Source organism: Tenrec ecaudatus, chromosome 5, assembly GCF_050624435.1.
Source record: "Tenrec ecaudatus isolate mTenEca1 chromosome 5, mTenEca1.hap1, whole genome shotgun sequence".
Classification (NCBI taxonomy): domain Eukaryota; kingdom Metazoa; phylum Chordata; class Mammalia; order Afrosoricida; family Tenrecidae; genus Tenrec; species Tenrec ecaudatus.
The window spans coordinates 99,447,013-99,519,101 of NC_134534.1; positions in this window are offsets into that span (position 1 = coordinate 99,447,013).

Sequence of the window (72,089 nt, forward strand, 5' to 3'; positions counted from 1 at the left end):
TATACTACTGTGTACTTCCAGGAGAACAAAGCAATAACCTTCTGAATAAATACAAACAGGTCCATCCATAAAGCTCCCTTTGCTTCTTTTGAGCACATCATCAGGAAAGACCAATTGCTAGAAAAGAACAGCATGGTTCGCAAAGGAGAGTCAATGAAACTGAGAGGGAGTCTCGATGCGATGGGTTGATACCCTGGCTACGACGGTGGACTAGACCATCCTGAAGACCATAGAGATGGCTCCAAACTGAGCAGTATCTGTTCTCTTGCACATCAGGTTGCCATGAGTTGGAGCCAAGTTTAAAAAGATATTAAGGATGATAGACTGGGTTACCTGAGGGCTAGCCAAAGAGCTGCTGTTTGGGTGGACAACATACTTGGAGCTTGCAGACGGCAGGCTGAGCAGTCCCTAAACCTACATGGAAATGCCCTAAAGGCTTGGAAGGGAGTCCAGAATGAGAAAGAAAAGCCTCCACATGTACTCTTGTCCCAGACCCATGCATGTTAGAGCCTGATAACCTTGGTCATGGAGGGCTGTTGATTCAATAATGCCATAGATTTAAATTAAGGTGAATGAAAATGTCCTCTGGTAAAGCTCCTTTTTATGGAAGGGTCACACTGAAATTTAAAATACCTTCTAATTGTTGTTTTCCTGTGTGGTCTTGCTACACTTTAACTTCAATAACTTCAAGAAGAGTGGGCACTCAGCTCGCTTTCTTCTCTACTCATCATCAGTGCTATAGATTATGCAAAAAGAGGCAAATGAGTAGGAAGCATCTCTGGCTTGAGAGCCTGAAATCATCATCAAAGAGTTACCTAAGTTTACATGTGCCCAATCAAAGTACATGCTATCCTGCCAGGCTCCACTCAGATGGGGCTGGTTTAAAGGCGAAGTTAGGAGTTTGGGAGGCAAATCAGTCGAAACCACTTGAAAGAATGACAAAAGAGCTGAATTAGACAGAGAAAGCTGAAAGACGATTACTTGGCGAGTTGCTTTGACTTTGGGGACACAGAGGTAATCAGAAAAAGACAGCGCTTTGGTGATTTCAACATATGGAATCCTGAGACATACATCCGCTTAGGGTTGTATTTTCCTTCCTTCACATTTTTTGGAAATTTATCCTAGCAATGGCTTTCTTCAAGGCAACATGAATTATGCTTCCTGGGTAACTATGACTAAATTTAAAAGAGTTCAAGGCTTAACGCATGAATACTCAGAGTCAGCTTATCCCTAACTCATTCCCAACCACTAAAATCAAATGAAGAAACTTATAAGACTAGACTTACACAGAATATAGTCAGGACGACAGTCCAATTTAGGTCCGGCCATTTATATTACAGAACAGCATTCTAAAACAAAAGACAAAGGAAAAACAAACAAACAAAAAGTTTACAAGTTAATTAAGTTGAAATCATTAGTCTTTTTTTAAAGGGCTCTCTCTCTGGGAAATAGCAATTAATTTGATCTGTATGGTCTTTGTATGACACAACTAAATATTGTTCTGCTAAATTTTCACTTGGTCTTTCATTTTTTTTTCTCCTTTAACTTTCATACAAATTAAAAAAATAACAGACCAAAGGAAATGAGAAATATTTTAATGCCAATTTGAAATTTTAAAACCATTTAATATTCAATCCTAGTATCGCCACTCTCACCACTGGTCCTGAAGGGTTCATCTGTCCTGGAAGGAAGGTGAGGGAGAAAGGGGGAACAGATTACAAGGATCTACATATAACCTCCTCCCTTGGGGACTGATAGCAGAGAAGTAGGTGAAGGGAAATGTCAGACTGTGTAAAATATGACAAAATAATAATAATTTATAAATTATCAAGGGTTCATGGGGGAGGAAGGGGGGTAAGGAGGGGAAAAATGAAGACCTGATACCAAGGGCTCAAGTAGAAAGCAAATGTTTTGAGAATGAGGAGGAAAACAAATGTACAAAAGTGCTTGACAAAATGAATGGATGGATAGATTGTGATAAGAGTTGTATAAGCCCCAATAAAATGATTTAAAATAAAAATATCCAATCCTAATTGTTCTTACCTAGAAATAAGAGAATAAATTCATTACTAACCAGCAGCTTAAGAAATTAATATAATTTTATAGCTGTCTCTTTTATTATTTGATAGTAGATTTTGTGTGTGTGTGCATGCAGGTAGGTATATACCTGTATGTCTGTGTACGTGTGGGCAGGAGTGTGCATATTTTTATTTTGCTCTATTATCCTTTTTGTGTTTCTTTGTTCTGTGTCTTAGAACTTCAAGAAGGCAGGGACCTGTCAATGCAATCAAGGGACATTATAAATTGTAGTTCTTATCTTTGGACAAACTAGAGATTGTTACTATTCATCACGAAATGCTTGACAAACTAATTGAATTGGGCCTTATCCATATTAACTCCAAGTAACTAAAGGTGGGTAAATGGGTATTACTCCAAGTGTTAAATGATGGAGTCTGGTCAGATAGAAAAGAGAAGTACCTGATTTACAGAACAGAGACAGAATTAAGTAGTCATTACATACTTCATGGCATGTATTTGGTTTCATTAGGCAGACTCCTCTGTTAGTCACACAGGGAGAAAGGAATAAAAGGGGAGTGTGAGTTCGGTGTTTAAATTTGTCCAAGTACTACAGTAATGAGTTCCACAATTCACCCGCCTCCCCAAAAAAGTACAGTAAAAATACTGTTCTAAGAGCACAGCAAGCCCCATTCGTCAGTGAGGGAAAAGCAAAGTGCTTTCATTTCTTCCAAACTGTCCAGAAGACAGGGAGGGATAGAGCAGCTGAAAGTGGCTTTGTCAAGGATGCTATTGTTAACCCACAGAGATGTAAAGGGAGGGGGTGGGGGGGGGGTAGAGATGCGAATAAAAAGGTTCTTTTCTGTGTATGCCATGTCACCCTATCATGGGTGCACTGTGCTAGTTTCCCATGGCCAGTGTAACAAATTACCCCAAACTTGGTGGCTTAAAACACACACATTTATTTTCTGAGTGGTCTGGAGGTGAAACGTCTGCAGGGAGCCTTTGTTGTTAGAGGGCAGGCTGCCCTTCCTCCAGGTCCTCTAAGAGAAAGTTCATTCTTTGTCTCTGCTGGGTCCTGGTTGCTGAAGCATTCTAGGCTTGTGGTCATTTCATGACAATCCCCATAGTCACTTTGCCTTCTCTGTTTTTCAGTGTCTATGCGTCTGTGACAGAAATCTCCCTTTGCCACTATTTTATAAGCCTCCATGGAGATAATTGCAAGTCATATGACTCTAAACTCATGCCATTGAGTAGATGCCAGCTCAGAGTGACCTTACAGAACAGGAAAAAGTACCCCAGTGAACAGTTTAGAAGTGCTTCAGTGAGGACCCAAAGCTGGAATTCTTTACAGAAGTAGAAAGCCGAGTTTTTCTGCTGCTAACTAGCTGGTGGTTTTGAACTGCTGATGCCAGAGTTCCTGGAAAACCTATAATTCAATTCACTACCATCTAGTTGATGCCAACTCATCGCTACCCTAGAGAATGGGGTAAAACAGCTTTGTAGAGTTTCATGGAATGTGCATCTTTTTTTTAGTCATTGTATTTGGGGTTCATACAACTCTTATCACCATCCATGCATACATCAATTGTGTAAAGCACATTTGCACATTCATTGCCCTCATCATTCTCAAAACATTTGCTGTCCACTTAAGCCCCTGGCATCAGGTCCTCATTTTTGCTCCTCCCTCCCCACCCCCCCTCCTCCCTCATGAACACTTGATGATCTATAAATTATTATATTGTCATATTTTTCCCTATCTGACATCTCCCTTCACTCACTTTCCTATTGTCCATCCCCCAGGGAGGAGGTCATATATAGATCTGTGTAATCGGTTCCCCTTTCCAACCCACAGTCCCTCTATCCTCCCAGTATTGCCACTCACACCACTGGTCCTGAAGGGATCATCTGGCCTGGATTCCCTGTGTTTCCAGTTCCTATCTGTACCAGTGTACATCCTCTGGTCTAGCCAGACTTGCAAGGGAGAATTGGGATCATGATAGTAGGGGAGGGGAGGGGGAGAGGAAGCATTTAGTAACTCGAGGAAAGTTGTATTTTTCATCGTTGCTACATCACACCCTGACTGGCTCATCACTTCCCCAAGACCCTTCTGTAAGGGGATATCCAGTGGCCTACAAATGGGCTTTGGGTCTCCACTCCAAACTCCCCCCGCCCACCACCACCACCTCATTCACTGTGGTAAGATTTTTTGTTCTGATGATGCCTGGTACCTGATCTCTTAGACACCTTGTGATCACACCGGCTGCTTCTTCCATGTGGGCTTTGTTGCTTCTGAGCTAGATGGCTGCTTGTTTACCTTCAAACCTTTAAGACCCCAAACACTATATCTTTTGATAGCCAGGCTCCATCAGCTTTCTTTGACACATTTGCTTATGCACCCATTTGTCTTCAGCGATCGTATCATGGAGGTGAGCAGACAATGATATGATGTTTTGTTCTTTGATGCCTGATAACTGATCCCTTTAGCACCTCATGATCTCACAGGCTGGTATGCTTCCTCCAAGTGGGTTTTATTGCTTCTGAGCTAGATAACCGCTTGTTTCCCTTCAAGTCTTTAAGACCCCAGACGCTATATCTTTTGATAGCCGGAGAATGTACATCTTTATGGAAACTAACTGCCTGGTCTTTCTTCTGCATTGCAAGTGGTGGCTTCACGTCACAGACCTTTTGGGTTAGCAGCCCAATGCTTAGACCACTATGACACCAGGCCTCCTTATTTCTTATAAGGGCACATGAAATGATACTCAGGATCCACCTAGATGATTCTAGATCTTTAATTGAATCATATCCAAAGTCAGAACTTCATAAGTATTATACAGCAAAAATAATGCATTTGCAGGTTTGATTCTATTAAGAATCTAGAAATAGGGACATTATCCTGAGGAGGGTGATGGTGGAATAATGCATTATTATTATTTGGGCTGGTATTTGAAAGGTCAGCAATTTAGACCCATCATCCATTCCATGGGGGGCGGAGGGGAGGGTTGGGGGAGAGGCTGTCTGAACCCATAACGACTTACTGTAGTCTCAGAAATCCTAAAGACAAGTATATTCTGTCCTCCGTCAGGTCACTATTAGTCAGAAACCACTTGATAGCAGTGAGCTCAATTTGTCTCGTTCTTTTTAATATCTCTTGGGAGGCTACTTTACAAGCTAAAACAGACACAATTGGAAAAATTGGAAAATATCGCCTGTGCCTTTGTGATCAGTCCTCCTCAACATATTAAGTTTTTCTTGTGTACAAATCCCTTATCTCAACTCCCATAATGATTCTAATGAAAGAATAAAGTAGAAGAGTACAACACAATTTCCGGCTCGCACTGGACTCCCCTTCTGGGCCCAGCATAGCACATACATGCTATAACAATGTCTCAATTTTTCATTAGACTTTTCCAACATGCACAGGTGTTCCTTCCCTTGCTATGATTGCCCTTTATACCTTCAACCTAAATCAAGCCTCAGTAGTAGAGGTCATGAACTCAAGTGGGACAGTTGTTAGGCACTCGGCAGCTAACTGAAAGTTCTATGGGCTGAACCCACCAGCCACTCCATCGGAGAAAGACATGGCAGTTGACTTCTGTAATGAGATGCAGGCTTGAAAAGCCTCCAGGACAGCTCTGCTCTGTCCTGAAGGTTCACTGCCACTAGGAATGGACTCAGCTACAGCAGATTGTTTTGTTGGTGTTATTATTTACTTATTCATGCTACCCCTCCCTCACCGTGAATTCCCTATATGTGTCTTTCTGTTGTCCTCATTCTTCTTCTGAAGCTATCTTCTCAAAGTCCACAAAGTCAAGTGAACAACTCATCTCCCATTCTTCTTGGCCCTCTGATATAGTTAGTTTGTTGTGCCAACCTGGCCCATGAACACATGTGGGGTTAATTGAAGGGCGGAGAGATAAATGGCTCAGTGAGCCTCGCCTTTCCAGTTCGGGTCTCTTGCTTTCTGATGGTCAGACCAGGGTGTAGCTGCCTTAAAGGATCCCTGCTTCAGCTGGTAAGGCTGACTTCCTGCAAGATGTTCCTGAGGAGAAGCTGCATGGACCTACTCTGATGCAGGCCTGGGTGCTGGAGCAGCTGTGTGGAGACCCCTGCGGGTGCTGAGATGCTTACATGTTCACTGATTCGGCTTTCCTCCTGCACTCGGCATCATTGTGTCTGTTTTGTGAGATGGAAGAGGATTTTGTGGATTGGTGTTGGACATATGGGTTAATGTTGGACGTGTGTACTTGGGCAGCACTGTGTTGGGATGTTTTCTTGATTTGCACTTCACCTTTATATAAAACTCTCTCTTATACATGAGTTTCTGTGGATTTGTTTCTCTCAAGTACCCAGACTAACACACCCTTCCTCGTGATTCAAAGCTGATCTTAAACTCCCCCTCTCACCTCTTGAGGGTGTGCTTGAATGTCATGCTTAATTTGGTGCACCTGACGTCTCTGAGAACTCACCTTCTTTACTAAGGCTACGAACAATTCAGACATGACCTTAGTGAAGAAGAAAGTGAGGTACCTCAAATACACCATAAACCATTGCTATCCTTTAAGATCGTTTCCTCTGCCAGAAAGCCTAGAATCTTTTTATTTTGTCGTAAGTAACTCAGGAATAGCTTTCCTTAAAACATGTGACTCATAATCAATTAGGACTTTTGAGTGCAAGTTCTGTGGAAAGCTTACAGTGTTTAGTAAAGCCCAAGACATATTTTATAGTAATCGCTGCATGTCTACTATCTATGTCATACATAACTTTTATTTTCAGGTAAATGGTGGACATATGCTTCTATATCATGATATTTCTGGCTTGTATGTTATTTGTTTGTTTCTATAAAAATCATGTTACCTGGGAATTTGTAAAAAGTTTTTGAGTCACAAGGTAATTAAAGTTAAAGGCAATGTTTGTGCAACTTAAATATGAAATTAGCAGGTAAGCTTCAGAAACAGAGGTCAAGTTTTAATTTGCTAGGCTATACTTGGCCTCTTTATAATATTGATGTTGTTAGTATTACTACAACTCCCATAGCACCATGTCTGCACTTCATATGCCCTTTCCCTATGATGGTCCACGAGTCCTGATCACAGACCATTGACATGTAAACTACTGTCTTTACTTTTCAATCGTGCTTCGGAGGTTAGAGTACTTGTCTAAGCATTTATAGCCAGTAGGTGGAAGAGCTAGAGTTTCAACCCAGACAATATGGCCCTCGGGTCCACTCTCAGAACCATTATACTGATATGTAACTTCTCCCAACCCTCCAAGGGTATCTTCAAGGGCGTCTCACCTTCAGACGGACCCTCTCTGAACTTCAGTTTCTCTATAGGTAAAAGGACTGGTGTGGACTAGATTGCTTCTCAGAGTCTTCTCTCCAGAATTCTATGGTTCTATCTGATCTACAAATAGTGCCATAAAGAATAGTCAATGGAACATTGCAGATGTAGCATGGAGCCAGGAAGGAAAACTAAAGGTGTCTTCTTGGATGCATGGAAGTATGGCAATGCTATTAAGGAAAACAGAGACATTAGAGCCAGTCTGGCAAGGCTGTGTTGGAATTCATTTACTTGAATGTGTGCAAGTTTCAATTTAGTAATGTAACTTCTAAAGTCAAAGCATGTGGTCCCCAAACAATCTTTTCTCAAACTGGTTTACAGACCACCGGCATCAGAACCAGGCGGACATTTATAAGGTGTTTCTGGGTTCCTCCGCAGATCTATTGACAACAGGGACCTAAGAGATGGAGAGTGGTTACCTAGGAATCGGCATTTTAACAGGATCCCCAGATGCTGCTGTTGGGTTTTATGTGAGAATTGGTTGATATAAACACACTAACTACTCATGGTTTCCAATAATATTATTGTAAACTAAAGATTTCTCCTATTTGAGATGAGATTTCATTAAATGTTACAATAGCAGACCATGGGAGCCATAAAAAATGAAGCCAGTTGCCATGGAGTTAAGGCATGGGGACGTCATCGGTGACAAAGTAGAACTGTGCTCCATGGAGTTCTCATTGGCTGTTGTTGGGGATGTAGTTCACCAGACTGCCTTTCTTCCAAGTCAGCTTGGGGTGGATTTGAATTGCTATCCTTTCAGCTTGTAACTGAGTGTTTCACTGAAAAATACCCCACTTACTGCCATCATGGCAATGCTAACTCATAGCGACTACCTTTTGGGTCTTCTGAGACTATAATTGTTAATGGCAGTAGAAAACACAGTCTTTAGAGCATGGAGCTGCTGGAAGTCTCAAAATGCCAACCCATGTGGATCATACCCTGATGTATAATCACTACCCCCAGGGTTCCCTGAGTGCTTAAGAGGAACTGTGTTGGTGGGTGGCGGTGGGGGCTGGGGAGTCAAAGGGAGGTCAAGGAGTCCAGGAAGGAAAAGAATGTTTGGAAACTGGTTGTGGTAGCAATTGCACAATACTGCTTGATGTGATTGAACTATGGAATGAAATAGAATATGTAATAACTCCCTATTTTAAAAAATAAATATGTTTAACTTTTATGATACTAGTATGGGATGGCTTAGAGGGAAAGAAAATGTACAGGTGAAAAGACAATGAAATGTTTGAAAATGAATTGTCATTTGGGGGAAGTTTAAAGTCAAAATATTCTACTACACATTGTGTCCAGTAGGGTAAGTCCCTTCTTCTTTCTAAAAAGTAGGTGGGGGGGGGGGGGAGATGCCTTCCAAATGAAAAGCTGTAGTTATTTCAAATAAGGCTTAGGGCAAGACAGTCACGGTTTAATATATGTAATAGAGAGAGAATAGAATATATATTGGTAAGCCTAAAAAGATCATCAGACCCCAAAAAGATAATGTATAAGAATAACCTAATTTCCACTATTTTAACACTGCTTCTTTTCAAAGAAATATACAAAGAGAGGGACACAGAATACAAAGCACTTTGTGTTCACCTTGCTCCTCTTCCCTGTTTTAGAAGTTCACACGGCGACACCTAGTGCAGCTGGTGTGACTGACAGCCTGGCAGGATTGAGACAGGCTGCCTTGAAAATTCCATTTTTAATTTCAACTAAAATCAGCCAAGTCAGTAAAGCTGAAAGGCTTGCATTTTGCTCAGACCCCAATCTGCATGCATATTCTAATTATCATTTGAATCTATTTAAAAATGTATCATGCTTATGGACCATAATTCCAGCTCAGTTCATTTCCTAACAGTTAGAAATGCTGGATCATTAATATCCATAATGAAGTAGAGCTGCAATTAAAGGACTCAGCGAAATATCCATCACCTCCCTTTTTTCAAGAGACTTGCCAAGATATCACTCGGCAGCTTGGGTTCTTCTCTTCCTAAGCCATTCTGTGGAGCATCTGCCACTTCCAAATGACCTAAGGACTTTATAACCCAGCATCCTCTAGTTCTGTTACAAGAGGCCACAGTACTTGAAGAAACCACAGACCCCATCACGTTTTGAAAAGCATCCTCTTTAAAGGGTCTAAAAGGTCACATTCCTATGATCTCCCATCCAGAGGACTCCCGAGAACAAGAAAGAGTTAATCCCTCTCATGAGGTCACACACAATAAGAGTGTGACTTCCAAATCTTGGCATCTTTTTTAAGTGGCCATATACAGTTCCTTATACAGAGAAAGTGCTCACTAAAGCTTTCTTTAGTGACCTTTCTGTTGGTCTCCTTATACTAAGAGCTGCCTCTTTAAATTTATGCTTTCCCATTACTGAATTTCATTATTATCTATGTGTACAGTTTTTGACAAATACTATTAGAAACTGGTTAAGAGGTAAGAGAGACTCAAGTGGCGAGGGTGTGTAACTCATGCAGAGAAGTAAACACATAAAGGCTTAACTTCTGCGATAGGTGTAGAGGAATTAATTGGTCAAAACTATAGAATATTCTTCAAGAGAATCTGTGGGAATTTCTGGCTGATGCTGTTAGGCTTCCCTGCTAACGGAAAGGTTGGTGGTTCTAGTCCATCCACAAGGGCCTCACAAGAAAGATCTGCTGACCGTGTTTTGAAAGCATTCACCATGAAAACAATTCTCCCTGACACACGTGGCTCTGCCAGGACTTGGAGCTGAGTCTATGACAACTGTTGACATTCATCCAAAGATCTATGGCTGGAAGACCGACGTCAACTTCCCCACACCCACTTAGAAATCAGCGAGTAGTGCTGCCTGAGTTATAGTTGTCAAAAGTTTTAAAACAAAAACTCTCAGCATCGTTAGGCATATATTTATAATCAAATTGTCCTAAGAATATCTAGAAACTCAAAATACTATACAACTTGATAAAATAATTTGGCATCTAAAATTCTACTAGATTTTTTAAAATTTCAATTGCATAAAGCTATATTTTGCTCATTACAGCAAGACTCATAATAGCTTAATTAAAAGGTTTTAACCTAAATGTCCAAGGCTAGAGAAAGTTTAATTAGAGTTAGCAGTACCAGTTGACATCAAGTTGATTTAGATTCATGGCGACACCGTATGTCTCAGACTAGAACTATGGTCTGTAGGATTTTCAATGACTGGTTTGTCGGAAACAAATTGAATTAGCCAGTCGGTCTTCTTTAGAAATGCCGCTAGGTGGATTAAAATCTTCAAACTTTTAGTTAGCACCTGTTCATGTTAACCACTTGTACTACTTCTTATGAGTGGGAGCAGACGATATATCCCAACACCCTGCCAGCCCCCACTCCATTGTTCAGCAGCCAACGCTGCTGACTGTTTCCCACTTGCTGACAGCTTTCCGCTTGGAGAAACTGTGTCTCTCTGTCTCATTGTCGGCGGACTCTCTGGCACCACAGAAAGACAAGGAAGTTAACGCCTCACAAGTATTTTAGTTAACATATTCTAATCTTCCTCAGGTGGTTCGATTCTCCCCTCTGTGATACATGGATTCCCCATGGTTCTCCAGCAGGAGTAGACCTCAGTTGCCCTTGGTGGTAAACCTCTCATTAACGTTTTCTTAACTGGCTCTCCTCCCCTCCCTTGCTCATTCTCTCCCTTTATTTGTTATAGTTCCTGGGATCACATCTCGATGAGGCGCTGTACCAGAGTTGTTCCATCAAGTTATATGTGGGACACACAAACAAGACAATTGGACTACGTCCATAAGTCAATGTGCAGGCAGTAACATTAATGTTTGAAGCTGGTTCTACTGCTAGAATCTACAACTACCCCTGACACTTGGAAACCAGAGTCAAAGGTACATAGATAGTCCAAAAGAAGCCCAAAGCAGCTGCACATGGTTCTATGGATTAGTGCATTTTGTTATTTTGACCAGCTCTTAATGAATACATCATTCCCATCCCACCCCCTCGTAATGAATACCATCCCACCCCCTCTACCATCCTACCCCCTCTACCATCCCACCCCCTCTACCATCCCACCCCCTCTACCATCCCACCCCCTCGTAATGAATACATGAAGAAAGTGGACGGAGAAAGAGATCCTTCCTTGACTTTTAGAAGATGCTGGTTTCATGCTGATATTCTTCCTCCATTGAAATGTTTCAGAAAGCTGAAGAAGCACTATTGCATCTAGGTCAGAAAATTTGAAAGACAGCTACTTGGCCAACTGATAGAAGAGATCCATATTTGCAACCATTCCAAGAAAGGTGACCCGAGAGAATGATCACACTGCAGAACGATATCACTGATCACACACAAAAGTAACATTGTAAGATCATTCAAAAATGGTTGCAGCAGTGCAGTGCAGTGACAGGGAACTGCCAGAAGGTTAGACCTAATTCAGAAGAGGACTTCGAAAAGGGATACCATTGCTGATTTCAGGTGGATCGTGGCTCAAGTCAGAGCATAACAGAAACATGTTTACTTGTGTTTTAAAGACTATGCAAAGTCACCATAATAAACTGTGATGACCTTGAGAAGAAAGGGAATTTCTAAACACTTCATTGTGCTCTTTTGGAACTTGTAAATGGATCAAGAGGAAGTTGTGTGAACAGACCAAGGAAATAGTTAGTGTCATTAGGCATGTATTTATAACCTAATTGTCCTAAGAATATCCAAAAACTCAAGGATTTTGTCTCATTTGCATCTACAAGCAATGCTCATGGAAGCCACAGTCAAGAGGCCAAAAGGTATATTGCATTAGGTAAATGTGCTGCACAAGACTTCTTCATAGTGTAGAAGGATGTTACTTTGGGAACTTAGGTGTGCCTGAGTCAAGCCCTGGTATTCATATGCATGTGAAAGGTGGACATTGAATAAGAAAACATAGAACAATCAATGCACTTGAATTGTGGTGCTAGAAAAGTACATTGACAGTACCATGAACTGCGGGAAAGGACAAACCAATCTCTATTAGAAGGACTAAGGCCAGCGTACTCCTTATAGGCAACAATGGCAAGACTTCATCTTGCATACTTAGGACATGTTGTCAGGAGAGCCCAGTTCCTAGACAAGGACATCATCTTCCGTAAAGTAGAAGGGCAGTGATAAACAGGAAGGCCCTGGATGAGACGGATTGACTCAGTGACTGCATTACTGGGCTCAGGCATTGGGACAGTTGCGAAGATGGCACAGGACTCTGGAGTATTTTGTTCTGTTGTGCATTGGGTCCCTAAGGAAAGGCCCCAACTCAGTGGCACCTATGTTAGTCTGGGTACTTTAGAGAAACAAATCCACAGACACTCATGTATAAGAGAGAGTTTTATGTAAAGATTAAGTGTGCATAAAGAAAATACCCCTACCAAGTGCTGCCCAAGCCCACAAGTCCAACATTAACCCATTAACCCATATGTCCAACACCAATGCACAAAGTCCTCTTCCAAAAAAAAAAAAAAAAACCACAAAGCACACACTATGATGCCAACTGCAGAGGAAAGCCGAGTCAGTGAATGTGTAAGCATCTCAGCGCTGGCAGGAGTCTCCACATGGCTGCTCCAGCACCCAGGGCTGCATCAGGGTAGGTCTATGAAGCTTCTCCTTGGGAATGTCTTGCAGGAAGTGAGCCTTGCTATCTGAAACAGGGAACTGCTAAGGCAACTGCACCCTGGTGCGACCATCACAAAGCAAGAGACCAGAGAACTCAAAAGGCAAGGCTCACTGAGCCATTTATCTCTTCTCCCTTCAATTAACCCTACATGTGTTTATCGGCCAGGTTGGTACAATAAACTACTCACCAATTAAAAAAAAATTAAGGTAACATCCTTATATCTCATAATGAAGCAAGCAGTAAGATTACAATGGAATATAATTTTTCTTCCAAGAATGTAGAAAATCTCATCTTTTTCTTGCAAAGTGGCTAGGGTATGCAAATATTTGACCTTGTGGTTAGCAGTGAAACACATAAACCACTACACCATCAGAGCTCCTTATTTATTATACTTAAATTAACTCGCTGCCATGGAGTTAATGCAGACTCACAGCGGTGCCCCCTGGAGTGTCTGAGACTGGAACTCTTTATGGGAGTAGAAAGCTCCTTCTTTAATCCCGAAAACTGCCCAGTGGTTTCCAGTTGTTGACCTTGCAACCTAACTAGTCACCACTGCCCTACCGGGGCCTTTAAATTGTATGGAAACTCTTATTTCTGGCCCCCTTTTAAGAAAACAAATTGGAAGTGCCTACTACTCAATTCCTAATAAAGGTGAAGTGACCCTTGGGGACAATTTCACGTTCATGTAATGTGCACTGTTCAAATATATCCTTAGAGCAAAAGGCACCATGTGACATCACTTGTTCTCAATATAGTAGAAAACAAATTACTTTAAATAAAGCCAGTGAGCAGGTTAGCCAACACGACATGCAAACACCCAGACTGTTTTATGGGTGGGCCATATGAAGACTGGTTTACGGCATATGGTCTGTAGCTCAAAACTAGAGCTGAAAGGGGACGCAGGTGCCATTTGTGGAACCAGCAAGTCAAATATACCCAGAAACAAGCCTAACATTTGAGGCAACACAATGAATGTTGGATAGTGTACCGTTTATTGTTGGAAGAAGCATCTAATGACATTTAATAGTCTAAATCCTCAACGTTGCCTTAAAAGCAGATGAAGGCAATTACAATAGGTAGAGTGCACAGGATGCCAGTGTTACGGAAATTAAGAGAGAGAAAGGCTTATGGGCATTGCATTCAAATTGTTTTTAAAGGTAAACTATTCAGCCAACTGCTAAGTCAATTTTCTTGTTTGCTGTGGTGGACTAGGTGCTAAGGACAACATGGTGGCTTTAAACCCATCAGCTCTTTCATGGGACAAAGATGAGGCTCCCATAAAGATCTACTTCAGAAACTCTACACAAGATCTCACTGAAGTTTGAATTAGCTCAATTGCAATAGGTTTTCCTATTTCCAACACAAAATATTCATTCTCTAATATGTGAAGCTCTCTTGAACGTACATGGAATTTCTGCAGAATTAAAGTTCTTCTGTACTACAGACACACACACATACACATACATGATATATACACAGTTACCTCCAAAAGGAACACTATCATTTTCTCCCATGAAATTATTCAGACCTATTGTTTGTTTTAAGTAATGACATACACTTCTACAATGCATATATTTTTTTTATTGCCCCATGGAATCTACTGACGATCTCCTACAGATCAAGGTGTGCCGCGATTTACCCGCTGGTGGAATAGATGGCTAGTGGGAAAGAAGCAGAAATGTCGGAAGTGCACAGAGCCTAGACTGGAAGCACGCCATCTTGGAGATGCAGTATCTTAGACGGTTTGTAAGAGTGGGTTGTTGTTTTGTTCGTTGTCATCAGGTTTGCCCCGCTTCATGGCTACTCTAGGCGCCACAGCCCTCAGGCACCATCACAGAGCAGATGTTTGGGATCAAGAGGGTTTTCTCTGACTAATTTTCAGAAGGAGATCACTAAACTCTTCTTCCTAGATCGTCCTAGTTTGGAAGCTCCACTGACTCCTATTGAACGTCATAAAACCACGGAATCCTCCACTAAGATCTATCTGGTGGCTGTGCATAAGTTTCATTAGCCAGAAATCAAACCTGAATCTCTTCCATGGAGAATTCTATCACTTAACACCCGGCATCAAGAAAGAAGAGCACAAGTGAAACCTAAAAGAAGTGGAAAGCTCGAGGCCTGTAGGCTGAGCAGAAAGGAGTGGTGGGGACAAGATCAGCATTTAGGCAGTCCCGGCCCCAAAACACATGGCGCGATCTTCCTCTGTTCACAGCATCCCTGGCTCATTCCTGAGAGTTTGATTTATTATCGCCCTCTCTTTTCCAAGCTTAACTAGAACCAGTGGCTGCAATGAATAAATAGCAAGATTAAAATACCATCAGTGAAGATCTATCATACTCAATTTCTAATTGGAGAGAAAAATGTCTTAAAGCTTCATAGGTGTTTCTATTCAACCTGAGGACAAATGCTATATTAATTGACTTAGATAAGTACTGGGGAGCTGAATCTTGCTAACGTGTAAATCTTTCCAAGTTAATTCAAATGTGGCCTAATATCTGGTCACTAAAAGTAATTCCAAATCCAGTTCCATTGAGAGAGAGAGAGAGAGAGAGAGAGAGAGAGAGAGAGAGAGAGAGAGAGAGAGAGAGAGAGCTACATACAAGTCGTGAGGTCTGATTCTGCAGTGCCTCTCCCCGTGGGAACGGCCACTTGGGATACCCATGGAGGCACTTGATGTAGCTGGTGACACACTGGGTCACTCACCACGAGGTCAGCAGTCCTAACCCAATCTGAGTGTCCCTGTAAAGGTCTATAGCCTCAGAAGCTCGAAGTGGCAGTTCTACTCAGTCCTTCCAGTGCCACTCTCTGTCAAAATTAGTTTAATAGAGTTTGGGTTTGGGTTTTTGTTGTCCTTTTAAGATTACTTTTATTTATATGTTTGTTTGTTTATTAAAAGATAATTTTATCGGGGGTTCTTATAGCCCTTATAACATTCCATACATCAATTGTATCAAGCATATTTGTACATATGTTGCCATCATTCTTTTCTAGACATTTACTTTCTATTGAGCCCTTGATATCAGTTCATCTTTTTTTCCTCCCTCCCCTTGTGATTCCTTGATAAATTATAAATTATTATGGCTTTCATATCTTACATCAACTGCTGTCTCCCTTCCCCCAGTGTTCCTGTTATTCATCCCCCTGGGGTGGGGTGTGAATATGTCAGTCATTTCAATCAGGTCCCCCTTCGTCCCCTCCCCTCCCCACCTTCCCCATACCCTTCTGGTATTGCCATTCCCATTCCTATTCCTGTAATCTGTGTGTTTTGAGCTCTTATCTCTTATCTGTTCCTGTGCACATGCTCTGGTCTAACCCACAGTGAAAGGCAGCACTGTGGTCATGATGGTGGTGGGTGAGAAAGTCTCAAGGATCCAGAAGAATAGTGTTTCATCGGTGCTTTACTGCACCCTGGTAGACACATCCCTTCCCTGTGACCCCTCTGCAAGGGGATGGCCCAGTATCTACAGATGGGCTTTCGGGTCTCTGCTCTGATCCCATCTTTCTCACCAAATGGTTTTTTTGTTGTTGTATATTTGTTTGCTTGTTATGGGTCTTCTGATGCCTGTTACCCGTTCCCAACAACACCTCATGATCGCACAGGCTGGTGTGCTTCGTCCATGTGAGTTTGTTGCTTCTCTGCTAAATGGATGCTTGTTTAAATAAAAGCTTGTTTAAATAAAAGCTTGTTTAAATAAAAAAAATAAAATAATAAAAATAAAAATAAATAAATAAAATAAAAGTCTTTAAAAATCCCAGATGCTGTATCTTTTGATAGGCAGGCACCAGGCGCTTTCTTCACCACATTTTCTTATGCACCCATTTTTTCTTCATTCATTGTGCCAAAAGGATGAGCATCACATAATGCCAGGTTGTCAGAACAAAGTGTTCTTCCTTTGAGGGAGTGTTTGAGCAGAGGCCCAAAGTCTGTCTACTACCTCTGTGTATTGCCATATAAATATATGCACCTAGGCCAATCCCTCAATCTTTATGAATTAATATTTTTACATATGTACGTACCTATGCTTATACCTCTAGCCATAGCTTTGCTTCCTAGATTGTTCCTCTGTTTCCTTTTACCTTCCTCCTTCCCCACCATCATGCTCACCCACCCTGCACAGACCTGCTGAGGCACAGAGAGGTTGTAAGGCCAACAACAGCGCAAGACATGGTGTCCCCTCACTGGAGCATATTGAGAGAGAAGACAATACTGGGGACACATGGTGGGGAGTTAGTCCAGTCTGAATCCCCTGCAGCAGGACAAACCAAGAAGGGAACATAACAGATCAGCAATGGAACAAAGCAAAGCCAAAAATGCCCTAAAGAGCCTCAAAAATAAACTTCAAGCTAGAAGGGGCAGTTCTCAGAATTCTCCCAGGACCAGTGGGGCAATAGTCCTTAAGGTCAGCAGACAGACCTGGAATTAAGTATAGTTTCATTAAGTATAGTTTCATTAAGTATAGTTTCATTAAGTATAGTTTCATTAAGTATAGTTTCATTAATTAAGTATAGTTTCATTCTTTTTCTTTCTTTCCTTACAATCTTTTGTTTAGTCTATGCTATTGATGGTTTGCCTACTTATATAAGGTAGGCCTGGGAAGCAAGGCTGAGGAAAAAGCAATGGGACTGAAGTTGCCTGAGAGACTTAGGGGAGAAGGAGATAGGGGAAGGGAGCGGTGAGCAAACAATGCCATAGGCAGGGGAACAACTAGGGAAGGAAAATCAACAACAAGGAGGATGTAGAGATCCTGGGGGTGTTGGAGCAACAGTAACCTAGGTGAGAGGTGGTTTTTCTTTTTTCCTTTACAAAATTATTGTATTGCATTTTATCATATTGACACTGGATTTGGACAAAGAATGAAGCTTGCTCTTCTAATAACTAAGCTCCTAGGTTCTAAAAGGAGCTCTAGTGGTATAGTCATTATGAATTGGGCTTCCATCCACATGATCGGCAGTTCAAAACCACCATCAACTCCAAGGGAAGAAGACTGGGCTGTCTGCTTCCATAAATAGTTACAGTCTCAAAAACCTACAGAAGGTCACTATGTGTCAGCATTGACTCGGTGGCAGTGAATTGAAGTTCTCAAGGAGAGCTTTAGAACAGCATTAAGGGAATTGTCTTTTCTGGTTGGGAAACCACTGAACTCCAAATAAGCAAAACATAGGATGGCTTTCTCGGAGAAGCTGAAAAGATCCTGAATGTCTCATGTAAAATTACACATAGCTCTCTGAGATGTGTTTTGTTGATGTATTCAGCATGATGTACTGCAGCCATCAAACACTGATACTATGTATCTACCCCTGGTGATGACACCAATACTGCTACTTTGGGAATTCAAAGACTTTTTCCTCATCCCATCTTCAAATAAAAGTCGAAATAGCAACTGTTCAATTGAACGTGTTTAATAAATCCATTGGATTACGTTGCCATGAATTTGAGAAAATGAAGAGGAAAATGCAAATGTTAGCATTTCCAGGGCAAGGATCCTGACAATTATTTGGCCAGATCATTGGTATCTGCGATTGAAATCCAGGCTACTACTCTGAATAGCCATTTTCATGGATGCTAGTATCTATTAAGTTAGCTCTGACTCATGGCAACGTTACGTTTAATGAACAAAATGTCAGTCTTGCATCATCTTCATGATCATTGGTGTGTTTTAGCCCATTGTTTTGGCTATTGTGTCAACCCATCTCAAAGTAAGACTTAGCTTATTTTCCTTGTCCTTCTACCAAAAATGATGACTCTTTCAAGTTGTTGATTTTTCATGTAGACACATCAAAAATAAAGTACTGTAGTTTCTAAGGTGCAGTTTAAACCTCTTTTCTGTTTTTTCTTTCTTTGATCACATGGTTTCTTTGGGAGACAAATCATGTTTAGCATCTTCTCTCTCTTGGTATCTCCTCTCTCTCTCTCTCTCTCTCTCTCTCTCTCTCTCTCTCTCTCTCTCTCTCTCTCTTTCTCTCTCTCTCTTTCTCATGATTACTGTGAGCACTGGATAAAGAAATGTACAAGCTGGGGCATTTGCTCGCTGTGGTACAGCATGAAGTCCTCAGAGAGTCTATGTCAGATGTCAAACAGTGAAACCCTATGAGAAGCAGTTTGCTTGAAGCTTTTATGCAAATAACCCTTAGATTCAATCCCCTTTAAAAGTTCCATTGGTGCTGATGAGTCAAACATTTGAGGATGCTGCACCGGAGAGGGTACAGACATTTTGAATGACAAAGCCTAAGATCCGAGGGGACATAACACAGTGGGGGAAGGCAGGGCATTGCAGAATATCTAGTTGTCATGAATTGTTTCATGGAATCTCTTAGCATCAATTCCCAAGATTCAACTTCATAAAAAATGATGAAGACACTCATTAGATTTTTCTTACTCAGTTAGGGTTCCCCTCTCCCACATTTTTTTCTTTTTATTATCTGTTTTTGTTGCTATTGTTGTTTGGAAGGGATGGACTCTTGAGCAAAGACAAGTTTTGCCTACTAAACTAAGCTAAAGTACTATAGATGGAGAAAGACATGTACTCTTCTTTTTCATTTTCCTGAGACCAATGTACAACCTTGAATATATCCCATCTGAGTTTAGAGACTACATCCAGAGTAGATTTGACAACTTGACTCACTAAACACTGAGCACCAGATGAGTCATGAGGTGGATCAAAGACATTATCCAAGAAGAAGGCTAAAAGGGTTCAATGATTTTTAAAACCAAAATAGATGTTAGACATGACTATGAAAGTTGACTTGTAGTTGGACTGAGATGAAAAGAACAAATGAGTAAAAGAGGCTAAACAGAAGATGTCAAAGGGTGGCCCAAGAAGACAAAGTCAAATATTGGTAACCAAGTGTGCAAAGACATGAAGTTAGAAAACCAAAAGGGATGATGATACTTGGCATTCCTCAAATTGAAAGACTGAAAATAAATTCAAGTCTCGTGTTATAATTTGGAAGGATACTGTTGGCAAAAGAAAAAAATAGAATAATTCAGGAAGGATCAGAAGAAGATAGATGACATAGAGTTATGATACCAAATGGAACTGGGTAACTTCAAGCATTTCATGGAGCAGAATATAACCAAAAACCAATGGTCCATGAAGGAAGAACTCCAAGATGCACTAAAGCCATTGGGCCTGGATGGAAGGGAGAGAAGCTCGAGTAATTGATGGATGATATATTTCAACAAACAGATGAAATGCTGACAGCAACCCACTGCCTCTCTCAAGAGTTAGCGGCAGTTACCTGGATAATCACCGGAAGAAATCCATGTATGTGCCTACTCTAAAAAATGATGATACAATAGAAAGCAGACTTATCAAATGACATCATTAATATCATATGTAAATAAAATTATACAGATGGTAATTCAAAATTGAATTTAGCAATATATCAATAGGGAGCTGCCAGAAATTCAGGTCAGATTAGAAGAAGAAAGAGGGATATGATTGGTGATGTGAGAGGGATCTTGAATGAAAGAGACCACCAGGAAGATGATTTCCTATGTTTTCTTGATTATCCAAGGCATTCATCTCTATGGATAATAAAAATCATAAATAGTACTGGGAATAATGGTAATTCCAGAATACTTAATCGTGCCCATAAGAAACCTATACTCAGACAAAAAGGCAATAATTTGACCAAAACATTGTGACGTTGCATAGTTTACTATGTTTTTTTCCTTTGACCATTCTTGTTCAATCTGTAGGCTGAACAATAATCTGAGAAACTGAATTATATGAAGAAGAAGTCATCAGGATTTGGAGGAAGACTTATCAACCTGTGATATGCGGATGTCAAAACCTTGCTTTCTAAAAGTGAAGAGGACTTACATTCCCCTGGAATGCCTTCTCTTACTCTCGTAGACTGTCCCTCCACATACCGAAAAAGTAACCACTATCCTGACTTCTAACATTATAACTTTGTCCTGCCCCCATTTAAGATTCTTTGAGTCTCAGTAATTACACTGGAGCAGCGGGCATAAGCGAGGTGGATGTCAACCTAAATGAGTCATATTTTGTCTCTTTCCCAGGGCACTGACAACACTTGTCACATTCTTAACATTTGCTACATATGAAATACACACCCTTATAATAGAGGTCAAGGTCAAGTCTGACTTTCTGTCTCAGACTTGATATTTGCTCCTCACTCACTGCCTTTGAGTCAATTCTGACTGAGCACCCTACAATAAGTGAAGTCTTTTGGCGGGTTACTCAGATGCTAACCAAGAAAGTGGAGGTTTGAATCTACTCAGAGGCATCTCAGAAGAAGGCCTGGTAGTTTCTTCCCTCCCCAAATTAACCATTGAAAACAGTTGTGCTCTGAGACATATGGAGTCACCATGAGTCTGGACCAACTGTTGGCAACTGGTCAGTACTGTGCACTGACTCTCTCATACTCTAGGTGTTAGAGAACCCCAAGCTGAGCACTTGCATTTTAACCTCCAATATTGAATCAGAGCCTACATTTTGAGGCAATTCCTAGGTTAGTCATATAGATCCCCAAGTGATTCTTAAGGTATCTTGTTAAAATGTCGATATCTGGAGTGGAGATATAAATTCTCAGTTAAACTAAAATGAACCAGTTTGAAGATCTAAAAGGATCCAACAACCCTACTGGCCAACATTGTGTTTCCAAATTCCATTTCACGAAGTAAATATACCCCCAACCTTGATGATAGAAATCCCTGGAGAAAGAGCTTGTATAAAGAAAGGCCCCTGAGAAAACACAAGTCCCTGTCAGCCAACAATCAGCGTGACCCCCTTCCCACAGTTATACCATCACATCTCTCATTTCATTGCCAGTGGATCTGACCGGTGGCTTCTAGTGACTCCTCTCCATTCTCTGTGCGTGCCTCCCCCATTCTCGTGTGTGTGTGTCTGTACGCGTGAGCATGCACCCGTGTGCATTCACGTGTATGTGTTTGCATTTTCTTATTGTTGCTGCCCTTGTCCACATTTTGGTAAAAAGATCCCCTTCCACCCCACCCCCACCTCTCCACTCCTTGCATCCACGATTTGACCCGCAGGCAAATGAAGTCATTCGAATATTTGTTCATTGTGTGTCTGTTTCCATCCGACCTTGCAATTCCTGTCATGCCCCCACATGTCATTTTAAAGCATAACGTCATTAATACCTCCAGCACACTAATGGATGCTTCCCACATGAATGCCTTAATGCAATGCCTTATTGTTTTCCCTCGGAGGACATTAACAATCTACCTCATGCTGTGTCCCTGAAGCAGCTCGGAGCTGCTGGAAACCTCTAGCTATCAAATGAACCCTCAGTTCCACCTCAGTAACTTTAAGTTCAAGTTTATCACTGAAGCGTCACTCGTGTGAGAAGAAGATACAAGCCTCTGGGAGCTTGGGGGCTCAGCTTCAATTACCATAAAGAGGAACAGGAGGTGGGGGCCACCGCATGAAAACAAACACTGTGGAGATGAAACAGGAAAGATCCAGGTGTCGCTGAGCTGACTTGTGTCTGGATTCTCCCCTTTGTCTGTGGGCTCTGGGTTTGAGTGATGAGGACGAAGACTTGGCTTTCTTCTCAGCAGTGCCAGACAGCACGCCGGCGTAGGGGGGCTGCTTTTCCGATGGCATGGCAGACATATTCAGAGGAATTAACATCCCTGCACACAGGAGATGTTTACATTGGCTTCCTTAAGCCCCCCTCAAAAAAACCTTTCCAGCTGATTTGCAGAATGAGCCCTCCCACTTCCCGCAGCCACCTCATAGCACGCACAGGTTGCCTAAACAGAGAATCAGGGCTCTGTTTGTCCAGCTGTTTCGCAAACTCAAAAGAAAAAGGAAAGCAATTCCCTTCCACCATCGCCTCCGCCAGTATTTCTTTGGTAATTAAAACTGAAAGCTTTCCCCCAACAGGTTCTCTGAGGTTCTCCAGGAGAAACAGCTTTCTCTTTTCCTGTGTAATTAAGCACAAATTGTAAGGTGCAGGGCTTTACAGCAGAGGAACGTGAATGGGCAAAGGCGCTCCCTCCAGGCTGGGGAGTCTTTGTGTTGGGTTAGCTGTTAGGAAATGCTAATTGCTTTTCTCTGGCCATTAAGCACTAATCCCCACAGGGCCGGAAATGCTTCACTGGTGGAGGCCAGCAAGGTGAGGAAGGAGGCAAACAGCACAAACAGAATCACCTGCACCAGTTAACAGGCAATTGTTGCTTAGTGTTTGCATCAACTATGGGCCATGTACACCTTTGGTTCCTGGCCTGGGAAGCAAGCTCGGGTCGGAGCAGGTACTAAACACAGTTGCTGAATGTTCCAGGTCACTGAACCAGTAGCCTAAACATACACTTGCGATCACAATTTAAGCGTATAATCATAAACTCCTGACACAGGACTGAAAGTTGGGGCTTAACTCTCTACTGGACTGCCTGAACTAAGCAAAGTAGCCACATGTTTTCTGCTGAAGGGGAGAACACTGACAGCCCTGCCGTCTCAGGCACAGTCTGCAGAAGAGCTTGGTAAAGAGTAGCTGCCACACTGCTGACAAGGCAAAGGGAGCCAGAGCCAGTCCCCAGTTCCTCTAGAGAAATGCTTTCTACTTGCATTCTCTTCACTTTTAGAAAGAAACGACTGCAAGGAGAGTGACCACAGTTGACAATTTTACTTCCCTTTTATTTTAGTCGTATGGCCGACCAAACCCAAAGCCAAGCTCATGACAATGGGGTCAATTCCAACTCATAGAAACATTATAGGACAGAGTAGAACTATTCCCTTGTCTGCCAGTAGAGGTTTGTGTATGCCTATGATGCTGGACAGACTTCAGTGCAGATAGGTTCTGAACTCAGATAGACTAGTGTGGTGATGCCCAAAACAGCCAATCAACATGTTATGAAGCACAACAGTCCAATCCCCAATGGTTCAATCCCTCGGGGACTGGGAAAGATTGGGGTCTCCATATGTCAGAAACCTGTTCAACAACAATATATATATTCATATACCTATTCATACATATTCATATATATGTATGAATAGACATCTCCAATGACAGAGATATGTCCTGGGCAGGTCCTGAACTAGACACAGCATATCCGCATATCAGCATAAAGGAAAGGAAAAGGTGTGGATATGGGATTATAGGTCAGACACTGGCGCACGATCCAGCTCCCTTTGCTAATAGACATGCAGGGAGCTGAGAGTACAGGCTTTACTCTGACAGTCCTACATTTTGAGAGTAGCACGACCTTCTACCCTTCATCCACGTGCACCACTAAATTTCATGCCATATCCATTACTATATCTCACTGAATGGTGAATTTAGATGACCTAAGAGCATTCATGCATCCCGTGCAATAGCCTGATAAACATGTCTCACATGTGTTACTTGTGAACAATTTAAGAGAAAAGAACTCTGTCTTCTTCAATTTTATGTTCTCAACTTCTAATACAGTGCCTGGCACATAACTGACAGGCAATAAATGTTAGTTGAAAGAATAAATGTGTGCCCAGTGAATGAATGTCAATGGGGCCCAGATGCTCTGTAGGAGAGCACATAAAAAGACATCGCTTCACCTTCCGCTCATCATGTGGGTTCCAAGAGCAGCACACAATCTGAAAATGACCTTGGTTCCATAGAAAGGATTCTCATATGCATTGCTCGCATCTGTCTGGCTACAACCAACATAAGGTCTCGAGGCTGAGACATACCTTCATTAGTTAAAAGGGGGATAGCAGATGGTAAATTAAGGTACTAAAGCTCATTAACTCTTAATGGAGACTTCCTCCTGGATGTCATTAGAGCAAAAGGAAGGAAGAGCCAAAGTGGGGGAGTGTTTGGGAAGTAAAGTAGATAGTTAGAAGAGGTTGGTGGAAGGAATAAACCCTCAGGGAGCTTGCAATTAGAGAGGAAAATAACTCACAACTGTAGAGTTCTCTGAAATCAGGTCTGCATACATTATGTCCTGAGAGTCTCAACAATTCACTATGATACACAGAGGAATATTTTAATGTGTGTTTCCGATTATATAGATGAAGCAATTGGTGCTCAGAGAAGTGTAGTGAGGTGCTGAGGTACGACAGCTAGAAAGCAGTGGTGTAAAGATGGAATTCAAATAGTTTGACTTCAAATTTGTTTCTCAGTCTACTCTGTGACCGTGACTAAAGAAGGTGACCTTCAGACCATTGCTAAAGAGCAAACAATGTCCGTACATCCAGGTTATCTATCACATTCTTGCTTTGATCCTATTAAAAATTATTTCAGCTTCTAACAAGCAGGTGAGTGAGTCACAGTTTCTCATAAACGCACTGCAATGTGTTCTCAAGTAAATGCCAGCATAGGACAATCACATAGGTCAAAGGAGATTCGCCCAATGTGTTTCCAAGGCTGCCATGTTTAGGGGAGCAAATCACCAGGTCTTTCAGTCAAGGAGAGGCTGGTGGGTTCAAACCACTGACTTTCAAGTTTGTGGTAGAGCCTTTAACTGTTGTGCTACCAGGGAACCTTCTCATGAGAATTAAGCTATTGTTTTCTTATATTACCATGGGAACCAATGTGATCTAGAAATTATTTCAAGCCACCCAAGAAGGAGGCTCTTACTATCAGCTCAGGTTATTATCATTCCATTTCTTCTCTCTGTTCTCAACATGAAGATATATTAATGTGCCAAAAAGAAATAAATTACTTGAAAATGTACTGTTTGCACTAAAGTAAAATTGACCCAGGAACCCTTCTTCTCACTCAAAGGTACACAGACAGCCTTGTTCACAAAGGAGAAAAAAGATGGAGGAAGGTGTTCTGTTTTGTCAAGATCAATGGCTCGGAGTTATCTCGTTCTCAATACTCACTCCCCACCCCCCTGAGGAAGCACTCAGCCAACATTGTTATTGGCCTGGTGCCCAGATATGCTCCATTAATTCCTGCAACTCCCCTTGTTGGAGAGCTCCAGGCATTATTACACATGAGTCCTACAGAGCACTGATACATTTCTAGAAATATTCTCAATTTGTATTAAAGCACCTTCATAAATTATATTGTCAAAGAAAACTAGATCATATTAGATGTCTTCTGTTATTTCAGTCATCTTAATTTCACCAGATATATTGCCTTTTATTTACATATGTAGCATAACTGAATTACTTTTAGTGAGCTGGATTCTTCAGCAACACGAAAATGTCTTTTCTTAAGACACTTTATCTTTTAATCTGTAATGGTTATCCTTTTGATTGGTGGGCTTCTGTAGTATAAACTTGTAAAATTGTACTTGTGAAGATGTATTATGATTAGGAAGCAGGGTTCTGGGAAGTGACTGGTTTCTCATAGTGTAACTGCTAAGTAGCTAAACAAGAATGACTAATCCTAAATTTAATATAAAATGTGTCCATTTAAGATATTTTGGCAAAGGAAATGCAGAGGCCTTCCCTTTAAGCAGCCTACCTTATACAAAATCATCATGGTCACGAGAAAGGTCTTCCTAAAAATAGCTACCCTGTGGGGCAAACAGATTATAAAGTGAACCAGGTTTTCTATCCAAAGAAATCTTTTAGCAAACAGGATTGTTTGGGAGTAGAATTTGGAATGAATGAAACATCATTAACAGAAAGGACTTTGTGTCATACACTATCTGTGACAGGAAAAGTATAGCCATAATGTATCACACAAGGCTAAGTCAAAAAGTGTTGCTACTGGGATTCCCAGTCATACGTGAGTGGGTTTATTATAACCCAAACCCCAAACATGCTTAAATATGTTTCTACAATTGGTGAATGACTGCAGACCAGTCCTCTCAATGATTCACATGACTTTGTATCCTTAGAATCTTTTTGTGCCATGGGGGGAGGGGAGTGATTTTTGAGGTCAAGACTAGCAATAAATTTTTAACAAAATCCATGTATACATCTGCCCAAATTATTAAAACTTGGCGAAATTTTATGGAAATGCTGCCCTACATAAAAACAACAAATTCGAGGTAGATAAAACTTTTAAGGTTGTCTGGGAAACAGGAAAGATCAGCCAAGAGAAGGAAAGCCGTCAACTCTAACAAACACTGAAACTGTAACCGAAGGCCAGAAATTGTTGGAAGAAAATCATAGAATGGCCTTACATTGATGCAATAGCTACTAATGTTAGGATCTCACGTGCTTCAGCTTTTCAAGTTTCAGTTATCAGCTTGGTCGCAGCAAGCTTACATCTTGATGGTTGGCAATTTCATAGGAACATCAAGTCGCTCAAAGAGCTGATCTTTCCATCTCCCTTTTTTGTAGAGATCAAAACTAATAGGTTATTTATGGAATGAATCATAAGTGGCAACCTGTCTTGGATTTACCGATACAATCCAGATAGAGAAGTCAAATGAAAAGCGTGGTTTCTGGCTCTCTCCCTCCTTGGCCATTTTGGCAGCTGCCCCTTGTTGGGGGCCATTGCACACCTAAGACTGGATGGTGGGAGCAAAAATGATGAAAAACTCACTGGAGTCCACTAACTCCAGGCCCTAACTCCTTATGAAAAGTGAGAAATGTATGCTGGCTACAAGCAGACTCTGAAGATGATCAGGGAAGGCAAAATGAGACTAAGCATCTTCCCAAACAATTGCCCACCCTTGAGGAAATAGTTGATCCAGGTGATCTCATTAGGAGAATACTAGAACAGACTGGTGAAAAAGAAATCCTGCAATCTGTTTCTTTAATAAAACTGGATAGAGCTTGATTTTTTTTAAATAAAATAAAATTGACTACTAATTAGATGTGCTGGGCCAATTAAATTCAAGACTGAGAAGTCAGCTAAGAGTTCCTTAGGACTGGTTGTTTTGATTTCAAAATATTAATCTTGACAGATTTTCTTAAAAACATGAGATAATCACTGGAGCTTATTAGGGAGACATTTATTAAATCTGGAAAACTGCACTGATGATAGAAAAAGGCTAGGAGAGTTGTCCTTAGGAAGTTTTTCCATGAAACAATTTATCTGCTCATTCTTGATAATTTTGGACATCTACCCCAGCCACCCTATTGCCATTGTCTTTCCCCTTCCACTGTAAGTGGATGGGGCACATTATCCAATCAATCCTAAAGAAAATGGGATTTCCTTTGCATCATGTTTTCTCAGAAGGAAATAAGAAACATTTATACACTAATAGCTATACCTGTGAATTTTACTGACTGTTACTGTGACCTTTGTTCTTTGGAATTCAAACAGGCTGGATCATCTAGTCTTTGCAGCAACGCCATGAGGAACAGAGGAGAAACTAAGACTGAAATAGAGTAAAGAATTTGTCAACAATAAAGAGCGCTAACTATAGTGGAGCAGGGATTCAAATTAGGGTCTATCTAATTTCTGTGGTCACATATCATATTACTTAAAAAACCATTAGAAGGGAAATGTTAACCATAAACCATCATCATTTTTTCCCCACGGAGAGAAGAAGGTCCTTAATGTTTTCATTGATTGAAAATTGGGTGAGTAGCTGTATATGTTTCCATTATTGAATGAAAAAATATCAGACAGGAAAAAATTATCTTTTTAGCTTGTTCAAGGCAGAGCAAAGTCTGGTATATCTGAGAACAAATAAAGAATCAGATTTTAGGTTGATTATTATAAGTAACAAGTAACAGAATGATTACCAGAATAATTAACGGATTACTTTTTTAAGCCATGTGTATTTGAAAGCTGTACAATGAAAAGGGAAGATGGAAGAACAATTAACACATTTGGACTGTGATATTGGCAAAGAATACTGAGTATATCGGTAATTGTGAAAAGAAAAGAAACATCCTTCTTGGTGGAAGTGCGGATATACATTGTAAATGTGTGAGTGCAGAGTGGAGACTCAAAGCCCATCAGCAGTCAACTGGACACCCCCTTACTGAAGGGTTGTGGGGAGGAGATGAGCCAGTAAGGGTGCAGGGTAGAAATGATGAAGCATTTAACTTTCCTCTAGTTCTTAAATGCTTCCCCCCCCCCCATCATGATCCCAATTCTACCTTATAAATCTGGATAGACCAGAGGATGTACATTGGTACAGAAACACGGGGAATCCAGGGCAGATGATTCCTCCAGGACCAGTGGTGAGAGTGGCGATGCCTGGAGCGTGGAGAAAGGGGGAACTGATTACAAGAATTGACGTATAGCCTCCCCCCTGGGGGGTGGACAGCAGAGAGGAGGGCGGGGGGAAGATGTCAGATAATGTAAAATATGACAAAATAATAATAATTTATGAATTATGAAGAGTTCATGAGGAAGGGGGAGTGGGAGTGAGGGGAAAAGTGAGCAGCTAATATTAAGGGCTCAAGTGGAAGGCAAATGTTTTGAGAATGATGATGAGAACGGATGTGCATATGCACTTAACACAATGGATGTGTGTGTAGATAGTGATAAGAATTGTACGAGCCCCCAGTAAAATGATTTTTAAAAAAAAGAAGTACAGATATATAGCCAGTATGCTCCTTGAAAGGGAGAAGGGTGAGATTTGGGGTTGTCGACTATGACACATCGTCATAAAAAGTGAATCGCTGGAAAGAACCTTTATGGTTGATAAAGTAGAGGGTCACCAAAAACAAGAGAAACCTTATCTACAAAATAGCTGCCATAATAAGCTCGAATATACTAACAATGTGGCAGTGCCCCAGGACTGGGCAATGTTCCCTACTGTGCTACACAAAGTCACCATTAGCTAACGGCAACTTGATAATAACTAACAATAGCAATTTGATCACCAGAAGCTTAAAATTACAATTATTAGCAAGATAAGATTGTCATGGTACCTATGTTTCAATATATATTTTTAAATATGAATGAAAAATAATTGGAAGTCCATTTCATGACAGTACTTAAGGCACACATTTTATTTCTTCTCAAGACACACACTAGATTCAAACATGAAGGAGAAAACAGTGATGTCAAAGGAAATATAGAGTGGACATTGCATTACGAAACCCAATACATCGTGGGTGTAAGAAAATTGTCGGTCTTTCTCTTTTTCAAGTACATGAAGGTATTGAAGTTTTAGCATTTATCTAAAATCGTTTTTACTTACTATGACTGGATATGTGCAAAACACGCTATGGTTACCCACAAGACAGTCCCCAATAGGTTCTGTGAATGAGAAAACTAGACTGTTTTCTTCCATTGCAGAGTCTAAAGCACGAGGAATTTTACCAGTTCTCCAGACACATGTTGCATTTCACAGAGAATAGTTATCAATATTTTGTGTGAACCAGACAATAGTGATGTCAATGGAGATGTCGAAGTGGACCTACAATTACAAAGCTAGTAAAATCCCCAGACTTTCCTTCTATTTTCTTTTCCTTATTCAGCATAGAATGCAATGGCTTATTAATGTCCCTTTGGTAAGGGAGAAGCAAATCCAGTATTATTTCAATAGTCTTCATCTCTTCGCTCCCACTCTCACAAACTGGCTTCTATCTGGTATCGAGCCTGAGCTTGCTCAATAAAACCAAACAACAAAAAGATTGAGGGAAGGAACAAAGAACAAAACATGTCGCTTACTCTAAAAACAGTGAGACACCATGCTCTACGCCAGTCAACTGATACCACCAATCCCTGTGTACTAGTGGTTATCTTTTCCGGTACACTAAAAAAATAAAGAAATAAACTCATTGAACATTTTCCATGTACAAAATCTTGTACCTGGTATTAAGAACAAAAAATAGATAGATAAGACAGCATTTTTCTCTCAGTTTACTAGTGAAGAATGAGAGACACATAATTAATCCTGACATAAAGAAACCAATTCTTAGAGATAAAAATGGCAAGTTTTTGAAAAGCAATGCTGATATGGTCATGTTTTTTATGGGCTGCCTTATTGTAATCCTTTAGAAAATAGAAACGGATATTTTCCCAAATATTTTCCCCTAATGAATGTTTTAGTCAGCAGTCCTTTTTAGTAGGTAACAGATTTCAAATTTGATTTTAAAATATTAGTTTGTATGTCCTAATGCCTGAGATTAGTCCAATAGCTCCAGACTCAACTGGACCAAGCTTCGTAAAGATGACATAAGAATTTTTTCTCTCTATGCCTTCAGTCCGATTTTCAATGTTTGACTTCTTTCTCCAAATGCTTTCTTTTCATGGGATTAAAGGTGGCCCTCAAATACATTGCATCTGGTAACATACAGAGAGTTTATTTTCATAGTAAAACAGAAAGTTATGGAGTTATTGTTTTTTATTTTTAAAAATAAATTTTCATTGTGAATTAGGTTGGGGGTTACATTTCTGATCATCTATTTTATATTCAACAGTTTGATCTACTAATCGATCCACCCCCTTAATATTTTACCCTAACCTCCCCATTCGATTTCTCTTCTCCCACTTGTGAACTGCTATCTTCTCCTCCAGCCGGAGTTTATTCTTCATGGATTATTTTAGGTTGTGTGTCCATGGTCAAAAAGTCACTGGAGCCACCAGTAGGGGTCTACAAATGGATCAGTCTAAGTCACATGCCCCCTACTGGATCCAAAGTGCATGGCTGAGAGCTAAAGAAAGATGATCCCTAGGAAATCCACAGGGTCCGTTACTACAGAAATGAAAAACACTTTCTGAGCAAAGCAAGCCACACATACCCTCCACAAAAAGTGCTCAGCAAATAACTGTCCGTTGATGTATTGCTGAGTGAGCCTGGCATAAGAGAGAAGACGGTAAGTATGATGTGTGGAGGGAAATATAGCTAAGATAAATTGTCACATGAAGCCACAGAGATAAGCAGTATCCTGAAAGGCCTTCGGAAAATAAATCAACATAAGGGAGCTGATCTTGATTGTTTGCAGTGTTTGAAAAGACTTAACTGAGTCTGTAGTCAGTAAACAATTCTGAAAGCTTGCCAAGGCCTGCCTTTGTGTTAGGTATTAGAAAGTGAGCCTGGTGAACCATCTGAGAGAAAATAAGAGAAGAAAATGTAATAATAAAAAGGTTCTAAAATCATCTCTGGGATTACAGTACATTTTGAAGAGTAGAGTAGGTACTGGGATCCCCATTGGTGTAAACGGTCGGTGTGGTTGGCCACTAACTAAAAGTAGTTCAAGTCCACTAAAGGACACTGATAACACTACAGGGGTGCAGTTCACCTCCGACACATATAGGATCATCATGAGTCAAAGTTGACTTCATAGCAACTGGTTTAGGGCATTTATTAATTAGACATTCTTGTACTCCACAAAAGTTTCGGTGTCTTCCCTGAAAAAGCCATCAGAAAAAGTGCTTCTAATTCTAATTATGAAATGGTCAAAATTAGCAACAATACAAGAGTAATTATGAAATTATAGAATTTTTATTCAGCAAAAATGCCAAAATATAGAACTATTGTTTCTGAAAATATCCTCCATCTAGGTGTGTATACATCTGAAGGCAGACAGTCCATCTCTCGACTAAGGCATGCCTGAGTCAAACCATAGTATCTTCAATCACTTCATGTGTTAGGTCACATTGACTCCAGAAACAAATCCAGTGACACGCATGTATGTGTAAGAACGAGGTGTATGTCAAGAAGTAATTATATATCATCCTAGCATCCCAGCCCAGTCTAACTCAAGTCTGTAAGTTCAATACTAGTTCATAAGCTCCTTTTCAAACTCACACTGCCACAGTCAATGATGCAGAATGCAGGCAGATCCAAGGCAGATGTGTGCAGAATCATATGGAGCCAAGGTCGTTGGAAGACAGGGCAGGGCTTCCACAGCTCTCAGAGTGATGAGCAACAGCAATGTCAAGGAAGAGAAAAACCCGCCTCCAGAGGACTAAATATCTCAATCACAAGGCCAAGGAAGCTCATCAGGCTTTGACATGATTGGCAATCTGAGATCCACCCCTATCTTCTTACAGGTACCGTGTTGGCGCAAAACTATCACACCTCATATACATGTGAAAGTTGGTTATTCAATAAGAAGGTCTAAAGAAAATCGATTTATTTGAATTATGGTGCTGGTGAAGAATATTGAAAGTACCATGACTTCAAAAAAAAAAATCTGTCACTGAAGAAGTACAGCCAGAATTCTCCTTAGAAGCCAAGATGGTGAGACTTTGTCTTATGTCTGTTGGAAATGTTTTCCGGAGAGACTAAACCCTGGAGAAGGCCATCATGCTTGGTAAAGCAGAGGGGCAGAACAAAAGAGAGGAAGGACTTAGAAAACATGCATGCATTCATGTTCTTAGACAGAGGCACAATTGTGAGGATGACATGGGACTGGGTAATGTTTTGTTCTGTTGTACGTGGGGTTACTCTGAGTCAGATCTGACTTAATGGCACCAAACAACAACAACCCTACCCCCAAGGAATTCTGCACTGTCAACCCATAGCTCATGAAAACGTCAGCTGGGCATTCTCACGGAATTCAAATCACACTCTTTCAAGTTGTACGTTGAGTTAGGGAGAACATAAAGAGGTCTGCAAGGAGAAGATCAGCGTTGTAGAGTGATCGGGGTAAGGTTCCCCAGTGAAATTCTCATAGGACAGGTCTTGCAAGCGACCCTCAAAATAAGAGCAAGTGAAGTGTGAGATGGAGAAAATCCGTTTGGTTAAACGTTCCTGAACTGTTCCCGAGCAATCCAATTTTCAAAGTTCTTAAAACTTGAGAAACCACCCCCCCAAAGATTACCCCCATTGGAATTCAAAAATCAGTTGCCACAGCCTTCTGAAATGACCTTTCTCTCTTGAACTTGACTGGCCCAACAGATTCCAGATGCAACTATTTTGATTAGACCCTGGTTTTAGAAGACATACTAACAAGTCTAATCACTGTGTGGCTGAGAGAACTTGTCTTCAGCCATCTGCTAAGCAAAGACATGCTTAAGCATGCTTTGTTTTGAATAAATCTGTGCATATATGCACTGAAACCCTAATAGCAATATATTTTGCCTTCCCTTCATCTAAATGTTTCAAAATAAAATGGACTATTCCTGTGAAGCATTGTCTAGATGAAGCTTAAATTTTGGTAATGTATTATATTTTCAAAGTAGGACTTTTAAAATGTCAAATAAGTCCATAGGTTCTTTTCTCTTAAATGACTTCATCTATGTTACATGAACTAAATTATTAACTAACTCTTTAAGATCTGAGTAATTTTTAATCACCAAACTAAGATACTGGGGCCAGCCTTTAAGTCCAGCTATATATGTCAAGGCAAAGCTATGACTGCTATTACAATTTAACCCACACAGTTAAATCTTGGCATTTCACAATTCATAACATCACTGGCTCATCATCCTTGGAAAAGTCTACTCGTACAAGGATATTGCTCACTAAAAACAATTTTAAATCCATGGATTACATTTGTTCATTTAGAAGAAACTTTCAGTTCCTACAATCAATGTAGAAGGACCAGCCATAAAAACTAGTGATAAAAAAATTGAAGCGTTCCACTATGCCTTTAGTCTGAAATTTATAAAACATGCATACAAGATCCTTTGCACAGATAATTATTTGCAATAAGAAAGCAAAGTTTAGAAAGAAAGTAGTCGAAACAGTACTTGGATAATATGTTCTTGGTGAAAGAAATGAAACTGGAAATCACATGACTGAGTTTTGCAAGACCAATGACTTGCTCATAGCAAATACCTTTCTACAACAACACAAAAGACAACCATAAACATGGACTTCTTCAGATGGAATACACAGAAATCAAATTGACTTCATCTGTCGGAAGAGATGATAGAGAAACTCAACACCAGCAGCTAAATCTAGTCAGGGGCTGATTGTGGAACCGACCATCAATTGCTCATAGGAAAGTTCAGTTAGGGCTGAAGAAAATGAAAAGGAGTCCATGCGAGCCAAAATGTGTCTTTGTGTCTGTCCCACCTGCCTTTCCAGAACAGCCCAAGGGCTGGGTGTCTTTCTTTTCACCGAGACCCTATAAGGCAGAGTATGCCTGCCCCTTTGGATTTCTGAAATTATACATATTTATGGGAGTAAAAAACCTCATCTTCCTATACCCAGAGCAGCTGGTTGTTTTGAACTGTTGACCTTGAGTACAGCAGCCAATACAAAACCACTAAACCACCAAGACTTCAGATACAGCAATAGGGGATTCTAAATTCCTTCAGTGGTTACCAGGGGACTCTAAATCTCCTCTGAGGCTGGCCAGGATCTACACATACCTTCCAGTATGACCCACAGTAAGAACAACATGAATCTGGTCTTAAGAAAAGCAGAGATTGAATGGAAACAGAGATTTCATAAAATCATACATTTGACCTTTCTATTCCAGACACACAGATTAAGAGGCTGTCTCTCAGTATAAATCAATTCAAAGGTTGATTCTGACTTGTCTCCTCCTTCAAGAAATGATTTGCTGGTATGCGCTGGCCTTTTGCTTTGGCTTAGCTGCTATTTCACATTTTACTTACAATTCTTCTTAAGGAATGCTAAGAACACTTGTTTTTCATTCAGCTTTGCTGAAGTATAAATTAGAGTCAGTAAAATTCACCTCCCTCTCGTATAAAGTTCTAGGAGTCTTGACAAACCTATAGAATGATGCAATCACTACCAGAGTCAAGTTGGTGATTAGCGGATCACTCTGAAAAGTCTCTATGCCTCTTTGAAGTCAACCCTTAGAGCCTGCAGCCACTTATAAGTTTCCAGTCCTTGTAGCTTCACCTTGTGCAGAATCAAGTAATGAAAGAATATGTAAAACTCTGAGTTTGACTCCTTTCACTTAGCACAATGCATTGGAGAGAATCCATTATTCTGGGAGTATGAATTGGAATATTTTCCTTCAATGTCTCTCTTATTTTCAAAATCCAGAGTCAAACAACAACCTCTGAATCTGTTCCATTTTCAATTATATCCATGTTTACAAAGAAAGAGGTATATTTACAACTGTGTGTTCCTTGGCATGTCGGAAAATGGATAAACATTCTAATGGGATAATCATAAGTTGTAGCTTTTACAGATACTACCTTGTGTTTTATTATATCCAGATATTTTCTCAGTCCTGTGTTTGGACTAAAACTACAATTAAGATACACAAGACAAAGGTTACATGCAGCTTTAGTTTTTTCTTTATGCCAAAAGTAATGGTATGCCTCTTTATGACTTAAGTCACACAGTGTGTAAGCCTTATCTGCCTATATTTTCCAAGCAGAATTGCCACTGAAACAGAAAAGTGAAGAAATATATACCTCTTTAAGGAGGAGGGATAGAGGGTAGAGGCCTTTGTTTCCCATGCTTTATTTTATTTTTTCACAAATAAGATCTTTTATTTGTCCCCATTAAAAGTCTGAATTTTAAACAGGTTGTAGAACTGGGGGCTCATCGCCATCAGTCATGCCACTTTACCCCCTGTACCATCTCCAGCAGCTTTTCCAGAACTACTGCACCTTCACCAGGAAACTCCTTCAGTTTTCCCAATTCACACTTGGGCTTATTCAATATTTTCACGTTTCTGATGAACGCACATGGAGAGGATAAATAGACTGGCAAGACTCTTCTGTGTCTTTTCCGATGGTGCCTGGAATCAATTTATTGTCCACTTCTCTCCAGTCATTTGTCTGCACTTCTCAGGCCACGATTTCCATCCTTTTCTTTAGGATTTGGCAGACCTTTTGGCACTGAGCATAAGAAGTCTTGCACGTCTGATTGTTACATTTTTTTAGTAAAACCGATACAAATAAATGAAACAGAGAGTCATCAGTCGTATTGACAGGAACACACATTTCAATCGTGGTCTGCCATTTTCTGACCAGGGAGCACATTTTGTCAAATGGAGGACCCATGCCGTGGAAGCTGGGCACCCAGGTTTTGCTTTCAGCATCCTCAGCTATTAGCTGGAATTTTCTAAATGCAACTTCATCATTCTGCAGATCAGCAAAGCTGACTTCGAAAATGCGACCCTTGAGGCTATCGATGCAATGCTGGCTCCCTCGTCCTGGTGAGTAGTGCTTTTCCAATATTTCTTACGTTGGACATAGTTGATGCTAGCATTCTTATCTCTTACAGACAATGGATCAACCACTTTCTTCTTGGCTCCTTCGTTGCCATCTTTTGTAAGGCACTTGCATGTTCTTCTTGACCACCAAGGAACTATCCAAACAGCCAAAAAGACAGAAGTGAAACTCTCACCAGGATTTAGGCTTCCCTGCCTGGGCACCTGTTTCCACAATAATTTTTCAAATGTCATTGTCTTGATTTTTGTTCTACCCACTTAGAACCCATATTTTCACTTCACAATTTACATCACTGGCTTAGTTTTACAAAAGTATATATGGTCTTCAAAGGAAATGTTTGCCAGCTAATGAGCTGCCTTTGCCATAAATGTAAAGTAACTATGAATAATACCAGAGGAGCCCTGGTGGCTTCCTGGACTGCTCACTGACTCGCTAACCACCAGATCAACAGTTCAAACTCACCAGTTATCCTGCAGGAGAAAAATGAGCTTGTCTCCTCCATAAAGATTTAAAATCTCAGAAACTCAAAGGGGCAACTCAGTGGCCCTGTCCTATAGGGTCACTATGAATTTAATTCAATTCAATGGCATTGAGTTTATTTTTGTTGGTTTGTTTGGGTTTTGTTTTGTTTGGGCATGGAGAGTGCCCAGCATTAAAAAAATATATCGATACATACCCACTTAGCATCCCAAATTATCTTGAATTAGTGGGTATCACCAGTGTTGTGTGCGTGCGCACACACGCGCGAACTTACACACACATGCACGCATACACTTTTGGGACTATTGCATCATGGTCAATATACCTTGATTTAAATAACCATGTATGAAACAGCCATGTACTAAATATAATAAGCATGTATTCAGTGTGAAGGATCATCTCTAAGCTCTAGGAACACATCAAGACCTATTTACAATTTCAGAATGCAATATGTCTTCCTTTCTCCTTTTGACCATGTTGTCCAGAGAGTACAAATCCCTTGTGTTTGACAAAATAGAGGAGATGCAAAAACAGGCCGGCCTTCTACAAAAAGAATTGACGCCATGGCTGTGACAATAGGCTCAAATTGAAGAACAATCATAGGAATGGGCAGTGTTTAGTTCAGCTGTACATAGGGTCACTAAGAATTGGAACCAACTCGATAGAACATAGCAAGAACCACCAATTTAAGACATTGAGAGTTTAACAGGTACTGCCAAAGAATTTTTCAAAGCTTATTTTTATGGGTTTGTGGACCAGATGCACATTCTTCCACAACTCCGCAAGGTGAGTAGCCTAAAGAGGAAAAGCAAGGTAAGTATTATTCAGGAAAGCTTTCAATTTCTGGAGATAGGTGGTCTGCCCACTCCTAGTCTGTCAGTTTGTTGTACTGTAGCGGCTTGTATGCTGCCACGATGCTGGAAATTATGCCACAGAAATTTCAAGTACCAGTAATGCTACCCAAGGTGAACAGGTTTCCATGTAACTTCAAACTAAGAGTAGGAAGAAAGGCCTGGCAATCTATTTTCAGCTATCTATATGTCCATCTGACCTGTATCTTCTTACCTGTACACCAAAGAATGAAACAGAGTGTTGACTCTTACTGACCTAAAGATATAAAGGATTTATTCATCAATGAGCATATTCATACATTCATGCTAGTCTAGCCTTCTTACATATTCATGAGCTGCCATAAGAATCTGTATAAAAACAAGGCTCATATTCTCTAACGAAAAGTATTCCTAAAATCTCTTCTGACACATGGTCAGTATGGCCTTTGATGAGATAATTGACCTTCACAATGTTATACTTTACCACATAAAAGGAACCAAAATGCTTGCCCTATTTTTCTGTTTAATAAAGCTATCAAAAGGATTAATGAGAGAAAAACCCTAAAAAAACTCCCAGCTCTCTCCAAAAAAGCAGCAGTCTAACAGCAGGTGCCTCTTGTGAACGCACATTTGTCTTCTTCCTGTAAACTCATTCTGAAGGACACCAGGTTCCCAGCTTATATTTAATTGGTTGATTATGTTGTCACTCTTGAGCTCCTTGCCAGGTCATGAGGAAGAGTTTTCTTGGAAACCGTAGTTTCCAAACTTTCTCCAGCTATGCAGTTTAATTACATCTAGCAAAATGACAACAGAGCTCATAATTACTCTGGAGATTAATTACTGCTAAATCCATCCAAACACCACAGCTACCATATTCAACACAGGTGCTTCAGTGAAGAGAAAAGAGTTTCTCAATATCCTGCAGAAGGTGGACATGGAAGGTATGTTGTATGATGTTCTTCCTGTGAGGTTAGACATACGACCTGTGTAAAATGTCTTGTGCCATGATTGCCAGGATGTTTGTAAGTACTTTATGTAGAACCAGACTCACAAACCCTCCAAGAAGGGCCCTGTGCCTCCTGAAGTGGACTATAGTTAAACTAACCAACTTTCTATGCAAATATTGGAAATTTGTAATCCCTCTTCTCGTAATCATTTTGTCGAGGAGTCTAAAAACCATAATTAACCTGATGTTTTCAAGAAGACAAATGAAAGAGGGAGATAAAGCAAGTAAATATTAAAATATAAGCAAATTTTTTTTTGTCTGTCTCATGTTTATCTCTTATTTCTAAAAGTACCTAAAAGCCCATCAAGTGAGTCACCATGCATTTGACCAGATGAAAGACTAACACCAACAACTGCCTTCCTTCCTGGGAAATTCTATTTCTGCTCTGAGAATCACTGAAATAAGAGAGGGATAATCTAGCTAGACAGGAAAAGGGCAGATTTGATCCCTCTTACAAGAGTTGGCCTTTTCCGATTGCCCTTTACCTTCAAGTCACTTGGGGCACCTTCTAATGTATGCATTCATGGAACCCAACAAGACAAATCCCCTGGGAATCTTCTATGTAGGCAAATCAAGAACAACTGGGCTGCAGTGACAAAGAGAATGGCTAGACTGCAATTGTATAAGGCTCCGGAGAGCCCGAAGAGCCATGTAATTTAAAAGGACAGAGAAAGAACAAAGCTGGAGTATATGTTAAAGGTTGGGGCAACAGACAAATATTTTATTCTTAAACCACATAGAAGCAAATGATTTCACTAATTACAAGTTGATAGGTCCATGTTGAAGAGGCACTTTCAGTGGGTTTGTAGGAATCTCTGGGTGGTGCACACAGATCTAAAAATTGGAGATTCAGTTCAACCAGTAGCACTTCAGAAGAAAGACCTGGTGATCTGCTCCCCAAACATCAATCACTGGAAATCTTACGGTGTACAATTACACTCTGACACACATGGGAGAAGGAGCCAGAACGGTGGTGACTGTTTTGCTTAGGGTTCACGGGTCTGTTGGTTTTATTTTCTGTTTGCTCATTTGTTTCTGTGGATTGGTTTGAATTACTTTGGAATTAAAAAAGAATAATCCTAATTTGACTTAAAAAAAAAAAAGAAAGTGTGCTAGTGCTCCTATAGCCCAAAGCAAAACCCATGTAAAGGGAAGTGGAAATGAAAGATGGGGAAGTCTTGTTAGACAAAGTTTATACAATAGGAATGTCGGCAAACCTGCAGACCTAAAGCTTGCATGCTAACATCCGGGCCGCAAGCCAACCTGCTGCAAAGCCATTTGCTTGCACAAGACTGGAGGCGAGAGTACATGACTGCCAGGAGAGGAATGTTGTAAGAGCCACTTCAGAACGAGCACAGCCATGCTCTCCCATACTGCGAAGCCAGACTACTGTGCAGCCAGCCGTACCACCATCTGTACAGGACCACTTCTCTGTGCTGGGCCAAACCACTCTCCCGAGCTTCCCTCACCCCTATCCTGGATGATACATGAGTAGTTCTAGAACATTGCTCTATGGCCAAAAGTGCAGGACGATAAAATCCAGGGTACCAGGGCTTCTTGAAACACCTCCTCAAGAGCAGGCACATCTCCTCAGCCACATACAATCATGTGCCCTTATAAGAAATAGAATTCAGTGTATACCACCCCTCCCTGAAAATCCAGAGGTGATTTAGGATAGTCATTATTTGAAGTCATGAGACACAAGTTTGACACCCAATTCTACACCTTACTTCCTGATTAATCTTTGGCAAACCACTGTATTCTTGTGGCCCCAATTTCTTGGTTTGGAATAGAAGTGACGTAGAATGTTAGACTTCATCTAGTCATGTTATATAACTTTATGGCTCAAGAAGTGAGTGCCAACTAAATTATCAAATCTTTCCAGTTGTTGATATCTAAGGAGAATTAACACCCAAACTCCCTGACTTGAGCATTTTCCTCCTCAAATGCTCTGCTAAGCTTCCATAGCCCTCCTATTTCTTAGGGTCACTTTTAAGAAAAACTCTCACATGGTAGCTGGAGACTCTAGATCAAGTTAGAGGATATCCAAGATCTTCATACCCCTGAAAAGCCTACCAATCTGATAAAACAAATGATGGGGAAAAATCGACAAAGTCATAGAAAGGAGGGAAAAGATAAGAAGATAAAAAGAGCACCAGCAGGAACCCAAAAGTTAACAGCTAATTTGTTAGTTTGTTTGTTTTTAATAAAAAGAATTGGATTGGGTTGGTGTAGAAAAATCTCAAAACCAAGAAGTTAAACTGGTTTACTTTTTAAAGGGCCCATCATCAATAAGGCCATCAACTACGCAAAGCCATCCGACTATATAGGTTGCAACTATGGATGACACTGTAAAGCCTGGGAATCCCAGATCACTTTATTATACTTATCCCCAACCTGCATATATTAATTCTTAAACATGCTCAAATAATATACAATATTATGTTATACATTGATATAAAACATATTAAATGGGTTATCATTAATATATGTGATAACAGCTATGCAGCATTTGCAATGCTTAATAGCAAATGGTGATACATTTTAACATAAGTCAATGAAAATATTTTCTTTCTGTACAATAGTTGCGACCTTACTGTCTTGATCACTGCCATAGTGAGACTCGTATGTGAAGTCTTCCCGAGGGAATATCCTTCAAGTAAGATTGGAATGAGATAATGATCACTCTGAGTTGACCTCCAAGGGTTCCTACCACTTCTCTTGTTCTAGCCAACCACAGCCAAGGACTCAAAGAAATTATACTCTTCCCAGGTTACTAAGAGCTTTAGTCAACAAGGTTGTGTTTTCACAACACATTTTGCTCTTCCAGGGTGTTTTTAAATTAAAATCCAAGTATTATAATTTATCATGGACTATGGAAGTTATACTTCTTATGTGTTATTTTATGTTCTTCACCAATGATGTGAGAAGGGCAGGAAAGATTAGTTTAGATCAGTAGAGCTTCCAGACTCTGACAGATCAGGGAAAACAACCTAGTGATCATCTACCAGCAATTAACCAAAGGAAACCATATAAATCACAACAGAACTTTGTCTGTCTCACTTATTTTGGACACTTAACAAGGAGGAAGCAATCCCTGGAGAAGAACATTAAATCTGATGAGGTAGAGGACCAGAAATGGCAAAGGAGCCTCTTATTGAGTTCGAATGGCACAATAACTATAATGATAGACTGAAAAATGCTGGTGATCATGAAAATAGTGTGAGACAAGCCTATATTCGGTTCTATTGTACATAGAACCAAAATTGACTCAAAAGCAGCTGTCTTTCTGCAAATCTATATACATCCATCATTTATCTCTGATGCTAAATATTTTGAATGTCATTCCCCAAATACCTTTTTCATTTAAGCTTAATGTATTGTGTTAACTAACGAAGTCATCCTAAAATGCAGAAATATTTCTTCTTTAACAACCAAATACATCCTGCAAGCATAGGCTTACGTTTTAATGAGCTAGATGCGACATTGCGGTTATGTAATTTTATTAAGAAGAGTACATTCCAACCCTGGGTAAAATGGCTGACTGCACCTACACCAAATTGGATCCCTTTACAACAGCCAGGTGAGAATTGACATGAAGAAAAGACCAGGAGGCCAGCAATCACAGTGAAAACTTTTAAGTTGAGTTAACTGAAGTATCCTCATCTCAGAACCTTTGGGAGTGAGCAGAATAAAGAGAGGATGGGAGAGGCATGTTCATAAGCCTCCCTGCGTGCCTCCTTCTCTCGTGTCCAGGCTCCAGGCCCGTCTGAGCCCCTCCACCAAGCAGAGGCCTGTTATGCAACCAGGTCCATTGGTAGACCTGGTGAGTTCTCTATACCCCACCAGCAACAAAAAACCCTGAAAATGCATCAACAAAATCCTCAAAGAGATGAAAAGAGAAATTTTCAGATAATCAGTTCTAGGAGGTGATCTCAATATACCACTACCAAAGAAAAATAGATCAATAGGGAAGAAACTCAGTAAGGAAATGAAAGAGCTGGACAGCACAATTGAACTCGACCTCCTGGATTCTTACAGATCTCTGCAGCCAACAGCACAGGAAATACACCTTCTCCAATTCACACGGCCATATTCTAAAATGGACTGCATGCTGGGACATAAAGCTAGCTTCAGAAAATTCAGAGACATAGAGATCACTTAATCCATCTTCTCTGACCACAGTGCCACAAAGGTGGGGTGGTGCCTGACCTCAACACCTATTACACAGCCACAGTTGTCAGAACAGCCTGCGATAGGCATAATGATAAATATATGCACCAATGAATCGTGACAGAAACTCCAGAAATAAAAGCATCTGCATACAGACAACTGTATAGTTACAAAATCACAAAAAAAATCATTAAATGGGAAGCAGACGCCCTCTTCAATAAATGGTGTTGGAAAAACTGGATGTCCACCTGCAGAAGAGTGAAACAAGAACCATATCACACCTCATGCACAAAACCAAGCTCGTGGTAGTTATATAATTGTCAGTTTGAGGATTGAGCGTGTAGGGTGGAGTCCTGCCTTCCAATCAGGTCATAGTCAATGAGGCGTCTGTGTGGATGTATCCTTTCCCTAAGGATTCTGGGAATTGTCATATTGCCTCCTTGGAGGTAGAAGACTGTCTGCTCACATCCTGGGAGATATAGCAGCTGACAAGACACATGGACCCACACTGACGCAGCCCTGGGTACTGAGGAAGCCACGCAGAGACCCCCTGCCAGTCTGAGATGTTTCCAATGCCACTAGATCCAAAGACTTTCTACCCTCTGGCCTGTGACCTTCTATGTTCAGCGTCATTGCATGTGTTTTCTGAGTCTGAAGAGGACTTTATAGATTGGTATCGGACATATGGAGTAATATCGGATTTATGGACTTGATCTGGACTGGGCTGGAATGTTTTCTCAATGTTCAATTGCTCTTGTATATAAACCTATTTCTTATACACATATGTGTGTCCATGGATTTGTTTCCCTAGTCTACCCAGACTAACACAAAGCTCAAAGACCTAAATGTAAAAACCAAAGCTATCATGGTCATCAGTGAGACAATTGGGACAAATCTAAGTGGTCTAGTGCAGAGAATGCACAGACTATCAGAGAAAACAAAGGAACCACAATCTATGGAAGACAAAATAGATGAGTGGGGCCTATTAAAAATAAAACACTTGTGTACATAGAAATACTTTATTAAAAGAGTAAAAAGAGAGCCCACAGACTGTGAAAAGATATTTAGTAACAAGATAGCTGACTAAGGACTAATTACTAAAATCTACAGTATTTTACAAGTCTACAATAAGAAAAAAAAACAAAATGGAAAACCCTCTGAGAAGGTGGACAAACGACCAGAAAAGAGGATTAACACAGCATGATACTCGAATGATGAATAAACACACAAGGAAATGCTCCCGTCCACTAGCCATCTGGGAAATACAAGTGAAAACAATCATATGATGCCATCTAATACCTTTGACTGTAGCCAAAATTTTAAAAACTGAGAATGACAAATGCTGATGAAGATGTGGTGACACTGGAACACTTATCCACTGCTGGTGGGCTTGTAAATATGTACAGCCACTGTGGAAGCCTATATGGCAATACCTAAAACAGATGGCAATTGAAATACCATATGACCCAACAATACTATTATTGGACATATACCCAAAAGAAATAAGAAACAGATCATGAAGAGATGCTTGCTCCCCCATATTAAATGCAGCACAGTTCACAATAGCAAGAAGCTGGAAACAGACTAAATTCCCATCAGTATAATTTTGAATACAAAACCCTCTGGTATCCACATAATGGAATGCTACACATCCCTACAAAAAGACGACGAAACTATGGAAAGCCTCAAGATGTGGAGGCATCTGAAAGACGTTATGCGGAGTGAAGTTATTCAATTGCAAATGGACAATTACTGTATGAGTCCACTGCTGTAGGAACAAGCAGCAGGCTTGTAAGGCATACAGTATGCTAGCTAGGGGTCAGTCGGGTAGAGAGCTTGACTGGTGCCAATGAACCATACACCATCCACTCTAGGTAAATATTTTAAAGGGCACTGAGCCAGAGGATGGGATGCCGCATGTCAGCTGGAATCAAATGGTCAAGGGAATGGAAGGGAATGTTGTATACAGTGGCTGCCATGTAAATGTATGATGAGATCCCCTGGATAGGTAGACAGCCCTATCAGAGTGATGCGGGATACTAATGGGAAAAACAACTCAGGAGAGGGGAAAGGGGGCAAACATCTTGGAGGACCCAAATGCATGCTGGCAGGAAAAGAGAGGGAAGCAATTTCTAGTTGTGGGGGAGGAATGACTCAAATTGGTTTGGGACACATAAGGGTAGGCAGTGTCATTGGTGGTATGTACCAAATGGATCATATTGATCCAGGCTTCTGGATGCATCCTGGGAAACCAGGCAGGGTGACATGGAATTCTGGGACACTGAATCATCGACCTTCAAAGTGTATACCTTGCTCCAGAGGCTACAACAGTAAGATTTCATGTGACAACTCCATTGGGTGAATTGGACTGTACCTCAGACACACTTGTAACCTGAGGACTTAAATGAGAAAATACAGGAAGCAGAAGACAGCTATACAAAGATGTTGAACTGTTGGTAGATAGACACATATGGTCTTGCTATATCAATTCCCTATATGTTGAATTAAGATATGTATGAGTCTGGCACACTTGTGATGGACTTTCTGTTTTAGATTTTCCATATTAGGGTGTATCTCAGAGGTGTTTTAACATTGGGTATCACCCTCTTGAAGTTGTATTATATGTTTTTTTCTGATTTTTTTTTTGGTAAATGGACCCCAGGGTTGATGAACCTATGGGGACAGCAAGTAAAATAAGGGTTTCAGGGGGAGTGGTGGGGGAAGGGAGATGATGTCCAGGAGTCCAGGACAAAAAAGAATTTTTGTAAACTGACTGTGGTAACAATTATACAATTCTGCTGGACATATGATATATGTATTATATCCCAATTAATAAGAAGTATTTATAAAAGAACAGCAAAGCAATATAGGAGGAACCAAATAAAACCAAACACACATATACACACAACCACACACCACAAAATAACCCACACATATGAATAGTGACCCAGTGTCGGCATGGTACACGTTCGAGTGCACATGAAACATTCTCTAGAACAGATCATGTAATAGGTCACAAAGCAAGCCTTAATAAATTTTTAAAATAAAGAAAATCTATACTCCATTTTCTCATAACACCCTATAAAATTAGAAATCAACATGAAAAAGAACAGGGTAAAAAAATTAAATGCACAAAAACTGACAGACAATATACTACTTAAATACTACTGGATAACATGAAATAAGAATAAAAACTTAAAATTCTTTGAAACAAATAACAATAAAAACACAATATGCCAAAATATTTGGGACACGGCAACAGTAGTTCTCCGAGGGCAATATGTAGAAATCAACACATGGGGGGGGAAAGAGATGGAAATCATAATCAAACGTTAACCCATCATCTTCAATAGTTAGGACAAAAAGTACCAAGAAAAATTTCAACTACCAGGAGGAAAAAAAGCATAAATATTAGAGAGGCAATAAATAGATTGGAAAACAGATAAATAATAGAAAAAAATCAAGACAAGAAGTCAGTTCCTTGAATATATTAACAAACCATTGGCAAATTTAACAATGGAAAAGTTAGAGAAGATGCAAATATCAAGAAGGTGAAGTGGTTGACATCACAATAAAATCATATGGAAGAAAAATGAAAGTGTCTACTCAAAGATGAAATCTAGATGAAATGTAAAAATTTATAGAAACATATCATATACCAAATTAATGAGTATTGATGTACAAAACCTCAAAAGACCCACAACAAAAGAAAATAGAAATTTGGTCCTTTAAAAGCTTCCAACCAAAAAACTCCCAGGGCCAGATGGCTTCAACCAAGCCTTCTGAGGATAGCTAACACCAGTTCTATCCAAACTATTTGAGAATATATAAAAGAACAGCAAACCATTGAACTCATTTTCTGAAGTAAGCATAACTCTAATAACAAAATTAGGCAACAATAATGCAAAGATAGAAAACTATAGACAAATATCCCTTATGAACATAGACACAATAATTCTCCACAAAATCATGGACAATAGAATTCAATAATATATTAAGAAAATAATACACCATGATCAAATGGGATTCATAGCAGGTATACAAGATGGTTCAAAATTAGAAAGATAAGCAATGGAATCCACCATATAAACAAAAATAAAAACTATGTAATCATATAAATAAATAAACAAAAGGCATTTAAATATCCAGCATTTATTTCTGGGGGGAAAAAGACTCAACAAAGTAGAATTGGAAGGGAAATTTCCCAAAATATTAAAGGCCCTATGTGGCAGTTACATAATCTCCTGTCAACTTGAGAAGGGATGGAGTCTAGCCTGTCAATCAGGTTGATGCTTGATGACCTCATGTGAAGACGTTCAGAAGATAATTAGCTCACTGGAGACAGGACATGTAGACTTTCCCTGTAACACATTCCTGTTGACAAGCCACATGGAGCTGCACTGATAGCACCAGAGCCTTGGATCTGGAGGAGCCACACGGAGATCCATGTCAGCACTAAGATGCTTCCACCACCATTGGAGTCTCAAGATTTTCACCCACTGGCCTGTGATAGTCCTGCATTCTGCATCATTACATGTGACTACATGAGTCTAAAGAGGTTTTTATGGGCCAGTATTGACATATGAGTCTCCTTGTATTTATTTCTCTATGCAAGCCAGACTAACACAACATGTATGAAAAACCAATGACCAATATCCCATTCAATGGGGAGAAATTGAAAGTATTCCCCTTTCAAACAGAAAATAGGCATGGATGTCCCTTTTCATAACTCTTAGTCAATGTTGGGTTGGAAGTCTTAGCCAGAGCCATCAGACAACTAAAACCAACCCAAGGCATCCAAATGGGCTGAGAAAAATTTAAACCCTGACTAATCACAGTGATATGATTTGATAGATAGAAAATCTCAGAGTTAACACACACACACACACACACACATACACACACACATACACTGTTGGAAGCAATGGAAAGATCTAGCAACATGGATGTGTTAGTCTGGGTAGACTAGAAAAACAAATCCAGGTGCACTCATATGTGTCAGAGAGAACTTTATATTACAGAGCAATTGTACATTATAACATCCCAGCCCAGTCCAGATCAAGCCCATTAGTCTGATATACCCCGTATGTCAATACTAGTCCATAAATTCCTATTTGGACTCACTCAGCCATTCAATAATGCTGAAGGCAGGAAGATCACAGGCTAGTGGGTAAAACGTCTTGTGGATCCAGTGGTGGTGAAAGCATCTCAGCACTGGTGTGGGTCTCCACTTGGCTTGTCAGCAGGAAGACAAAGCAGAGAGAGTGTCTCCCACCTCCAAGGAGGAATACAGGTGTTGCCACAATCCTCAAGAGAAGCCCATGCCCACACAGAGACCTCACTGGCTATGGTCTGATTGACAGGCTAGACTCCACCCCTTCACACGTTTACAGTAGATTATGTCATTGCCACAATGGCAGAATATAAGATTCACACACACACACACACACACACACACACACACACACACACACACCTCAGTTAAGCTACTGCATACTAGCAAAGAAATGTCTGAAAAAATTAGGAACGGATATCATTTACACTAGCTGCAGAAAAGATTACTTACTTAGGAATAAACCTAACCAGATAAAGGAAAGCCTTGTACAAACAGATTACAGAACACTAGTACAAGAAACCAAGCTAGAACTACATAAATGAAGAATATTTCATGTTCCTGGGAAAGAAAGCTTAACATTGTGGAAATGTCTATACTACCCAAATCAATCTATAAATACAATGCATTTCCAATCCAGATCCAAACTTCATATTTTAAAACGAATGAAAATAATAATTATTAACTATATGAAGAAGTAAGAAAGCCAGGATAAGCAAAGACATCCTTAATAAGAACATCAAAATGGATCAGCTCTAATATCCCTACCTCAAAACATATTATAGCCACAGTACTCAAAGTAGACAGTTACTGGTACAATATTCGATACAAAGACCAATGGAATAGGATCAAGGACCCAGAATTAACTACATCCTCATGCAGACAATTGATCTTTGACAGAGGATCCAAAAAACATTAAAAGGGATAGGGATACCCTCCTCAACATATGATACTGACAAAATTGTATCTCCATCTGCCAAATATTTAAATAGAACTCATAACTCATCCTGTCTACAAAAAAAGGAACTCAAAATTAATCAAAGACCTAAGTGTAATTTCAGCATCTCTAAGATCACGAATAAGAAAATAAGGACAAATTTAAGGGCCCTACCACAGGGCATAGATACACTATAAAAATATCATGAAAGAAGCACAACACAGTAGAAAGCAAAATAAATGAATGGGACTTACTAAAAATCTTCTTCAAAAAACCACCAAAAGAGTAGAATGAGAACCCACAGACTTGGAAAAATATCTTGGGCAAAGATGAATACACACACACAGGACAAATAACTAAACTCAATAGTAAACTGTAATTCATCAATAAGAAGAACATTAGTAAGCCAGTTAAAGTGGGTAAAGAACATGAATAGAAGTTCACCAAAATGCTCAAAATCATTAGCCATCAGGAGATGTAGATCAAAGCATTAATGAGATATCACCTTATACACACTAGGGCAGCCAAGTTAAAATAATATACTGGTAAGAGTGTAGAGAGATTGAAGCACTCATACAAAGTTGGTGGGTTTGTGAATACATAAAATCACTGTGGAAAGCAATATGGTGATGCCCCAAACAACTGAGAATAGAAATTCTATACAATCTAGCAATACCTCTTCTTAATAATACCTTTAAAAAAGTAAGAAATATAGCATGGAGAGGCATATGAATAGGCACTCCCATGCTCATTACAGTACTGTTCACAAGAGCTATAAGTTGTAAATAGCACAAATGCCTATCAGTACGTGAATGGATAAAGACACTCTGGTACATACACTCAATGGAATACTATGCTTCACTGAAAAATGATGATGAAACCATGAAGCACCTCATGACAGGAATGGACTTGGAGATCCTTACACTGAGTGAAGTTAGCCAATCACTAAAGGACAAATATTGTATGAGATCACTACTATAAAGATAAAAACCAAGAAAAATATTTGTATACCAAAGTGAACAGGCTTTGGAGGTCATCAAGTGCACAAGGCACGCACTCAAAATAGACCACAGGCTGGGACACAGGTCAAGTGTGAGTAAATTCAAACACATAGAGGTCACGCAGACTTCCTTCTCTGACCAGCATGCCATAAAGTTGGACATCAACTAAAGAAAGAACAAGAAAACAAGAGCAAATACATGGAGGATGAATAATTTACTTCTTAGATCAGACTGGGTATTGCCCCATATTAGAGATGAAATTAGGGAGTTTCTAGAAACAAATAAGGATGAGAATACAACATACCAAAATGTATGTGATACAGCACAGGCCGTTATCAGAGGGTGCTTTCTAACGAAAAACGCACATTTGAAGAAGGAAGTGAGACTTATGGTCGACACCCTATCACAAAACCTTCAGCAGCTGGAACAGAGTCAACAGAATAATCCTTCTAATAGCAAGAGAAAATAAATTATAAAAATCAGCGCAGAGATAAATGAGTAGGAAAAAAACAATGGAAAAAATTAACTCAACACAAACCTAGTTCTTTGAAAGAATCAATAGAATCAACAAACTGCTAGCAAACCTAACAAAAGAAAAGAAGGAGCAGACATCAATATCCAGGATGAGGAATGAAACGGGAAATTTCAACGAACCTCAACGAAAGTAACAGATTAATTATACAACACTAAGAAGGACTGTACTTCACCGAATTCAACAACTTGGAAGACATGGACCAATACCTGGAAAAACAATCCATCCCCAGATTATCTCACACAGACATCAAGAACGTGAACAGATCCATAGCAAAAGAAGAAATAGAAAAGCTTATCAAGGATCTACCAAATAAAAAATTCCCTGGCCCAGATGGCTTCAAAACAGAACTCTACCAAGCATTCCGGGACTAACTGACACCAATCCTACACGAGCTCTTCCAGAACATATAAATGGATGGTAAATGGCCCCAAAACATTCTGTGAAGTATAACACTTAAAACAAAGCCAGGCAAATGTCCCACAAGAATAGAGAACTACAGGTTTCTATCTCTACTGAACATAGATGCAAAAATCCTTAATAAAATCTTGGTCAATAGAATACAAAAGAATCTAAAAAATAATCCATCATGACCAAATGGGATTCATACCAGAGATGCAGGGATGGTTCAACATTGGAAACCTGTCAACATTATCCATCACATTACCAAGAAATATGACAAAAATCCTGGCAGCTTCACTTCCAATATTCTTCACTTAAAAATTATGTTTTCATTTATTTATTTATAACTGTTTCATTGGCACATAATCCAAAAATCATGCCATTCAACAGTTCAGTCATATGCTTTTATTTTTATTTTATCTTTTCTGATTAGGACATTCAGTATAATGCTAATTTTTAATTATTTTATTGGGGCTCTTACAGATATTATAACAATCCATAAATCAATTATATCAAACAAATTTTTACATATGTTGCCTTTATCATTTTCACTTCAGCCCTTATTATCAGCTCCTGTTTTTTCCCACCCTTTCCCACCTTCCCACTCTCGTGAACCTTTGATTAATTATATATATATATATATTTTTTCCATTCTTCCGTTTTACCCAAGCATCATCAGCTGTGTGATTTATCCTTAAACAATATTTCACTGTAAGAGTAGAATCTTCATTCTTATAGAGCAGGGATGTCAAATTGACGGCCCACAGGCCGCATGCGGCCCACAAAATAATGTTTGGTGGTCCGTGATGCTCTGAAATAAAATTAAAACAAAAAAATTTGTTATGAAGAAACAGCGCTTAGGGGAGATCGAGGCCATCTCGTACACACAATTCCCTTGCTAACCCTTTAACTACTGAAGATGAGTAGACAGGTGACGCAGTGCCTTTCCTGGGGGCCTGTGGACGTGTATCAACGAGCTGACTCAGTTCAGGCGACGTTTGGAAGCGGTATGTCTGCCACTCTCAGTGTCACGTAATGTAAACAGATCCCGACAGCGAAAAGGTTAAAAAGAGCACTCTGGGGTGCGCTGTTATGAATCACACCCAGCGGTAGCTAGTTAACATTTTTAGAGGGAAGCTATTATGATTGTGCATCATGTTTGTCACCTGTCCAACATTTAGTGTTTTTTATTAGTTACTTTGTTATATTTTCCGGTCACTATGTAAGAGGTAAGTGGAAACTAGTAGGAGGAAAGCGCTGGCAAAATCTCAGGTAGAAAAGATTAATTTTAGTTTATAAATACATTAAATAAAATAACTGTTCAAATAAAAGCAATTATATAGTGTCTTAGTTAACAAAATTTCTAAATGTGACGTGGCCCACGTGGATCTTGCCTGTTGTACCAGATGGCCTGTGTTTTACTTGAGTTTGACCCCCTGCTAGAGAGGTAGGACAGTCAGGCAATAGTCATTGTGCTCAATATATGAGAAGCAGGTGACTTCTCTGAACATACTATGTCCATCTTTGAGAAACCTCTTTCCGCTTCTCCTGAGCCTACAGACATTGTTCTAATGATGGTGTTAGCTCTGTGAACACTTTCAGGAATTGCATCATTCATTCATACTGTTTAGTGGGAATTGGGGGCATAACACAAAGCTGAAATGAATAACAGTGCATCACTCCGCTTGCTTGGTTATTTTTCTCTTTACAAGTTTGTTGGCTGAGGTGACAAGCAGAAGAGAATAAATGCATAGTATTTTTGCAAAAGTATGACAAGTTTTATGAATAAGTAAACATTACAATTAGAGTTCCATCTTATGTTTTGTATTTATGGATGGAATGAACATTACTATGGGTACTTAGAATATGCCGTTGTGCAGAAGAATGTTTTAAAAAGAGTAAATAATGTAAATTGGTGAATTCCCCATTGGGAAGTTGCCCAGATGCCTACCTTTGAGAGAACTGTGACTACAAGTGCCATTTTAGCAACTGGTTCCCTGAACTCGACAAAAAGTAGGGATCGGTATTTCATAATAGGTGCAAACTGGTGAATCAAACCACTACCCTGGATCCACTGGAAAACATGTCCCAAGTATGTGAGGATTAAGTCTTACCATCCTCGCTTCTAAGGAGCTCTGACTTACTTCTTCCAAGACATACTTGTTCATTCTTCTGGAAGTCCGATATTTATCACAAGCAATAAATCTAAAGGTATCAATTCTTTGTCAGTTTTCTTTATTCGCTGTCTAACTTTCACATGCATATGAAGTGACTGAAAGTACCATTGCTTGGGTCAAAGGCAGTCTTCTAAATGTCCGCTTTGCTTTTTAGCACTTTTAAGAGATCTTTTTTTTAAAAAAATCATTTTATTGCGGGCTCATACAACTCTTATCACAATATATATATATATATATATATATATATATATATATATATATATATATATATATAGTGTAAAACACATTTGTACATTCGTTCCCCTCATCATTCTCAAAACATCTGCTCTCCACTTAGGCCCTTGGCATCAGCTCCTCATTTTTCCCTCTCCCTGCCCGCTTCCCCTCCATCATGAACCCTTGATAATTTATAAATTATTATTTTGTCATATCTTACACTGTCCAATGTCTCCCTTCACCTACTTTTCTGTTGCCCGTCTCCCAGAGAGGAGGTTATATGTAGATCCTTGTAATCTGTCCTTTCCACCCCACCCTCCCTCCACCCTCCCGGTATCGCTCCTCTCACCACTGGTCATGAAGGAATCATCCATCCTGGATTCCCTGTTTACAGTTCCTATCTGTACCAGTGTAGATCCCCTGGTCTAGCCAGACTTGCAAAGTAGAATTGGCATCATGATAATCGGGGTGGGGGTGAGAGGTGGGGGGTGGAGGAAGCATTTAGGAACTAGAGGAAAGTTGTATGTTTCATTGTTGCTACCCTGCACCCTGACTGGCTCGACTCTTCCCAATGACCCTTGTGTAAGGGGATGTCCAGTTGCCTACAGATGGGCTTTGGGTCCCCACTATGCACTCCCCCTCATTCACAATGATACAATATTTTGTTCTTTGATAACTGATAACTGATCCCTTCGGCAACTCGTAACACACAGGCTGGTGTGCTTCTTCCATGTGGACTTCCAAGGTAGATCGCCACTTGTTTACCTTCAACCCTTTAAGACCCCAGACACTCTATCTTTTGATAGCCGGGCACCATCAGCTTTCTTCACCACTTTGCTTATGCACCCATTTGTCTTCAGTGATTGTGTCGGGAAGGTGAGCATCATGGAATGTCAGTTAAATAGAACAAAGTATTCTTGCATCGAGGTACTTGAGTGGAGGCCCAATGTCCACCTGCTACTTTAATACTACACCTATAAATATATGCACATAGATCTATATCCCCATCCTCATATATAAATATAGTTACATATGTATATGCCTTTATTTAGCCCTCTATAAGTGCCCTTTGCCTTCTAGTTCTTTCCTCTATTTCCTTTTGCCTTCCTCTTATCCCACCATCATGTTCAGCCTTTATTTGGGTTTCAGTAATCCCTCTTAGTTACATTACCCTTGATCACGCCCTGCAGGCCTCCTATACCTCCTCACCACTAATTTGGATCACTTGTTGTTCCCCTGGCCCTGGGTTTGTTAGCACCACTACCTTTGCCCCCACCTCCCCCTCACCCATGTCCCCCCCCTCCCCTCGGGAACTGTCGGTCCCATTATTTTCTCCTCCAGATTTTTCATCCAGCCTATCTTAGTTAGACAGACCTGCAGAGATAATAACATGCACAAAAACAAGACAGAGCAAAACCAAGCAACAAAAGAAAACAAAACAACAGCAACAACAACAAAAATCCAAAGGGAAAAAAAAAGCACAACAACAAAAAAGAAAAGCTTGTAGTTAGTTCAAGGACTGTTTGTTGGCCTTTAGGAGTGTTTTCTGGTAGAGTCTGATGGGTCACAAAGCCCTGACCCCAAAGTCTATTTTTTGGTATTCCCTCGGGACTTCATTACTCTGTTCCCCTTGCTGTTCTCTTCCACACCCTTAGTGTTTTGCCTCGGTGTGGTGGGATCAGATTGGGTGGAATTCCCACACTGTGTCTCCAGTGTTGTCCCCTGTAGGGTTATGGGTCAGTGAGAGATGCCATGTCTCATAATGGGGTCGGCCATAAAGTCTTCTCTGTGGATTGGCTGCTCTGAGTGGGAATATCGTCCTCAAGGCTTGGTTGGCCAGCATGTGCTCCACTCTATCTTCCTCCCCTTTTGTTTGCTCCCGTGTGTTCTGATCAGGCATGTCCCTCTCCCTGAGCTGCAGCTTCAGTGCTGTCCTCTGAAAAAATTCTTTTAGTGGGTGGGGCAGGTGTACTCAGACCCTCAGACTTCTCCACTGGTTCCCTACTCCATGCCAGCATGTTGCATTCACATCTTGGAGCACTGGTTGAAGTCTGTTCCCTCTTTCCCTGTGGATATGTAAACAATACTCACTCCTTGGGTAGGTTAGAGCCCTATTCCCCTGGGAATTTTTTTGTATACAAGGTAGCATATTTACCCAGTATAATATGTTGCTTGATGTCTTAAGTATTGCTTCCCTGGGTTTTAATTGTGGATCAAGTATATTGAAATCTCTGACAACTTTGACAATAGCTTATTGGATTTTATTTTCTCTGTGTTGAAGTTTATACTTAAGTTCTTTATTATTGAGTAGCATTCCACTGTGTGGATTTACCACTGATTATCCATTCACCTATCCCAGATTTGGGGGGCTATTTTCAGTTTGAAGTCACTATGAATAGAACCTACTGTACACATTCATGTATAAGTGTTTGTATGAACATAAGTTTTCATTCATTTAGAGTAAATAGTTTGGAGTGGGAATTTTGGATCATATAGCAAATGGATGTTTATCTTTATAAGAAACTGCTGAACTGTTTTCCAGGGCTGCTGTACCACAACCATCATATGAAGGTTCCAGTTTCTCACATTCTCACCAGCACTTGGTATTTTTAGTATTTTTTCATCAGAACCACTATCATAAGTATGTAGTAAGAATGCATTACTTTTAAAATTTCAAAATGGAAAAGAATTGAAAATTGTTGGAAAGAATTGAGTAAATAAGCCATCTGCAAATCTGGTGGTCGACAGGAATTTATAAGTGGACTGAATTGGGAAATTATTTTTACATATATAGAATATTTCTTGACTTGATATGTGCCCATTGTGTTCCTAATATACATCTTAAGGATGACCATAGACTTATGGTTTTCTTTTTAGTTCATCGTTCCTATTTTCTAGTGCTTATAGTCCACACAGTTTGCTTTTGTGACAAAACACTAAAATGTTATGACAAGTTGAGACCAAAAAATGTATTTAATTCTAAAAATATTACTGATATTAATCATCTATTTGGGGAGATAGTATCATTTGCAGATTTGTAAGCCAGCAGAAGGGATGCCTGCATGCAGTGAATACAATCATAGCATTTTTCCTGTTGCTTTACTTCCGTTTCTTATTTTCCATCTTCAAAGCACCACAACAGGTGAAAGAGTTAGTGTATGCCCTACAAATGCTCTGTGAGTACTTGAAAAAAGACATCAATTAGAAAAAATATAAGAACCAACCGATTTTCTGGCTGCCACTTGTCCATTTTGCAGATTATTTGTAGGAGCCAGAAAGAAAAAGGCACTGGGGAAGCAGGGGAGAATTGGTTGGTTGAAAGGTAGCAAAGAGCTGCCCAGGAAATTCAGTGTAGTCATCTCTACTGGCTTAGGACTCCCAGTGTCTCTTGGACAAGTCTTCTTTTGTCGAACCTGGACCACATTGGTCACGTGACTATGATTATAAAACAGAAGCATTCCAAAGATCTCTTTCCCCTGATTTTGTGTAGATTGTCTTATACATCAAATACATCGTCAATGATGCTGAGATGGCAGTTTCAGGAGAATGGGTTCTGAAAATAAAAATCCATATTACAAAGAAGCTAATGAGCATAGCCTGGAAGTCTCAGGGAGGAACAAAAGGTCAATGTGCTTGGCTGCTCATCACAAGTTTGGAGGTCAGAGTCCACCTGCATGCTCTTCAGAAGAAAGCCTGCTTCTGAACAAACCCCTGTGGGGCCCAATTCTACAAGGATATGCATGGTCTCTTGAGTCAAAATTAACACTATGCCAACTGGTCCTAGTAGTTTACATAGTCCCAGACTAAAGGAAAAGATATTGCATTTACCCAGAAAATGTGTCGCATCCAGGAGGAAGATATTCATTTCTACCCTCAGCAGTCTCATGATGAGTAGGGACCTCAATTCTCTTAGTCAAAATTAAACTAATTGGTTAGAAATGCTTTTCTACTTCTTTTTCACAGACTACCAACCAGAGAGATGTGGAATTTTAAAGATTGTTGAATATAAGATTTCATCCTATAGTAAAGATTTCACAACTAGAATACTGAGGCTTATGTAAAAGAAATGACTTTTTTTTCCTCAAAACAATGCACCTGGATCAGAGCAGAATTAGGACAAGAACAAAAAAGTCTTCATACATCCAGTCCAGAAAGTGGGTCGGTATATTTATTTGTTTTTAATATTTACATAGGAGAGCTATTAAAATAAACTATTTGGGGAGATTACTGTCATCATCTATAACAAATTGTGTTTTTATTTGTTCATTATGTTTGAAATAAACTTATATGTCATCAAAGACTTCAAGCCCACTTCAGATTTACTTTTCCTCCAATTTTAGCCACTTAAACCAATATTTATTGAAATGTCATTCAAAATCAGGGAAGAAGAACTAGGAAGTAGAGAAAGATAGAGGGAAGGAAAAAGAAGAAAATGTTCAAAGTGCATATTAAAAACTTTTTGCAAAGTGGTTAGGAAACAAACGGTTTTCCTTAAAGAAGTTTCTAAGAATAAACTTCTCATTCTTACTGTTTCCACTGATCCTAAATATCCTACCATTTTCTCATATTTTAATTATATCCAAGTATTTCTGTCACACAGAGAAAGATCCATAATAAAACTGTAAATTAATATAAACTTCTGGATCAATTTTAAGAATGAAGCTCCATCTCACTAATGTGACTATTGTTACACATCCAAGAACTACTGATGTGGGCTTGGCCTTCAAAGTGAGTTGGAATAAAAAGGACCCAAGAAGGTGGATGGAACTTCTGGAAGCAAAGATAAGTAATGGGTTTTCTATGTCCAAAGAGCTCATTTGTTAGCTATATGAAAATGCATTTAAATTGATTTATAAACTACTTACAATTCTAATGTTATTTCCCATATTCAAAGTTTAGGGCACCTTGCTGATTAAATTCCTCCGGACTAGCTCCAAATCAAACCAAACTTATGCCATCAAGTCAACTCTGACCCATAGCAACCCTGTATGACAGAGTAGAACTGGCCTGTGAGTTTCCAAAACAATAAATCTTTAGGAGAGCGTAACCCATTATGGGGTTCAACTGTGTCTCCTGAAAATACCTGACAGATATGCTTAGGTAATCCTAGCTGAAAATTAAGCTCTAATTATGTGTTAGATATTATATCAATGTCTTTAATTCTCATATCATGTGCAATGGACAATATTGTCACCCCCATTATACAGGTGAATAAACTGAGGCAATGGAACCAAAAGACAGAGGGTCAAGTCACAGCATTTAAATATAAATGTGGGAAATGCAGGCATATGTGTAAAAACCAAGACCCATTATATGCATCAACTGTGTATTGTTGTTGTTGTTGTTAGGTGCTATCAAGTTGGATCCAACTCAGGCAACCCTACATACAACAGAGTGGTCCTGCACCATCTCACAATTGCTATGATGTCTGAGTGCATTGTTGCCGCCACCGCACCAATCAAGTCTTGTTTGTGGCCTGCCTCTATTTCACTAATCCTCTACTGGACTAACCAAGGTGTTGTTCCAGACAGGTCTCTCCTGTTAACCTGTCCAAAGTATTTGAGATGCTTCTAAGGAACATCTATGGCTGTACTTCTTTCGAGGTAAATTTTGTTTGTTCTTCTGGCATTCCATGGCAGTCAACATTTTTTACAAACACCATAATTCAAATGCATCAATTCTTCTCCAGTTTTCTTTATTTATTGCCCAGATTTCACAAGTATATGTGGTTATTTATTTGTTTTTCTGACCTGAATTCCATGTGTAGAGAGCTCTTATCTGTACCAATGTGTGTTCTCCAGTATAGCTAGATTTCTACGGTAGAACTGGGCCATGGGAGTGGAGGGGAGGAAGCATTCAGGAACTAGAGGAATGATGTGTGTTTCATCAGTGCTAAACTGCACTTAGGTTGAATCATCCCTCTCTTATAACCAACTGGGGGGATATCCAATTGTCTACAGATGGGCTTTGGGTTTCCACTCCAACCCCTTTGTTTGCATCATATAGTTGTTTGTTTGGGATCTTTTGATACCTGATCCCGTCAACACCTCATGAACACAGAGGCTGGTGTACTTCTTCCATGTGGCCTTATTTGCTTCCCTGCTACTTGGCTGCTTGTTTAACTTCAAGCCTCCTTTCTTGATTGTAAGTATTTCCTTGTTGTGTATACATTACTATGTTTTGGTTTATATAAAAGTTTCACATGAGCACAGTTAAGTGTTCTGGAATTCCTATCCTTTTCAATATTATCCATATTTTTATGGTCCACATTGTACAAGGTTTCTACATAGCCCAAAAAGAAAAGGAAACATCTTTGTGGTATTCTCTGCTTTCTGCAAAGATCCATATGACTTCAGCAGGGATAGCCCTTGTCCCACATCCATTTTGAAGCATTTCAGCCTGAATTTCTGCCAGCTCTTTGTCAATGGAATGTTGCAGCCATTTTTAATTATTCTCCACAAAATTTTACTTTCAGTTGATATTAATGATCTTGTTCAATAATGGTCACAGTCTGTTAAGCCACCTTTCTTTGAAATGGGCACTAATATAAGTGTCTTTAATTTGGTGAAAGGAGGCTTGGTTTTGTAGTAGTTATGCATAGGGTTGCTAATCAAAAGGTCATTAGTTTGAATCCAACAGCTACTCCATGGGAGAAAAATGAGGCTTTCCACTGTTGTGAAGGTTGACAATCTTAGAAACCCACCAGACAATTCTAATTTTTCCCACAGGGTTTCTGCGAACCATTGAAGTTGCTTTTGTGTTTTTTATTCCTTTTGGTTGACCAGGTAGTGAGTGCTTTTTGCCCTGCATCAGCTGGTTGAAATATTGCAATTGATATTCCTTCAATTCCTGGAGCCTTGCTTTTTACTAAGGCCTTCAGTGCATCTTGGGCTTCGTCCTTCAATAGTGTCAGTTATTGATCATATCCTATCTCTTCAAAGGATTTAACATTCACTGATACTGTTTGTACCATGGCGCATTACCATCTTCTTTTGCTACTTCATGCACTATTCGCTATTTCCCCCATAGAATCCTCCAATATTACAACACAAAGCTTGAGTTTTTTCTTTATTTCTCTCCACTTGGAAATATGCTGTGTTTTTGCTTCCTCTTTGACTTTCTAACTCCAGGTCTTATATATTGTGTAGGGTTAATTAAGAATTAATTTAAGTGCACATGTGAATAGATATAGATATGCAACAAATTACAAAGGGATCGTCTGAATGGCCATGTTCCCGGTATTAACTCTACTTCACAAGTCTTGTGTGAAAGTCATCAGCAGAAAGTGATTAGAAGCTGTTCTTCATCCTGACCTGCACTTCTTCTTGCTTGGTTCCGATCATATCACTTTTGCTTCCACATAGATCAGTAGCTGATATTCATCCATGCTCCTTTCTTGGGACCACTGAATGACCCTCCCCCACTTCCTTTTTTTCAAAATGAATGCATCTTTTGTATAGAGTTTCAATTCTTTCCTACTGTGACACATATCGCAGTCCTTAAAAGTGACGGAAATGTTGTTCAACTTGCTCTTGCTATGTGCGTCTTTCTTCACCAGGGCTAACTGTGAAATTCCTTCCATTGGTTTACTCTCTGGAGTACCTAGGTAGGGCAAATGAATAGTATTTTTGACTGCTGACCAAACGTCTACCCAGACACACACAAGAAGTCTTGGTGATACACTTCCAGAAAATCAGTCTTTGATAATTCTACTAAGCACAGTTCTCTCTGACAGATGTGAGGTTACCATGAATTTTAATTAACAACTATTTTGGGGTTTTTTGGGTTGACAACTCTGCTAATGTTGTTCGTTAATAAATAGATATGGCCTAATTTTGACAAGCCACTATAGCTTCATACTGATGCCCAAGAATATTGAAAATACCATGGCCTATTAGAAAAACATCAAATCTATCTTAGGAAAAAATATATAGTCGGAATTATCCTTAGAGGGAAGTATGGCAAGACTTCACCTTATGTTCTTTGAATGGTTTATCAGGAAGGATATCATATTAGCCATTGAAAATGACTAACCTTTGGAGAAGGATATCATGTTAGTCATTGAAAATGAAGTTATTCTCCGTGAGATTGTGGGCTCAAACATAACAAAACGAGCTCAAACATAACAATGATTACAAACCCCGATCAGGATTAGGGAATGTTTCAGCCTGTCATACCCTATGAGTCAGATTCAACAGGGCAACACCTAACAATAACAATATGGCTTTATATTTCCTGAGCGTCTCATGAAATTTCAGATTCAGACTCTGCAGCTCTGGGGAAGGACCTGAGAGTTCTGGAAAGAGTTCCTAAGAAGCTGTATGTGCCACTGCTGCTACTGCTGGCTCAAGGACCCCATTCGAAGGAGCAAGGACCTAGAAGACTGTCCTTCTACCTGTATGCATTAGTTCACTATTGATGCCCCAGTCATCTTCCTTCTGGAATCCCTGTGTGATGCATATAGTTACCGCGTTCTGCTGCTAAACAAAAGGTTGGAGGTTTGAGTCCAGCCAGAGGTGCCGTAGAAGATGACCTGGTGATCACCACCTTCTAAAACTACCCCTCGAAAACCGTAAGAAGCACTGTTCTACCCTGACACACACAGGGTCGCCGTGAGGGCGAATCGGCTTGAGGGCTCCTCTGGCCCATGATCTTCCTTCAGCCGCTCCCCCGGCTATAACACTAGATCTTTATCTTATCATATGCAAAAATGTCAGACCCGCTCTTTCATTTTCTTCCTCTGTCTTTGTGTTCATCAACATGTGTGCTCCAACATGTTCCCTTAAAGACACACCAAATAATCCAGGCTTTTTCTCAACGCAACTGAAAAGTCAGAAAAGCCCCATCCCACCGATACCTTTCAGCATAGTAATTCATAAACAGGCAAACTGTAAAATGTCCCTCTTCTGAGCTTGCATGTATTCTTTAGCAGCTGAAAGCAGAAACCAGGAGAAAATGAAAAACAGATGAGAGGAGAGCTTTGCCCAAGAGAGCTTTCATCAGTGAAATACCACAGTAATTACTGCACCTGAAAAATTCCTACTCCTTGTTTTAGCCCCATTTTAATAAAAGAAAGATTCAACAATGGTTGAGATTACCTGGCATTGCCTTTAATTTCATTAGATTTCAATATGAAGACTTGCCACATTTGCATTAAACGGCTTTGTCTCCTGAAGTTCATTTGAGAGTGCAGTCGCTGGGGCTTTAATCATCTTTGCTTCAATCTTTCATTTCTAACACACTGTGAGTGATAATGAGTCTCCCAGTCTGTCACCTCCCCTGCCCTGTGCAACCAGGCAAATTCTCCTTCATGCGCAAGTCCAGGTAGTTGGCAGCTATGAAAGCACCCACTAATTAAAGACAGAAAGGCCATTTCAAATACTCTGGCTATAATGACTTAGCATTTCAGCTCACACTGGGCCCCATTCAAAGGTAAGGTCTTTGGACCTGCTGGACCAGCTATATTTCCCTGAGCCCAAGAATAGCAAGCTAGCCCTTGGTATTTCGGAAGCTATGCTGAAATCATGGGTAATGACATGCTCTGGGTTGAGAGCTCAAAGTCCTTAAAATAACCTTGCCGGTATTAAGCAAATCTTAGAAGTTCAAATCTAAATCATCGAGGCAAAATTGTCTCAAGGAGTACTTCAGGAAAATTTTGAAAATGTCATGTTTCTAGGATAACTGTGCCAGCATTGAAGCTATTTAACAATATCATTTGTAAAATCTCTTAAGAAAAAAACCTGTAGGCAACAAGCTCTTCCCTTTTGCACAGTTTGGAAAGCATCTAAACCCCAGTCTAATCGGTGGAACAGGAAGTGGTAAGATTGATTTGGGGAAGTATGGCTCAGTACCTGAAATCCAGCTGAAATGTGGCACCGTGATGTCAATGGCGTAAAAGGATTCGAAGACCCCTCGTTAGAATGTATGACAACTGTACCAGTTACATCCTTGCAGGGCTGCTTTAAACGTTTGCGATGCTGTTAGCGATTGTCCGGTCATCCCGAACTTGTCTAGTCAACTCTAACTCACGTTAACTGAGTTATGGTAATGTTACATGTATGTATGTAAAACCGAGCAAAACATTGCCTGGTCTAGTGCCGTACACATGAACATGGTTGTTGGGGCCAGGGCTGTAGCTCTTGCGTGCTTGCAGCCCACTGAGGGTTTTAGTCTTCCCTGATGACATGCCCAGTGAGAAAGACAAAGCCCTGCCACCCTCATTCTGTGGAGCACTCTGATTACAAAGCCAGAGCACTGAATGGGTCACTTCTCTGGTAGCCCATAGTACTTTGAATAGTCTTTTCCAAAGCCACAGTGAAAATGGCTCTGATTTTCTTAGGGCTTAGTTTCACAAAGTGCAGCTTTCACGTGAATGTAAGGCCACTGAGCAGAGCATGGCTGCACTGAGATACGGAATGCCAGAGGAACAGGGCAATCTTTTTTGTAACAAGAATGGCCAAAATGCTCCTTCGAGGCAAAAATGGTAAGACTTTGTCCCGCGTTCTTGATCATGTTGTAGGAGATGCCAGTCCCAGGAGCAGGGTATCTTCAATGAGTTGGATTGGCACACTGGCTAAAATCCTGGGCTCCAAAGGAGGAACAATTGTGAGGATGGGGCAGCTCCGGCAGTGTTTTGTTCTGCTGTGCATAGAGCTACTGCGGGTTGGGGCCAATTCGATGGCACCAACAATAACAGCACCAACTTGAGTCACTGTCAGGACTCTGGAGCCACAGTCCAGCCCAATCTATGTGCAGCATTCGCAAATCATGGTGTTGCAGAAATGCAGCACTGTTCCTCAAGCAGCTGACCAGTCAACGCTGCATCTCCACTTCACAAAATACGCACCCAGGTACACACAGAGGAGGAGCTACAGAAAATAGTGCCCGTGGGAAATACTAGAGTTTTACCACTGTCCAAACTTCTGGTAGTCGTCCTTTAGATAACTTTGATCATTATGTCAACTCAAAAGTACAAATAGAGCTCAGTAATCTTTTATTTGCCACATGAAAATTATAACTGTGCCTTCCTTGCTTTCACTCATGATGTGCTCAAAGTGTTGTTGCTGTTGTTGTTTTCTGTTCCAGTATCTTCTCTTTCTACACTCAGCGTAGCAAGATTACAGGCAGTCTACCGCAACCCATACTCACCCTGTAGGACAGAGTAGAACTTTTGAATCTTAAAAGCTTCATCTTTTCTCTTTGGAGTGACTGGTGGGTTCAAACTGCTGAACTTGTGGTTAGCAGCTCAACTCATAGCCCACTACACCATCTTGCCTGGATCCATGTTATTGTTGCTAGGGACCATAGAGTTGGTTCCAACTCAAAGCAACCCTATGTACAACAGAAGGAAACACTGCCAGGTCCTTCTCCAGCCTCGCAGAGGTTATGCTTGAGCCCACTGTTGCAGCTACTGTGTCAAGGCAGATTATAAAGGACCTTGCTCCTTTGTGCTTCCCCTCTACGTCACCAAGCATGATGTCCTTCTACAGGGACGGTCTCTCCTGAAAACCTGTGCAAAGAACATAAGACAAAGTCTCACCATCCTTGCTTCTGAGGAGCATTCTGGTCATACATCTTTGAGGGCAGATTTATTTTTGTTTCTGCTTTTTGGGCCATGATCCATAGATGCTCTCAAAAATGAAAGTATTAGTTTTTACTTGAAAAATGATCTCTCACAGATGGTGAAGACAACTGTGCTGGTTCATAGAATTTTCTCAAACCACTGCCAGTGGTTTTCAGGGCAGCCACCACCCATACCAAACGTTAGATTTGCTTTTATGTTCACGTTGTCTCCTATCCCACCCGCTGAGTCCACAGAGTATGATTAGAATCCATTTATGATCTAACTGAAACATAAAGAGGAAGCTTTCTAATTTAAGCAGCAGTAACCAACCACTAGATACTTTAACTAGACAGCACAAATTTTCAGAGTGGCACAGAAATGTACAGTATGATTTTCTGTTTATTTCTACTTCATGCCAGTTTTCACTTCATCTCTCTATTTGCTAGCTCATCGGGAAGATTATATGATCACTTCACACATCAACTTTTCAAAGGGGCAATTTAAATTACATGGAAACTTCCCAACATTGTCATTAAGAAGGAAATATAGTAGGTGGCAAAATCCCAGGTAGATGTTCACACAGAACTAATGATTACTTCCAAAGTCCACATTTTTTTTTAATTATAGCACCGTGTTCAGTAGAGTTAAGGCTTTTCCTGCTGCCTTCTAGAATCTCTGAGTTTTGAAGCTCTGTGCATTTATGGGGTAAGAGAGAATATGTATTGCTCAAAATTGATAATGTTCTACAAGGGAAGGTTACCGTCAAAACAAAATGAAATAGATTGTTCTACAGCCTTCCTTTATAACATAACAAATTATCTTTAAAAATAGAGAATAGAGGAGCAAATGATTTGTCATCACATATTTTTGAATTCTATGCTCTTATGATACCGAAGAAGAATTCACTCTATGTCATGTACCTTTAGACACGAAGCAGCTTGATTGTTAATCCTGACAATTGCATAAATTAATGACATTTCTCCATTCCATCTATGTATACACACACACATATATATCAAACTCAATGATGTTGCAAAGTAATGTCTAGTTTGTTCAGAACTCAAATAAGATACAATAAATAATTTCAACTAGTGCTTCTTGAGCTAAATGTGACAAGCCAACCCCTAGATGAAAAGAAACGCACTTGTTTGCTGTGATTGCTTCTACTCTGAAGGATAAAACAAATCAGATCTAGACCTTTTGACGAGATGCACTATTATCTTGGACTCGGTACACCTACATAAATTGAAAAGGATTGTTCCAAGTAGCTGACAGATAGGAGATGGAGAGGAATAGGGGGGTGAGGGGAAGGCAAACTGATTGCCACCCCATCAGCACTGGCTCATGGCAAACCCTGTGTGTCAGAATAGAACTGTTCTCCCTGGAGTCTTCTATGGTTATCACCTTTTGGAAGTAGATGCCCATGTGTTTTTTCTGAGGGTCTCTCTACATAATAGATGTAGATATAGGTGTAGAGCTATAGAGATAGTAGATCAATGTGTGTAAATATGAACATAACTATAATTGTAAACATAAACATGGACATGAACATAAACAGAAATATGTATGTATATATATATATATGTACTTGCCCAGAGAGGGAAAAGGAAGAGAGTAGAAATTCATCCTACTAAGAAAGTATACCAAGACCAAACCAAATCCAAGGTCCTCCAGCTGATTGTGACTCAGAGAGACTTTATATAGGGCTTATGAGGCTATCAATCTTTACAAAAGCAGATAATCTCATCTTTTCCCCATGGAGAGGCTGGTGGGTTTAAACCACTGACCTTGTGATAAGCAATCCAACACTTAACCAGACAGTGCCACCAGGGCTCATACTGAGACTGTTTCACTTCCAACCAGTTGATTCTAACTCAGCAACTCTTTAGGACAGGGTAAAACTGTCCCTGTGGGTTTCCAAAACTGTAATTCTTCATCTTTTTCTCTTCAGAGTGGCTGGTAGTTTTTGGATTGATGAGTACCAGGTTACCCTTTCACTCAACAGATCTATGCCTTTTTTACCTCCCTGTTTGTGAAAAGAATGGGGAAAGAAAAGAAATATTTTCTGGTCAAAGAATTCTCGCTAGAGTAATGTACAGTTCAATATGAAGAATATCAGACTGTGGCTAAGGAGTCTTGGTGCCTGTCCCAACATCACTACTGATTTTTCCTGCCGGGCCTTCTGGCTTTCCAGCTTATCACGCACACAACAGGTGACACCTAAGCTACCTATTTGCCCTGCATGTGGAGCAGCAGGAAATGATGTGGGAACCATACGCTTCAAACAGTCTTCTTCAGGTGGAGTAAGGCTGCCAGAAGGAAAATGTGTCCACCTCTGATTTATATTATGATTTGATCATATTTTAATTTATAATGTGATAGGTAATACTGGCCAAACGATGCATAACTGTATATGGTTCTAGTTAATCCTTATTAGTGTCTAGTTTTAAAAACAAGACCACCAAACTTGTTTAAATACGGCTTCCATTTACTTTTCTAGACTCAGTCACCACACTGCCAACGTGGTCTTAGTTACTTAGTGCTGCCATCACTGAAATACCACAGACAAAATTCCTTTTCCCAGTTCTAGAAGACAAAAGGGTCTAGTAATGTGGATTTTTTCCTACAAGCCTCTCCTCTAGTTTCTGTTGTTTATGACTATATATATATATACTTGGATTGTCACATAACATCTATATTGCCCTTGTGCGTGTCTGTGTCTATTCCAATCTCTTCAGATATCAGAAGTGATTAAGTTTAGGACTCACCCTACTTGGGTATGGCCTGATTAAAATAGCAAAAGAAGAACCAGGATCCCATGCACAGGTACAGGGGCCAGGATATCAAATACATCATTTTTCATTGAATTCAATATATTCCATAGTTCAATCTATAAACACCACCTTTCTAGTTACAACAGGCCATTGTTATATGTCTCACATACTCACTATTTATCTACTTTCTCTGCCTAAACCTCTACCCCCTTACACCCCTGATTACAGGCCACTGTGTTTCTTATGTGTGACTTTCCCCTTCTTCTTCAATCCTTCCTCAGTCTCTCCAGCAATATTCTCATTAAGTCCTTTCTCATAGGTGTCACTAGCCCTTTCTTAAGACACACCACACTACCCCAGGCTTGCCTTCCCACCAAAAGGCAGGCTCACACCGACCCCTCCCCTGTCCTCTATATTGCTGCCTTTGGCTTCAGCTAATACTAGCAGAATCTTCTATAAGCTCGCTCTGGGAAGAGGAGCAGATTATTCTTCTCAGTATGCGTGTAATTTATTCTTCCTCATCTCTACTCTTCGACATTATCGAGGGAAGTGTTCTCATGAAGTAATCCAGAAGCAAACACACTGTTCTCTTAGACAGCTCAGTATCTTCCAGAAGGTCACTTGGTCTGGTTCACCTACTTGCCTTTCTATTCACGTGCAACCTATGGAGTAAGTGCTTACATTTGCTCTTGTAAACCCAACTTTAACTTAATGCCTGAAGCGTTCTGCCTGGCCTTATTATCCCGAAGGCATGGGTGCCACTTCCCTGGGACAGTTTCCATTTAATGATAAGCCCACATTAACTTCTGGAGACAACTAGCATGGAGATGGCAAAGTTCAATCCATTGCTCTGATCACCAAGTCTCCACTTGGCAGAAGGATGGGAGCTTCACTTCTTGCTACCCAAAAGGCAGTGCAAGTAGTTTGCCTGTACTACTAAGCTCGTGTTCATGATTAAAACCCATCTAACAGGATCATGGAAGAGAGACCTGGGCATCTACTCCTGAAAGGATCACAGCTGAGAAAGCTCCATGGAACAGTTGCATTCCGCAACATATGGACTAACCTTAAGCCAGAATTGACTGACTAAAAGTGACTTTGTGTTTTGGTGTGTGTTTCATAAAACAGCAGATATCCAAAACTTCCGACACACTTACATAAAGTCCTAAAAGGACCTAAAGAAGGAGAGGAGGGGGAAACGCTTAAAAAAAAAGTCACAATTGCTAGTGAATTCTCACCACTGCACTTGATGAATGAGGAGTCCCAGCTGGTTCATCAAAGGTGCGAGGGTCTCAGAAGATCCCTGGTAATGTGGCTCACCTTATCTGACTCTCTCTCATTAAGTTAATGGAGAATTAATTTAGACTTTGAGCCTGTAATTGACATATTCCTATGCACAGAATGGTCCAATAAAACAACTTCATTGTCACCGTGCACAAGTTTGAGATAAGGACACAATCTAAAACCTTTCTGTAGACCTGGTGAACACTTTCAAATCAAGTGAATAATACATATTTCTGTGTCTTGCTCATAAAACATAAATAGTTAATGTATATACAAGCGTTTATTAAGTAATACATTCTTTACAAAATAGCACAATATTGGTTCATTGGTGAGAAATTAGTTGTTCTGTTAATATCCTGTTACACACTTATTTTTTAACATAACTATCTCTTTTCTTTTTAAAAACATTTCTTTATTTTAAAGAGTAGGCTCCTTATAATTCTTCAGTTCCATTCTCCGTGCATCCATAATAAGTGTCCTGCATATTCAGAGTTCGATTTTAACACAGAATGATAGATTTGAATCTAGATGAATAAAACCTTCTGATCTGTACCTGGTTGTTAACAGCTATGCCATTGACCAAGTATCTGCTCCCAGCCCATCGCGGTGCTTATGTTCCTTTGTCTGTAAAATGAAGTTATGAAAGAGTTCCCTTTCTCAGAGAGGAAGGAAGGAAGAACCATGACTAATTCATCTCTGAAAATCAGAATTGTCTTCAAGGGCGCCAATTCTTAGGAATTCATGTGTAAAAGAGCAAATTGTTGCCAGTTGTGCGACATCCTCACCATCATTGCTATTTTTAAGCTCACTGCTGCAGCCAATGTGCCAGTCATCTCCCTGAGGATCATCTTTTTCACTGGCCATCTACTTTTCCAAGCAAACAACCCTCTCCAGGGCCCGATCCTCCTGATAACATGTCAAAAGTACATGAGATAAAGTCGCACTTCTAAAGCATTCTGTCTGTGATTCTTCTAATTCTTCCGATTGTTCCTCCTCTGACCAAAAACCAACTCACTGCCATCAAGTCAATTCTGACTCATAGGGATCTTACAGGACAGAGTAGAATCCCCTCCATGGATTCCCAAGACTAAATCTCCATGGGAGTAAATAGCTCCATCTTTCTCTCCTAGCAACTGATTGTATCTTCAGTATTCTTCACTAATACCATAACTCAAAGATTTCAGATATTTTTCTATCAGCTTTTTCTATGTTCAACTTTTGTGTGCATATGGAACAATTAAAAATACCATGAGGTTTCCGGTACACATTAATCCTCAATGAGACATCATTGCTTTTTATACTTTAAAGAGATATTTTGTAGCAGATTTGTCCAGTAGATTTGTAGTTGGATATCTTTACTGCTACTTTCATGAGTATTGAATGATATACTAAGAAAAGGTAGTCTGGGACAGTCAGTCTTTTCTCTGTTTATCAAGGTGTTGCTTATTGGTCCAGTTATGAGGGATTTGTTTTCTGTATGGTGAGACATAATCCACACTGAAGGCTATAGGTTTGATCCACATCCCAGTCACTGTCGTTGAACTGGTTCCTACTAGTAGCAACCCTAAAGAGGGTTTCTAAGGCTGTAAATCTTCACCAGAATGTGCTTACGTCTTCTTCACTTTCAGGGAATGAGGTCATGTTATCTGTATGTCCCAGATTAATGTCTTCTTGCAAATCTAATGATGAACTCTTATGCATGTAGTCCAGCTGCTTGAATTATTTGCTTATCATACTAGTTGAGTAAATATGGTGAAATGATAAAACACTAACAAATCTTTCCTGATTGTAAACCATGAAGTTCCCCCTCGTTATGTTCAAACAGCTGTCTTAGTATATGCAAATGTCTATGTATAGGTCTTAGTCTATGTACAGCAGTACATTGACCAAGGGCTGGCAAAAGTTAAAGCCAGATTTAAAAGAGAATGTGAAATTTTACATATTATTGTTGACATCAGATGGCTTTAGTTGAAAACAGAAAATACCAGCAAAATATTACTTGTGTTTTTTTTACTTGTGCTTTATTAATTATGCAAAGACATTCAACCATGTTAGTAACAAAATATGGATAAATTGTGAAGAATGAAAATTCTAGCCCACTTAATTGATGTCACCCCATCACTCCTCTCGTCCCTTGTGTTCATTAGTGTTCAGTGCACCAAATCTATTTTGAAAAGGTCTCTAAAGTCAGGTGAGATACAGTCCAGGTTGTACTTTGACTCTCATAGAATTTTTTACTTTTTTCTTTAGCTTCATGTTGAACTTTCATATGGGTAATTGATGGCCTGTTCTGAAGTAGACCTCTGGCCTTTTCCTGATTGATAATATTAAGCTGTCCCAGCATCTCTTTCTACAGAAGTAATCAATTTAATTCTTGTTTATAGCACCCATTGAGGTTCATAGGTAGAGTCATCCTTTATGTTGTTGACAAAAGGTATTTCCAATGCAAAAATTGCTGATTTTTCAAAATTCTATGATATAATCTCCATATTGTTTTATTGCCAATATCATATCTTCCAAGTTCTTCCTTATTTTCAATTATACAACACAATAATATAATGCAAACAATGAAGATACAGGTAGTTATGGATTGAATTTTGTCACTTTCCCCTCAAAAATATGTATTATAACATTAACCCATATACCAATGGAAAAATCCCAGTTGAAAATAGGGCTCTCTTTGTTGTGTAAGAAGACTATTTTAATATAAGAGCTATCTCAAAAACAACAACAGCAACGGGTTGTATATATCCAGAAGCAGCACAAACTAGAGGGAGAGAGACGGACCA